General features: G+C 41.3%; 1 protein-coding gene across 2 annotated transcripts; it reads right to left on the reverse strand.

The window, feature by feature from the left end:
- Nucleotides 1-451: 451 nt before the first annotated feature.
- Nucleotides 452-37686, reverse strand: trarg1a (trafficking regulator of GLUT4 (SLC2A4) 1a). 2 transcript variants are annotated; one of them, XM_063030978.1, is made up of 3 exons: nt 36767-37686; nt 26664-26796; nt 452-2443 (listed from the first exon to the last, which is right to left on the reverse strand). In XM_063030978.1, exons 1-3 carry the CDS (start codon nt 37175-37177, stop codon nt 2433-2435), a joined length of 555 nt encoding a protein of 184 aa, XP_062887048.1. In that variant the 5' UTR covers nt 37178-37686; the 3' UTR covers nt 452-2432. The 2 variants fall into 2 exon arrangements, with proteins under 2 accessions (XP_062887048.1, XP_062887047.1); XM_063030977.1 differs by lacking the exon at nt 452-2443 and having other exon boundaries at nt 25637-26796.
- Nucleotides 37687-72089: the final 34403 nt, after the last annotated feature.

Genomic DNA, 72089 nt, shown 5'->3' on the forward strand with positions numbered 1-72089 from the left:
CCACATCCCATTTCCATTCTGATATGTCTATCCACGGCCTCCTCTACTGTAAAGATGAAGCCACACTCAGGTTGGAGGAACAACACCTCATATTCCGTCTAGGTAGCCTCCAACCTTATGGCATGAACATCGACTTCTCTAACTTCCGCTAATGCCCCACCTCCCCCTCGTACCCCATCTGTTATTTATTTTTATACACACATTCTTTCTCTCACTCTCCTTTTTCTCCCTCTGTCCCTCTGACTATACCCCTTGCCCATCCTCTGGGCTCCCCCCCCCTTTTCCTTCTCCCTGAGCCTCCTGTCCCATGATCCTCTCGTATCCCTTTGCCAATCACCTGTCCAGCTCTTGGATCCATCCCTCCCCCTCCTGTCTTCTCCTATCATTTTGGATCCCCCCCTCCCCCTCCCACTTTCAAATCTCTTACTAACTCTTCCTTCAGTTAGTCCTGACAAAGGGTTTCGGCCTGAAACGTCGACTGTACCTCTTCCTAGAGATGCTGCCTGGCCTGCTGTGTTCACAATCATAGCTCTAGTTGTGTCCAATGGTAAATTTGGGGGGTACCTTTGCACACAGTCTGGAAACACTGCCAGCAAGTGCTTCCCCAGCCCAACAGCAGCAATATTCCTCATCACAGATTTAGAGGTGTATTCTGTAAGAAAAGGGGAGCAAATACTCCCTTCTATTCCACCAGTGGGAAAGGGACATCATTTTTATTAATGTGAGAAGATCTATTTAATTGCACCAACTTAAGAGAGTAGTTCAAATAAATCATTGCAATTAACATATTTCCAAATGATGCAATGTTTAAGCAAATGCACAGATATTAACACCATAAATCAGTGAGTGTTTTTTTCTTGTTAGTCTCCCCTCTCACTGCATGACACTTCTCTGGCCCTTTATTAGACAGAGAGAAAGCCTGTGGTATGTTCAATTGTCCGGTGAACAATTAATTTTTGTTGTACTGAAGATCATGGTCTTTCTTGAGGGCTTTGCTATTGTTTGCTTGGTGGGTGGAGGGTGTTGATGCTTTTTTTTTGGAAGTAAATGAGGATGGGGTGGGTCGTTGCTTTGTTGCTGCTTGTGTGTTGGGGCAAGTAGGGGGGGTCTTTGGGGTTCTAATGTTTTTACTGTCACATTCTTTGAAGTACCCTTCTGTTTTCGTGGATGTCTACGAAGAACAAGAATTTCATGTTGTATATTGTATACATTCTCCGATATTAAATGGAACTATAGAACTGTATTACTTCATGCAAAATCCTTAACATACACAATTGATTTAATTCCAGATTTCTGCATTACTGATGGTGTTCATGTCAATATCTCTAGAATTCTTCAATAAATGAGCATATATTTAACTTAAGTAGCTCCAAAATCAATTCCATACTACCCCACCCCCCCAACTGCTATAAATGTTAGATTTCTGAACTGTTGTTCAGGCCGACCTCCGAAGCAAAATGAATCGGATGGAAAATATTGATTCTTCCGCAATCATTTCTCAGCTTCAAAAAGTGCTTCCTTTTAAAATGAGAAAGAATTATTTTCTAATCAATTGGATCCTTGAATTGCAATTTTGAATTTAATCATCTTCCAATAGATTGCCAAGCAAGTAATGGTCCTGCAGGCTGGAGATTACTTTGCCAGGGGAATCAATCATCTTGCGACAATCAAAGAGCAAATTATAAGGTGCGGAAATATTTAAACAACACTTATTCGTTTGGTGAATATAGCCACCGAAACAAGGAGAATACAACATCAAACACCATGACTAGGAAGTCCACACCCACAGATGTCTCATTCTCTTTAGTTAACCATAATATGTTCACTTTTCACATGCAAGTAGTAATTTTTTTTCATCAAAAGTACAAAATCCTGCAATTTACCAAAACTACTGCTGCCATCTAAGTAACCAAGTGTATAAATGTTGGTTCCATTCTCAGCTTCTCTTCATCCACCTCTTTTCCAGTGCAAGTTATACTGGCAAGTTTTGGCTTTGGAATCCCATTGATTTCTACATAAGACCAAGATCACAGTGCGCACTTGGGCGAGTTTTTGTGTGGTAACATGGAAAAGGGTTTAGAATCATATTCTCTGAACCAGTGAGAAGTTTCTCTGCGTTCAGGCGCATGCACAAGTGCTATTCCTAACAAGGATCCCACAGGGCTCTCCTCTTTTCAGGTACCTAAGTGGAATTGACTGATTAGCTTTGAAATCTGTTGTCGGATGGCAACTTAGAGTTTCCAGCTCTCATTATGCTGAGGTGAAAGTGATGCACGTTTGAGCTAAATTGGGACAGCTTGGTGGCTCCTGGTGAAGAACCTCCATCTTGTTCTGGAATTGGTAAACTGGATTTTTCCTTAAAGAGATGGACTGCACCTCACTAAGTCCATAAAGGAATTAATCCCAGATGCTCTTGTGGTCTTGCAGGTTGTCTACATGCCAACTGAAAGAAATGAAGAGGACATGAGAGGTTAATCAAATGCATCCAAGATAATTTGTTTACAAGTATTTTGCAGGCACTGCCCATCCAGCAAACTGCCTTTTCTAAAATTTCCCATCTGCAAAGCACCATAGTGCTATTAAAACAAAAACTTCAAGCCATTTGAAAGTCTCTTCCCTCAGGCAGTGTATCTGATCAACCATTCTAGTTAGCCACCCTATCCCTCTCTATCTATTACCTCAGTCACTGCACTACACTGTAAACCATAAGACCATAAGGTATGGGAGCAGAGTTAGGCCATTTGGACCATCGAGTCCTCTGTCATTTCATCACCATTTCATCCATTTTTCCTCTCAGCCCCAATCTCCTGCTTTCTCCCCGTATCCCTTCTTGCCCTGACCAATGAAGAATCTATCAAACTCTGCCTTAAATATACATAAAGACTTGGCCTCCACAGCTGCTTGTGGCAACACTTTGAACCACTTTTTAAAATGCTGTTTCCATTGTAAATACATGCTGGTATTTATGCACATTTTATCCCATTTCTGTAGTTTAACCTTGAACTTTATTTTTATATAATCCTTTATTCTCATAATAGTTGAATGATTTTTTAGCATATTGTGCCCTGACAAATTCCTAATACACTTAAATGTATATGGCAAATAAAGTTGATCCTTGATCCTTCCTGTTAGTTTCCTTCATTACAGTAGTGATGAGCCACAAAAGGTACCTATTTAATTATAAATCAATTAGAGACATCCTATGAGGGATGTGAAAGATGAAGTACATATCCCATCTGTTTAGATTTTATACTGAATGATAATGTTAAACTACTCATGTTAGCGTTTTGATAGCATGGTGGTTCTGTGACAGAATTAGTAATCCACATGTTCATTTTATTGTCAAATGTATAATACAACTCTGATGTTTGTCTTCTCCAGATAGCCATTAAATACAGAAAGACCAGGGTGTTGATGAAAGAAAAGGCAGCAACTTCCCCCATCCGGCAGAAAAAAGAAAAGAAACACAATTCACAAGACCCCAAAATCCACCCACCACCCCCATCCCCGCTTGCCGCAGCAAAAAACAGCCACAATAACAATCACCGACCCCCTACATGTAACAATCCCTGTAACATAGGTTCCCGAGACTAAATGCACCTCAGGAGCCACGAAATTTAAATTCGTAGTCATGAGAGACTCTGCAGATGCTGGAAATCCAGAACAACACACACTAAGCGCTGGAGGAACTCAGGAGATTAAGTGGCATTGCTGAAGAGGAATAAACAGTCAATATTTCAGGATGTGACCCTTCAGAGCCCTGATGATAGCTCTTGGTGCAAAATGTCAATCAACTGTTTATTCCTCTCCACAAATGTTACCTGACCTGCTGTGTTCCTCCAGCATTTCTGCACGAATTTAAATTCATATAATGGATCGAAAGTCTGAAACAAAAAGCCAAGGGTTATGGGACTGTCATTAAAACAACTACCTGGTTCTCTCATACCTATTTGGAAAAAACAAATCCACTATTCTTACATGGTCGATTAGTGATTCCAGACTTTCAGCAATATGGCTGAAGCTTAATAGCCTCTGAAATAGCTGAAAATGCCACATCAAGGGATAGTTTAGAACAGGAAGAACAATATTGACAACACACACACCATAAATGATTACATAAAAGTAAATTTATTGATAGATATCCCAGATCTGGTTTATTATATATTGTTATAAGTTGGCAGTTTGAAGGGAGGAAGATCTCGCACTGTTGTCTGTGAGGAATTTATACATTCTCCCCATGAACTCTCGAGCTTGCTCCAAATGCTCCGGTTTTCATCCAGATTCCAAAGGCGTATTGCTTGGTAGGTCGTGGGCATGCTATGTAGTGCTGGAAGCATGGCAACAATTGCGAGCTGCACCCAGCAAATCCTCGGACTGTGTTGGTTATCAGATCAGAATCAGGTTTAATATCACCAGCATATGTCATGAAACTGTGGCAGCAGTACAATGCAATACACAATAACTATAGAAAAAGAAATCAGAATGTATATTAAATAGTTAAATTCAAATAAATAGTGCGAATAACAATTTTTTTTTAAAGTAGTGAGGTAGTGTTCATGGGTTCAATATCCATTCAGAGACTGGATGGCAGAGGGGAAGAAGCTCTTCCTGAATCATTGAGTGTGTGCCTTCAGGCTTCTGTACCTCCTTCCTGACGGTAACAATGAGAAGAGGGCAATGTGTCATTGATTCAAATGACACATTTCACTGTATGTTTTGATGTTTTAGTGTACATGTGACAAATAAGGTTAATCGTTAGAATCTCTTCTTTGCATTCATTTGGTGGTGTGGAGAAGGATGAAGATCCTGTCAGAATAGTAAAATGACTTTGAGAAGTCCAACAACCCAATACTCCCATTGGTGCCACTTTGGCCCAGACACCAATCTTGCCCCTCTGTTTAAACCTGTTGTGCATTGTCCTTAGGAAGTGACAGAATGTGAGCCATGGCAAGTTTGATTAAAAGCAGATACAGGCGTAGAACGCAGCTCCATGGACTATTTTCATCAAGGAATGGGGAGAGGAGCTTGAGAAGCCTGCCAAAGAGATGAGATGGCCTCAAACCCTGCAAATTTTAAGGGGTTTTCCGTTTCATGCAGTTATATAATCCCCAGGCATGTGAGTGGTTAATGTCACAACATGGAATCCTGCCCCTTTGAAAGCATGGTACCAGCACACAGGAACTTTATAAAATCCTGTTAAAATGAAATGTTGGATAAATAAAATGAACTTGGTGGGTCAAAGGACCGGACCTTGGATTCACTTGAAGAAAACTCATTTAGCTTTCACATACCACCAGTTCCAGTGACATGAGATCATAACAAAAAAAAAACATACCAATATTAATTAGATAAATATTGTTAAGTTATATGGCATCACGGATAGCCATCCACATGTACAGTCTTGGTTCTATACTAAGAGTAAAACCTTAAAGAAAATCTCCAGCTCTGACAGAGTCTCCAGCTGAACTCTGCCCCACAGATGTAATTTGAGCTGCAGCTTCCAGCATTTTCTATTTCCTTCTGGATGGCTAGTATCTGCAAGGTCCTCTTGTTTTGTTTTTCACTTGCAAATTAACCTACACAAGTTACACTCAAATTAAGAAACAACTGTACGTGTGTGTGAGTGTATGTGTTTGCATGCGTGTGTGAAAGAGAGGGAGAGAGCACAGTGCAGACTCTTTGGCTTAAGATATTGTGCCGACCTTTTAACTTAAGGTAAGATCAATCTAACCCGTCCTCCTACATAGCCCTCCGTTTTTTTCATCATCCACATCACTACTAAGAGTTTCTAAATGGCTCTTATGCAGGGATTTCCACCCTGGTGTCCATGGACTCCTTGGTTAATGGTAGTGGTCCATGGGCTAAAAATAGGTTGGGAACCCCTGCCCAAATGTATCTGTCTCTACCACCACCCTTGGGGAAGGGAGGGAGAGAGAGATTTTAAAATTACTAAGAAAGCCAGATGCATTTTGTGCGTATCAAGTGGAAGGTTTGGATCAGCTTTGTGCCAAAGCAGTTCTATGGTTTTAGATGTGCTTTCTCCGGTATTAGCTTCTGAAGTGCCATTATCTCAAACGTAATTAAGAAAATGTATTGTGTTACATCAGAATTAATGGAAGAAAGTACTTTAATGGTCCATATTACATCCTCCTTTAAATGTGATGAGAAACGTTGCATTGTCTCGCCTCTGAGAAAGGATTCAACATCTGGTGTCTTCATGGAGAGCTGCCATTTTGAGTGTCATGAATATTAAGAGGAGCTGAAATGATGAATCTTACGCCTCTGCTTCTGTCTGAATCTCGGTGAACTGTGCCAAACATCAGCCCCCTTGCCATGTCTGTATTGCTGATCCCTGCTCAAGTGGAACATTTAGTGTCAGTTAAGACGTGCCAACAGCGCAGAATTAAATTTTGATTGATGAGGTGGTCTCTCATAACGCAGGCCCGTGAAGTCTCCATTATAACATCCCCAATATCTGCCTGCTGCTCTGTGGGGCTGATTTAAGTCAGTCGTGGGTCTGGTTTTAAGTATTTTGATCCAGAGTGCGGTAAGTGAAGTAATGGAAATCCCCAGGCAACATGCACAAAATGCAGGAGGAGCTCAGATCAGACAGCATTGATGGAGGAGAATAAACAGTCAAGCTGAAACCCTGCATCAGGACTGGAAAGGAAGGGGGGAAAAGCCAGAATAGGAAGGTGGGAGAGTAGAAAGAGTACAAGCAGGCAGGTGATAAGTGAAACCAGGTGAGGGAAGATTAACATCCTTTAACATCTGCCAGACAATGCTGAGGATGTTCTACGAGCCTGTGGTGGCCAGTGCTATCATGTTTGCTGTTGTGTGCTGGGGCAGCAGGCTGAGGGTAGCAGACACCAACAGAATCAACAAACTCATTCGTAAGGGTGGTGATGTTGTGGGGATGGAACTGGACTCTCTGACAGTGGTGTCTGAAAAGAGGATGCTGTCCAAGTTGCATGCCATCTTGGACAATGTCTCCCATCCACTACACAGGAGTGTAGGCACAGGAGTACATTCAGCCAGAGACTCATTCCACCAAGATGCAACACAGAGCGTCATAGGAAGTCATTCCTGCCTGTGGCCATCAAACTTTACAGCTCCTCCCTTGGAGGGTCAGACACCCTGAGCCAATAGGCTGGTCCCGGACTTATTTCCTGACATAATTTACATATTACTATTTAACTATTTATGGTTTTATTACTACTTAATTATTTATGGTGCAACTGTAAAGAAAACCAATTTCCCCCGGGATCAATAAAGTATGACTATGACTATTAAAGTAAGAAGTTGGGAAGTGATAGGCAGAAAAGGTAAAAGGCTGAAGAAGAATGGAAACTCCCACCCAAAAATGGCACATAAATGTAACAAACTTCTTTCTGTAGGAATAATAATTCTGGATAAATAAACCAACAACATCTGCTTCTCCCAGGCCAAAAACACCAAGAATTGAAGTTCAATTACCCCCAGAAAGTGTCACATCCTCTGCCAAGGTTCTGTTATGGTCAGAGGTTAGCAAGGAGGACTGAGGATAAACTGTAACAGGCTCACCGAGTCATGGGAATCTCAAGCCCTTGGTCAGCCAAAATGGAGAATGGAACATCGGGATGATGTTGGAAACACATAGAATTCCTATAATATTCACCATTCCAGCACCTCCTGCCACAGAGTGCTGAGTGCACGTTGGCCATTTCAGAGCTCCACAGATTTGGAGTGAAAACAAGTCATCCTTGACTCTGAGGTCCTGCCCAGCAGCGACTACAATCCAACTGCAACCTTCCTTCTCCTCGCAATTAATAAAGCACAAAACATTTGAAATATTCAATAAAATGCAGCAATGCAGCAGCCCCTGTGTTTGTTAGGTTTGCCCCTGCCTGCTTAATTTCTGTGTAGTGCAAACTCTTCCAAGTATGAGTGATAAATGGAACAGTGGCTATGAGATATCGATCTGTCTAAGCAGCATCAGCACCAGTCTGTCTCGTTATCCAGACTGCAAATTATTCACTCAGAGTCTGCACCAGGAAGTATAACGTAGAATAGATTCAAATGTTCCAGATACAGCTGACAAAATAGAGAGAGATTAAACATAAGAGATAATAAAGAGATGACATCCAGGTAAACAGATTCATGTAGCACAAAGCCTCACTCACACTAAACATATATGAAATCAGGGTTTGAACCCAAATGGAGTATAGTTGCAGTTTATTAAGGACCCCCATCACCCAGAACATGCCCTCTTCTCATTGCTACCATCAGGAAGGAGATACAGAAGCCTGAAGGCACACACTCAACGATTCAAGAACAGCTTCTTCCCCTCTGCCATCCAATTTCCAAATGGACATTGAACCCATGCACTCTCACTCACTATGTCTTTTGAACTACTTATTTAATATATATACTTAATGTATTTCAAATTTTTTCTGTTATGTATTGCAATGAACTGCTGCCACAAAGACAACAAATTTCACCATATATACTGATAAATTAAATAATTAGTTCAAGAAAGAAGTGAGATAGTGTTGTCTAACCCTTTGATTCTTGAGAAACAAGCCAAATTTTAAAAATTCATTTTAAAATTCATGAATCACAATTAAAACAATAATCATAAAACTCTGTACTATTGAATTTTTTTTCAGTGTCAGAGAAATTGTTTACAGTAATGAAGCTCTACCTTATGATCAAAAGGGAAATTTAGACTAAAATGGGCTATTCTGGAAACACTCAACAAATCAGGAGCACTTGTGGGAAGAGAAAGAAGAGTCAACTTTTCAGGCTGCAGGTCTCTTATCAGTCCTGGTGCTGTGTGACCTTCTGTGTGCTTCCAATTTTCTTTTAAAGCACCATTTCTAACATTTGTAGTTTATTGATTTTCACTTCCTGGCTTCCCAGAGTGAGTTGAATTTGCAGGCACCACAGAGTTCATAGGCACTGAGTCAGACATCAATGAGTCAGGTGGGGGAAACTATCAGTGGAGAGGTATATCCCAAACTAAAATTACCAGAGTTGTATTATTTTTGCCTTTAGCTGTACTTTGGCCTGCCTAATCTTCCACCATCTTTGCTTAAATGCTGTTGATGCCATTGTCAACTTCGCAGTAAATTCTGGCCCAATGTCTTTTGATCTATGGCCAAAAGGGACGACGTGGTAGCGTAGTGGTTCGTGTAATGTTGTGACCTGGGTTCAATTCCCAGCATTGTGTGTAAGGAGTTTATACATTAATCCGGCGACCAGGTGGGTTTCCTCTGGGTGCTCTACACAAACTCCCTACAGACAGTGGTGAGAACTGAATCCCGATAACTGGCACAATGAAGTGTGACTATATTACCTTTGCTGCTCCATGATTAGAAATCTGAAATAAGGAAATGCCACGGATAAAGGTTGTGATAAAAGTTTTCAAGTTTGCTGCTGTGGCCCGAATCAAGGGGGTGATGAATCAGCATTTTGCAGGGAGACTGAAAACCTGGCTGAGTGGTGCCACAACAACAACAACTTCTTTCTTTTTTTTTAATTTTATTTTTATTTGGATAAGGAATTCACAATTATCATGTACTTTTTTCACACATATAACCTTTTCCATTTTTTTATATGTATAAAACTACAATTATTTATACATTCTTAAGTACACATTGAGATGATATATAAGGAAAATAAACATTTAAATAGATAATTATGTACTGTGGTAAATCTAACCTATTAGGCTAAGTAATGAAATTAGTTGTTAAGAAAAATGGTAATAATAGTTTCCATACAACCCTTCTGGACCATTTCCACTGGTCCAAAATGTTGCATACAAGCCTATATACCAACCATTGTAGGTGTTTATATCCCAATTTGTTCGTGCTTGTTCCTGCCCGCAGACATAATTATCCAATCCCTATGTACTTATTTACTTAATTTTTTTATTTTTTTTTATCCCTTTCCCAAATCTTTCCCCTTACTTGTGTTAATTCTCTATTTTCCAAAAAAAAAACAAACATTTAGACTAGGGGTGCTTACGTTAGCAATATTACTGTGTTGATGAGAAGAGCAATATAAATCATTAGGAGAGTCATCTAAAGTCTGCTCGCATTGGGGTTATATATTCAATCCATTTATTCCAGATTTGATAAAATGTTTCTTTTTGAGTTCTCAGCGAGTAAGTCAACTTTTCCATTTTAAATATTTCCAAGATAATTTCGTACCAATCTTCTAATGTAGGTGGTATTGGATTTAGCCATTTTCTAGTGATTGATTTCTTACTTGCCGCTAAGAGGGCCTGCAGCAACTTTATATCTTCCTTCTGTTCAAGGAACAATACATGCCCCAAATAGAGCATCTCAAATTTCAGAGGTATCTGGGACCTAAGTACCTTAACTAATGTTCTATGAATACCTTCCCAAAATAGACTTAATTTAGGGCAATCCCAGAAAATATGAAAATGATTTGCCTCCTTGGAGCCTCATCTTCTCCAACACATCACACTTGTATCTTTATATTTTTCCTGATATGGGGTCTTGAAGTATCTTATAATGTTTTTCCAACAATGTTCTCTCCAAGTCAAAGAATTAGTCGAGGACCATTGAAAGCTGCAGATTTTCCCCCAAGCCTCCTCTGAAAGTACCAACCCCGCTTCTTTCTCCCACTTCTCTTTAATATACAGTGTATTTACATTTTTAGCATGGGAGAGTGCATTATATAGGCGAGAAACTGATTTACTAGGTATTGAACTGCAAGCCGAATTCAGAATCTTGAAAAATTCTAATTCTACTGTTGATAGGTCTGTATATCTACGACTCTGGTTAACATAGTTTCGTATTTGAAGGTACCTAAAAAAGTCATTATGTTCTAGGCCACGTTTGTCCTGCAGGATTTGGAAACTTTGTAATACTCTTTTATCTATAAATGAGAGGTAGGTTGTAAGACCTTTCTTTATCCATAGCTCAAATCTTTTATCTCCTCTGTTGGGAAGGAATTCGGTATCATATGCACACCATCTAAAGAGTTTTAACATGCTATTAATTCCACATGAATTAACCACCTTCTGCCATACTTTTAATGTAAGATTTATCCAAGCATTATTAAATTTTTCCAACTGGGCCATCAATCCTTTGTCAGCTATTGAGGCCTGAAGAGGAAAACTGTCAACTAATCCAAATTCTATTTCCTTCCATCTAGCCTTATATTCCCTATTACACCAATATAACAGAGGGGTTATCTGTGAGGCATAAAAATAATTTCTCAGGCAAGGAAGAACCATACCTCCTCCTTCCTTCCCTAACTGTAAGGTGTTATATCGAATTCTAGGTTTCCTTCCTTGCCAAATGAAGCGGGAAATCCATTTGTCCCATTCCCTGAATTGATTATCATCCACCTCCACTGGTAAAGTACGGAAAAGATATAATAACCGAGGAAGAATATTCATTTTTATAGTATTTATCTTTGAATTTAAACTTAAAAAGGGGATAAGATTCCATCTATGCATATCTGCTTTTATCTCTGAGATTAATGGCCCATAATTTACCTGTGACAGTGTTGAAAGATCCTTCGGCAGGGTTATTCCTAAATATTTTAATGATTTAGCTTCCCACTTAAGATCGTATGTATCCTGCAATTTTTTGGATGGTGTATAATTTAGGGACATAACCTGCGTTTTCTTTACATTTATTTTATAACCTGATATTTTCCCAAAGTCATCCAACAGTGTAAACAATCCTATAAATGATTTTTCTGGTTCACTCAGATAGACCAAAACATCATCTGCGAATAACGCCACTTTCTGTTCAATCCCTGCCACCTTGATACCTTTTACGATTTCGCTCTGTCTTATTAGTTGGGCAAGTGGTTCAATATATAGCGCAAAAAGGAGAGGAGAAATTGGGCATCCCTGTCTAGTGTCTCTCTCTAAAATGAAGGAGTCAGAGAGGTCCCCATTTATCTTAATTCAGGCTGTAGGGCTGTCATATAGAGTCTGAATTACTTTAATAAACCTTTCTTGAAAGCCGAATCTTCCTAACACTCTGTATAGGAATGCCCAACTAACCGAATCAAAAGCTTTCTCAGCGTCCAATCCTACTACCATTGTCTCTGTCTCGTTCTTATTAACCTGTTCTAATATGTGCAGAGTTCTCCTTATGTTGTCCTGTGTTTGTCTTTGTTGAATAAATCCAGTCTGGTCTAAATGGATTAGGCCAGGTAAAAGCTTTTCCAATCTGCGCGCTAATATAGATGTAAATAGTTTGTAATCTAAATTAAGAACACTAATTGGCCGATAATTGCCATATTCTAGTTTATCTTTACCCTCTTTAGGAATAACTGAAATAACCGCTTCTCTCCAGGAAGGTGGAGTTTCTCCTCTCTGCAAGATCCAATTAAAGGTGTTAAGTAGTAATGGGGCTAACTGGTCTTCAGGGACTTGTACCACTCTGATGTAAACCCATCAGAACCCGGGGACTTTCCAGCCTTTAACCTAGAGATGGCCACGTTCAGTTCTTTGACAGTTACTGGTTCTAATAAACTTTCATTTTGTAAATCTGTAAGTTTAGGTAGATCTAAAAAATTCAATACACTGTCTATATAGGGCTCATTGGGGGCCCGGGGTTGGGAGTACAGCTCTCGATAATATGTTTCAAAACTCTCTTGAATTTTCCCTATTGTACTCTCCACAAGCTTTGTCTTTGGATTCTTTATTTTATGAATTGTATTGTCTGCTTGTTGTTTTCATAATTTATATGCTAATAATCTAGCTGATTTACCTCCTACTTCATAATTCTTTTGTCTCAGGTAAAGAAAATTTCTTTGAGTTTCCAATGTATAAATATCATCAATTTCACTTTGCAATTTCCTAATTTCCTGTTTTCGATTTGAATTACTTTTGTTGCTATCTACAACTTGAAGTTGTTTTAATTTTCCTTGAAGGTCTGCTAATTTTTGTGCATTGATTTTTTTCATGTGAGTAGTAATGGAAATAATTTTCCCTCTCAGTACAGCTTTCAATGTATCCCATAAAATCACTGGTGATGTTTCTCCCATGTCATTAAGGTCTAGATATTCTTTGATTTCTCCCCTTAATCTCTCCATTACTTTCGGGTTATTGAGTATATGTGAGTTTAGCCTCCATAGTGTTTTCCTCATTTTCCTTTCCAGGATTAGAGACATAGAGACTGGGCTATGATCCGACAGATCAATTGTTGCAATATTACAGTTTTTTATCCTGAGTCTATCTGTATTAAAGATAAAGAAATAGTCTATCCTTGAATAGGCTGAATGAGGGAAAGAGTAATATGTATAATCTTTACTAGTAGGGTGTAATTCCCTCCAGACATCTATAATTCCCAACTCCTCCATCAATAAATTCACTTTCCGAGTCAGAGGTTTATTCTGAGTAACTATTCTTGAAGAATCTAATATAGGATTTAATCTAATATTAAAATCCCCTCCACAAATTACTACCCCTCGAGAACTGACCATTAGGTCAAAAATGTGTCTATAAAATGACCATTCACTACCTGGAGGAGCATAAACATTCAGCAATGTTATTTCTGTACCTTCTATTCTTCCTGTGATTTTTACAAACCGTCCTTCTTTGTCTCTAGTCTCTGAAATATGTTCATAATTAAGAGTACTTGATATTAAAGTAGCTACCCCTCTTTTGTGACTCAATTTATATGATGAATAAAATACATGCTTAAAGCCCATTCTTTTTAATTTTCCATGTTCAGATTGGCTCATATGTGTTTCCTGGAGGAAAGCTATTTGTGTCCCCTCTTTTTTCAATTTAGACATAATCTTATTTCTTTTAATTGGATTCAAAACCCCATTAACATTATAGGAAATTATTTTTACCAATTCAGTTTGCATTTTTCTCTAGTAGAAAAAAAGCACTCTCCTTTTCTAACCAAACTGTAAGCAATCCCTTCTCAACAGTAAACCAAGACATATAACCACACCCTAGACATTTCTGAACGTATAACATTTGAAAATTTTTCCCGACTTCCCACAGTGAGGCCTGAGCACCGACCCGCCTCAGTTCAGAGGGATAACCTCTATCTTCACCCTGTGTTAGAGGGCCCTCAGCAGTTTGAATAATCATAGAGAATTTTCTCCTATTTATGTCTCGACCATATTGCTATCATTCAAGTTATTCCGCCTAGTTTATTTTCAGTTACCAATTTTCATTTTACTTTTAAGTCCGATTTACTCTTTTCAGTCATTTCTCTTAATTAATCTGTATTCTCTGAATATTTGCAGCTTTTCCTTGTAGTTTGACACTCTGGTTCGAGTGGAGCGTCCTCGCCCCACTAACTGCCACAACTTCTGCCGAATCCTCTCCAGTAGCGACTCCGGTTGGGTGATAACTTTAATAGGTAGTCCCCGGTCCAGCAGGTCCGACGTTACCTCCTCCACCGTAGCGTAAGTTTTTGTCCCTTCGTCGTAAAAGACTCTCAGCCGAGCTGGATACAGGGTCTGGAATCTGATGTTGTTTTCCTTCAGGACTCTCCGTGTTTCCGTATATTCCTTCTGTCTGGCAAGACTCCCCGGTGCGTAGTCGTGGTCTAAACTGATTTTGCAGTTGTTCCTCATGAAACCTTTCTTTTGCCATGCTCTTTTAAGCACCTCTTCCTTCGTTCTGTAACTGAGAAATCTGATCAGAATCGATCTGGGCTGGGCGCCTGCCGGAGGCTGTGGTGCCAACGCGCGGTGAGCCCTTTCTATCTGTAGGTCTTTTGCGGCCGGTATATCGAGGTTCTCTCTAAGCAGCTTCTCCACGAAGGGAATCATCAATCCGGGTTTACCTTCGGTTCCTTCGGGAACTCCGTAGATCCTCACATTTTCCCTTCTCGAGCGGCCTTCTTGATCTATTAGTTTCTACTGGAGTTGGTCTTGTAGCTTCAGCATTTCTGCTATCACTTCCTCGGCGTCTTGTAGTTTCTCTTCAATTCCAACAATCCTCGCTTCGGCTTCATCTATCCACGAGTTAGTTTTTACTATTTCTCCTTTAATATCTTCCAGCTGTTTGCTGTTATCTTGTCGGAACTCGCGAATCTCTCCGTGAATCAAAGACAGAGTCACCGATTCCCCCTCATTATCTCCGTCCTGGCTTGCCGTGGGGGAGCTAGGCCCTTCGCCTTGCTGCATCTCTTTATGTTTATCAGCCTTCAGAGCGGACTTTTTATTCTTGTTCTTAGACATCATCCTGGCCCCTTTTATTAATATAGTTATGCAATATTAAGTATTTGTCTAAATTCGATTTTGGGGCAGTTTACCTTCTTTTTTGTCGAGAGACCTTTTCCTTACGCCGCCATTCCCTTGATGACCTGGAAGTCCCCCAACAACAACTTCTTTCTATCTCAATGTCAACAGGACCAAGGAGCTGATTATTGACTTCAGGAAAAGGAAACCAGAGGTCCATGCGCCAGTCTTTGTCAGGGGATCGGAGGTGGAGAGGGTCAGTAACTTTAGATTCCTCAGTGCTTTTATTTCAGAGGGCCTATCCAAGGCCCGGCACGTAAATTCAATTACAAAGAAAGCCCAGCAGCACCTCTACTTCCTTAGGAGTTTGTGCAGTTGTGGCATGTCATCTAAAACTTTGACAAACTTCTCTAGACGTGTTGTGGAGAGTATATTGATAGGTATGGAAACACCAATGACCTTGGATGAAAAATCCCACAAAAAGTAGTGGATATGGCTCAGTCCATCTCAGAAAAAGCCCTCCCCACCATTGAGCACATCTACATGAAACACTGTCGCAGGAAAGCAGCATCCATCATCAGGGACCCCCCGCCACTCGGACATGCTCTCTTCTCACTGCTGCCATCATGAAGATGGTACAGGAGTCTCTGGACTCACACCACCAGGTTCAGGAACAGTTATTACCCCTCAACCATCAGGATCTTGAACCAAAGGAGATAACTTCACTTCCCCATCATTGAAATGTTCCCACAACCAAAGGACTCATTTTCAAGGACTCCCTAGATCAAGTTCTCGATATTTAATACTTATTTATTTATTACAATTATTTCTTTCTTTTTGTATTTGCACAGTTTGTTGTTTTTTGCACACTGGTTGATCGCCCAAGTTGGTCTGGTCTTTCATTGAACCTGTTATGGTTATTATTCTATTATGGATTTATTGAGTATGCCTGCAAGAAAATGAATCTCAGGTTTGAATATGGTGACATATGTGTACTTTGATAATAAATTTACGTTGAACTTTTTTGTGGTTACATTGAATTTTGAACGTCAGTGAGTGAATAAGTGATCGTGATAGTTGGTTTTAGTGAACAGTTCAGCAGACCCAACAATACGCCACACTAACAACAAGAGGTCACAGCCATCTTGAATCCGCCCTGTCATCACCAATATTTCCCAATAAACAGTCTCACCTTGTTGTTATCATGGTATTGTTTGCGGGAGCTTGCTGATAGTAAATTACCTGCAGTATTTCCCACGAAGTTGCCTTTATTTCACGGGCTGTGAAGGACCTTAGGAACATGCTGAGTTTGTAAAAGATGCCTCATAAATGCTAAGATTTTGTTTGCATTTGTGTTGACGAGCTTGCTAATGAATTTGTTATTCTCACTTCACTGTCCCCACAGATCAGGCAGGGCTTAGAAAAAACCTGATCAAAACAACTTCCAAACCAGTACACACTGGGTAAGACTGGCACAATGCTCAACGGAAGTGCAAAATTCAATATCAAACCAACTATTTTTGGAGCAACACACACAAAATGCTGGAGGAACTCGGCAGGTCAGGTAACATCTGTGGTGGGGAACAAGCAGTCAACATTTTGGGCTGAGACCGTTCATCAGGACTGGAAAGGAAGGGGGGGGAAAGTCTGGATAAAAAGGTCATCATCATCATGTGCTGCGTCATATGACGCGGCTGATCAAGATAAGGGAGGGAAAAGAGTAGAAGCTAGCAGGTGATAAGCGAGGCCTGGTGAGAGTGAAGGTGAGTGAGCGAAAGGGGAAGAAGTGAAAAGCTGGGAGGTGTTAGGTAGAAGAGGTAAAGGACTGAAGACTAAGGAATCTGATAGGAGAGGACAGTGGAGAAAGGGAAGGAGAGGAGAACCAGAGGGGGCTAATGGGCAGGTGAGGAGAAGGGGTAAGAGGGAAGCCAGTTGGAGAACGGAAAAAGAGAGAAAGAGATAAGGAAGGAGGGAGGGATTTTTAATTATCTTCTAAGAGGTTGCTGACAGTAGTCAGATACATTGCTTTGCTGTCTTTAGATGCATTGGTACTTTTACTTTTGGTTCTTTTGCTAATCTCCCTCAATGATACACTGAGCTAGTGATGTGCATCAAGAAATTCACATCATACAGTACCATTAACGTTGAGGTTTAATTCCAGTTATATATCTGCAGTGCCCTGAGATCTTTAAATGTTTCATTAATTATAGTCACATATACTGCACGTTTGGATTAAGGAAACACAGGAAAGCTCTCTAACAGTCATTCATAAATGGTTGTTGGTGCTTGTGGCAAGACCAGTATTTACTGCCCATCCCTAAATGCCCTGAGGTTGTTATAGACTCATATAGTACGAAGAGAGATCCTTCGGCCAGCAAATCCATGTCCTCCATCAGACACCTGAGGTCTATGCGAGTGCCAGCCTCAACTATTTGTAGTAATTTACTGAAATGACTATTTCAAAGGGTATTGCTGGGTCTAGTACACAAAAGGCTCCATCCTCCAGACCTTCATAATCCATATACACAGAAGTGTGGGCACTTTTGTCAAAGAATATAACACTGCTTAAATTATACTTGTATTTAGAATTTGATAAGATTAACTGGTCAGTGGAAAACTTTGCCATTTAATCTAATCCCACATTATTTATTACATTTGCAGAGGTTATTGGGTCCATTAAGTCAATCCAGCTCTCAAAGCAATCTAATCTAATCTACCCCATTTATCCCCAGTAACTTCTCCCATGTGTCCATCAACTCTGCCCATCTACAGTAGAGGTAATTAGCAGTTACAGATTTATCCTTTGTGATGTCAGAGGAAATTACAGCATTTAGTTACAACCCCAGCACTCATACAAATAACATGCAAACTCCACACAGACAGCACCGGAGGTCAGGGTTGAGCTCAGATCACCAGAGCTTGCAACCTGGCACTGAGGTCAACAAGACAACAGTTACAGAGCCCTGTTATTTATTCTGCCTTGTCTCAAAACACCTGAATAACTGGGGGTTGTGGTTCCACAGGGATGGGATAGGATGTTCCAGCACTTTGACCAAATGGTTTGATAATGTAACTGCTCTGGCCACAACCACATGAAACTGCAGAGTTGTGGACACAGCTCTGCATATCACAGAAACCCAGCTCACTTTCATCGACTCTGCCTATCCATCTCATTGTCCAGGAAAGCAGCCAGCATAATCAAAGACCACACCCACCTTGGATTTTCTCTCATCTCCCCTCTCCCACCGGGCAGAAGGTGGAAAAGCCTCAAAGCATGAGCCACCAGGCTCAAGGACAGCTTCTACCTGGCTGTCATAAGACTATTTAATGTTCCCTAATACCTGACCTCCCAATCTATCTCATTTGGTCTTGCACTTTGCTGTTTACCCTGCACTGCACTTTGTACCAGTTAACTTTTTTCTGTATTGTTATTGTTTTACCTTGTTCCATCTCAAAGCACTGTGTAATATCTGATCTGTATAAACAGAATGCAAGACAAGGTTTTTTACTGTATCTCAGTATATGTCACAATTACCATAGAAACCACAGCACAGAGAACAGGCCTTTTGGCCCTTCTTGGCTGTGCTGAACCATTTTCTGCCTAGTCCCACTGACCTGCACACGGACCATATCCCTCCATACACCTCCCATCCATGTATCTGTCCAATTTATTCTTAAATGTTAAAAAAGAAGCCGCATTTACCACCTCGTCTGGCAGCTCATTCCATACTCCCACCACTCTCTGTGTGAAGAAGCCCCCCACTAATGTTCCCTTTAAACTTTTCCCCCCTCACCCTTAATCCATGTCCTCTGGTTTTTTTCTCCCCTTGCCTCAGTGGAAAAAGCCTGCTTGCATTCACTCTATCTATACCCATCATAATTTTATATACCTCTATCAAATCTCCCCTCATTCTTCTACGCTCCAGGGAATAAAGTCCTAACCTATTCAACCTTTCTCTGTAACTCAGTTTCTCAAGTCCCGGCAACATCCTTGTAAACCTTCTCTGCACTCTTTCAACCTTATTTATATCCTTCCTGTAATTTGGTGACCAAAACTGAACACAATACTCCAGATTCGGCCTCACCAATGCCTTATACAACCTCATCATAACATTCCAGCTCTTATACTCAATACTTCGATTAATAAAGGCCAATGTACCAAAAGCTCTCTTTACGACCCTATCTACCTGTGACGCCACTTTTAGGGAATTTTGTATCTGTATTCCCAGATCCCTCTGTTCCACTGCACTCCTCAGTGCCTTACCATTAACCCTGTATGTTCTACCTTGGTTTGTCCTTCCAACGTGTAATACCTCACACTTGTCTGTATTAAACTCAATCTGCCATTTTTTAGCCCATTTTTCCAGCTGGTCCAAGTCCCTCTGCAGGCTCTGAAAACCTTCCTCACTGTCTACTACACCTTCAATCTTTGTATCATCAGCAAATTTGCTGATCCAATTTACCACATTATCAACCAGATCATTGATATAGATGACAAATAACAATGGACCCAGCACTGATCCCTGTAGCGCACCACTAGTCACAGGCCTCCACTCAGAGAAGCAATTCTCTACTACCACTCTTTGGCTTCTTCCATTGAGCCAATATCTAAACCAATTTATCACCTCTCCATGTATACCTAGCAACTGAATTTTCCTAACTAACCTCCCATGCGGGACCTTGTCAAAGGCCTTACTGAAGTCCATGTAGACAATATCCACTGCCTTCCCTTCATCCACTTTCCTGGTAACCTCCTTGAAAAACTCCAATAGATTGGTCAAACATGACCTACCACACACAAAGCCATGTTGACTCTCCCTAATAAGCCCCTGTCTATCCAAATGCTTGTAGATTCTGTCTCTTAGTACTCCCTCCAATAACTTACCTACTACCGACGTTAAATTTACTGGCCTATAATTTCCCGGATTACTTTTCAATCCTTTTTTAAACAATGGAACAACATGAGCCACTCTCCAATCCTCCTGCACCTCACCTGTAGACAGCGACATTTTAAATATTTCTGCCAGGGCCCCTGCAATTTCAACACTAGTCTCCTTCAAGGTCCGAGGGAACACCCTGTCAGGTCCCGGGGATTTATCCACTTTAATTTTCCTCAAGACAGCAAGGACTAATTCCAATTATAAACTAATTCCAACTGCAATTCCAAACATTAGGAGATGTGGACCAGGGGTCACCAAAATGCCTGTTTTAGGTGAAGAAGACCTATTTCCTCTTATTAAGGGTGCCAGTGCTCTTAACAATAGTCCAACAGTTTCATCATCACTGCGATCAATATTAGCTTATCATTCTGGACTTGATTTAGTTGACTTTAAATTCACATTAGTGAGATTATATTTTAGACCACCCAACAGTCAGTGGGAATTAGAGGAGCAAATAAGTAGAGATTGCAGACTGTCACAAGAAACATTGGGTAATAACAGTAGGTGATTTTAACTTTCCACTTAATGACTGGGACTTCCAAACTGTAAAAGGGCTAGAAAGGATAGAGTTTGTCAAGTGGGTTCAAGATTTGAACACGTCTCCTAATCAACAGATTTTAGAAGTGATTAACTTCACCACTGCTTTATCATTTTCTCTCATTCTCCTTATCTAGTCATGGTCATAGTAATACTTTATTGATCCCGAGGGAAATTGGTTTTCGTTACAGTTGCACCATAAGTAATTAAATAGTAATAAAACCATAAATAATTAAATAGTAATATGTAAATTATGTCAGGAAATAAGTCCAGGACCAGCCTATTGGCTCAGGGTATCTGACCCTCCAAGGGAGGAGTTGTAAAGTTTGATGGCCACAAGCAGGAATGACTTCCTATGACGCTCTGTGTTGCATCTCAGTGGAATGAGTCTCTGGCTGAATGTACTCCTGTGCCCAACCAGTACATTATGTAGTGGATGGGAGACATTGTCCAAGATGGCATGCAACTTGGACAGCATCCTCTTTTCAGACACCGACGTCAGAGAGTCCAGTTCCATCCCCACAACATCACTGGCCTTACAAATGAGTTTGTTGATTCTGTTGGTGTCTGCTACCCTCAGCCTGCTGCCCCAGCACACAACAGTAAACACGATCGCACTGGCCACCACAGACTCGTAGAACATCCTCAGCATCGTCCGGCAGATGTTAAAGGTCCTCAGTCTCCTCAGGAAATAGATACGGCTCTGACCCTTCTTGTAGACAGCCTCAGTGTTGTTTGACCAGTCCAGTTTATTGTCAATTTGTATCCCCAGGTATTTGTAATCCTCCACCATGTCCACACTGACCCCCTGGATGGAAACAGGGGTCACTGGTGCCTTAGCCTAATGTCACTTTATGTACATACAGTGTACACTTTATAAGCTAACTTATGTATGTATATTTATCATGTTTTTATTATTATTGTGTTCTTTATCTTTTGTGGGATTTTTTGTGCTGCATCAGATCCAGAGTAAAAATTATTTTGTTCTCCTTTACATTAAACTACCTTGAATCTTAGAAGTACCAGCCCTATGTCATAGCCACAAAACTTCTATAGCTCATATAGATCTTTCCAGTAAAACCAACCTGCCTGAAATAATGGAGCTGAAATTCCTGTGTTTTTGTCATTAATAACCTACTAAGTGCAGTACACGAAAAGAAAACTGCAAAACAATTTTCCTTGCAGTGTGTTTGATGGGTGATCAAGGAATAAATGAAAGACTGCACCCAACAGGGCGGACAAACAACCAGTGTGCAAAAGACAGCAAACTGTGCAGGTACAAAAGAAAAATAAATAATGATAATAATAAATGCGGAAATAGTCTGTACCAAAGGTGACTCTGAAAGGAAATGACTTTATGACTCATATTCTCAGTATTATTTATTTAACTATTTGTCCCTTTTTTGTCTTTCGAAATTTGTCTTCTCTTGCACATTGGTAGTTTGTCAAACTTTGTGTGTAGTTTTTCATTTATTCTTTTGTATTTTTTGCTCTGTGAATGCAAGAAAATTAAACTCATGGTAGTACATGGTGATATATATGTACATTTGTACTTTGATAATAAAGTTACTTTACTTTTATATGGATAAGAGGATTGCTGAATTGTTGTAGTGTGTGGATATCCAGCATCATAACAGGGAGGTCTGAGAGGTGCCTTATCGCCGAACAGTTTGGTAGGGTGAAACCACTCAGGTGAAGGGAAGCTGACACTAAAAGCAAAGTAACTGGCAGAACATGCTGCCATGTGCTCATGTCACCACCAGCAGCTGAAAGCTAATGAGGGCCAAATATGGTCATGTTAGTAGGCATTACTCATTAAAAGCAACATAAGCAAACATTACCAAATGTCACGAGGTTTAACAAAACTATGACGCACGGATTAAGAAAATGTGACAACAAGAACGTTGTTTGGTTTCTCACAATGTTGCCTGATTGGTGGATTAAACCTAAGACCATAACCATATGAGACACAGGAGCACAATTAGGCAATTTCGCCCATCTGATTGATCATGGATGATTTATTTTCCCTCTCAACCCTATTCTCCTGCCTTCTCCTCAGAACCTTTGATGCCCTTACTAATCAAGAAATTATCAACTGTTCTAAATATACCCAACGACAGCCTCCATAGCTATCTGTGGCAATTAATTCCACAGATTCACCACCCTCTAGGTAAAGAAATTACTCATCTCTTTTCTAAAGGGGCATCCTTCACCTCTTAGGCTGTGCCATCTGGTCCTAGACTCTCCCAATATTGGAAACAACCACATCCACTCAATCTAGGCCTTTCAGTATTCAATAGGTTTCAATGGATCATCTAAACTCCAGCAGAGGCATCAAACGCCCCTCAGATGTTAACCCTTTCATTCCTGAAATCATTCTCGTAAGCCTCGCTCAGACCCTCTTCAATGCCAGTACATCCTTTCTTAGATATGGGCCTAAAACCTCCCTCAATATTTCATATGTGGTCTGACCAATGCCTTAAAAGCCTAACATTACATCCTTAGTCTAGTCCTCATGAAATGGATGCTCACGTTGCTTTTGCCTTCCTCACCATAGATTCAACTGCAAGTTAACCTTTAGGGAATTCCATACTTGGACTTCAAAGTTCCTTTGCACTTTCAATTTCTAAATTTAATCCCACTTAGAGAGCAGTCTATGTTTTTATTCCTTCTATCAAAGTGGATAACCATACATTTCCCTGCACTGTATTCCATCTGCCACCCAAAGAGAATTTTACAAAGGGTCGTCTTTTGTTGTGACGTTTCCTATAAGCAATGTTTTAGGACAGCTGTTAGGATGGAAGGATTGGATGTTGACTTTAGTAGGATGTTTCAGCCTGGGTCCCAACAAACATCGTGTTTTTCCAGTGCCCATGTTCACTGAGTCAAAGGTTCGAAGTTTCATTTATTATCAAAGTATGTATGCAGTATACAACTCTGAAAATTGTCTTCTCCAGATAGCCACAAAACAAAGAAAACCATGGAAGTCATTCAAAAAAAAACACCAACTTCCCCACACAATAAAAACAAATCTCACAAACGGCAACACGTTCATCAACCCACCCCCCTCCCCAAGGCAGAAAAAAATCAAACAAATGGGAACTAAAACATCTAAACACCCCCCCAGGCAAAATAACAGATTGTGCAAACAACAAGAACATCAAGCCCCAAGTCCGCACCCCACCCCGACCTTGCACAAAAAAAAATCTAACAAATCGCGCTAAACAGCAACAAGAAAGAACAGGCGAAAACACAGAATATAAAAAAAACGACAAACTGAAAGACTCCAGTCCAATCTATAAATCATAGAACTTCGGTCATATCCTCTGACAGCATCGAGGGAGAGAGAGAGAGACCACTCGAATGCAGAGGCCTTCCCTCGGGAGCAGCAAGCGATGGGCTGTCACACACAGACACCGTCCCCCAGGAGCAGCGAACAAGAGTCACGGTAAATCCCCTAATGTGAAGCTTGGGAATAGTAGGGTGGCAACGAGCGGTCACTTGGAATACTCAGCTGCGGATCTGCTTTGGTGGGCTGCGCTGATATGATCTGTCCCATTAACGATCATCTCTGGGACGAGGATACTGCAAGTGTGTTGGTGTGAGAGATGGTGTTCGGGCCTTCCGTGGTCAGAGGTGGTTTTTAACTGATACAAGTGCAAGTTCATTTCTCAGCCCAAATCCTTACACTGAAAAGCAAAGATATGCAGATCCCAAAAATCTAAAATAAAATTAAGAAATGGTGGGAATACTTGGCAGGTCAGGCAGCATTGACTGCAGACCATTTCCCCCTCAATGGATCAAGGATTAACGAACTTTATTCACCATATATATTTACATATATTAGGAATTTGCTGTGGTGTGCTGGTCAGGATGCTTCATGCAACAAAAAAACATTCAATAATTATAAAGAATAAAGCATTATATAAAAAAATAGAGGTTTAAGTACAGATATGGAATAAAATATGCATTAATACATAAATACTGGCACGTATTTTCAATATAAATTTTATTATAGGAGTGTTTTAAAGTGTTTACAGTGCAGTGCAGTGACACAGGTAATGGTTAGAGGGGATGGGGGAGGCTGACTAGAATGGTTGATCAGATTAACTGACTGGGGGGAAACTTCTAAAATGGAACAGCATTTCTGTTTTAATAGTCATATAGCACTTTCCAGAAGGGAGTTTTTGGAAAAGGCGATTTGCAGGGTGGGTATTGTCCACAATGGTTTTTCCTGCCCGCTTCTTGTTGCTGGAGACATGCAAGTTCTGCAGCGATTGTGGATTGCAGCCAATCAGCGTTTCTGACCTGCCGAGTACCACTAACGTTCCTGCTTTTTCTTCATATCTGTGCATGGTTCAGTTCCTGCTTCCATACAACACAAGGTTCCTTATCAGAGAGCTTGTGACCAAACTAAAACTTAAGAGTATGTTTTATTTAAGTCATTTAAACTTCACTATTCAGTCCTCAGACTTAAGCCTCAGACAGTAATCACATTCAAGAACTTGAAACCTTGGAAATATTTTCTACAACATAATTACTTTACATTGATATTTATTTGTAATGGTGCTTTGCTGCTTTTCTGCTAAGAGCTTGACAGGAAAATTAGCTTTTTAATAAGAGTATACAGAAGTAAGTTTGATCACAACCTCTCTGATAATGCATCCTATGTCATATTAAAGTAGGAACTGAACAATGCACAGATTTGAAGAAAAGCAGGGATGTTGGATGCATCTGTTGAGGGAGAAACTGTCCACAGTCAATGCTGCCTGGCCTGCTAAGTTTTTCCAACAATTTTTTCTTTCATTTTAGATTTTTGGGATCTGTAGACTTTCACTTTTCGGGGCATGGATTTGGGATGAGAAATTAACTTGTGTTTATTTCAGCTAAAAAACACTTCTAATCATGGAAGACCCAAACACCATCTCCCACAACAACAATGAAAACAAAACAAACTCAGTGTCCCAGTGGATCGAGATGTCCATTTCAATTTGGAGGACATGCAGCCAGCTCCACTCATCCAGGCAGACATTCTATTCAATGAATTTTCCGAGTATTCATCCACACTCTTTAACCAGCACAACCAAGATATGCAATACAACAGAGTTCGGACATTATTTTTAATCAGAATTCATCTTCTGGTGTTGCCTTGATTAGCGGCAATAAATAATTGCTCAGTGACGTGATTAATGCCCTGCTGTGCAGATGTAGGCAGACAATACAAATAGAAAAAAAGGTTGCAGGTGTGGAAGACATAAAGAAATTGCTGTACAACTATTAACTAATGCAATTCATCGTTCAATTTGTTTTTAATGAACTTGTGATTTAAGCTTTGTAATGCTTAAATCTCTCTCTCACGCGTGATGGTGAGAGGGTTTGCTGCCAATTCTCGAATCAGAGAATTTTGGATTAAAGCAATGCTGCAGACTGTAACATTGGAAAAGCAAGCTGTTTCTCGGTCTCCCCCCTCACTCTGGAAGAGGTGACACCACTCTCTCTCCTTGTTAGAGAGAGAGAGACAGACAGAGACAGAGACAGAGACAATGAGAGAAAGGGAGAGAGACTATGGCACGTCGTAGTGCTGGGTTACAGACTACAGGTTTTGACGGACCCAGATCATGGTATCTTTGAGTGTTTTGCTATTGTTTGCTTGGTGGTGGTGGGGAAGGTGATGCTTCCTGCTGGGACAAGAGGGGGGAATTGGGGGGGGGGCGGGTTTGATGCTTTTGATGCTACTTGTGTTCGGGAAGGGAGAGGGGTGTTTGGGGGGTTCTAATGTTTTTTTTCTGTCATTCATTCTCTGGGGTTTTTCTTCTGTTTCATGGCTGTATACTGTATACATTCTCTGATATTAAGTGGAACCACTAAACTATTGATGTGTTTTGATTCTACAAAGTAATTTGAGATTGATTTGAGCAAGAACTTTATTATATATCAATCCCGATTCTACAGAACACTGTACGTATAAACAAAACCTCAAATGTGACATCCCTCAACTGCCTTTACCTGCATAGTTGACGACACAATAAGTGATTATGATGAGCGTCCCCAGGACTATTGCTATAACGCTCAGTAATCTGGCAAGATGCCCCAGTCTCCTGGCTCCATCCGTGTCCCCTTGTTGTAAGCTGTTTCTGGACTGTTGGAAAATAAAACAGACATTAGATATATGTTATATAAAAATACGTTAAAGAGTGAATAAGCAGCAGATTCTGCAAATGCTGGAGGAACCCAGCAACTCGGGCAGCATTAATGGAAAGAAATAAACAGTTGACGTTTCGGGTGGAGACCCAAACCGTGAAGAGCTGTTTTGCTAGGTACAGCAGCTAAACGGGATGTTAAGCAAACAATTACAGAAAGAACTGGTACAGATTTGAAAATAAAAGGAAGCCTTAGAAAACAAATAAAACACAATTTCAAACAGGGATCCTCATTTTACTTTAATACAGATATTATTGCATAAAACTATAAAAGATCAGGAATGGTGATAGCCCACTAATAACATGACAGTTATTATAATTTTTTCCAAATGACCCCTTCCAAGGGGGAGTCTAGGATCAGAGGGCACAGCTCATAATAGAACAATGTCCCTTTCGAACAGAGATGAGGAGGAATTTCTTTAGCCAGAGGCTGGCGAATCTGTGGAATTCATTGCCACGGACAGCTGCGGAAGCCAAGTTATTGGGTATATTTGCGGTAGAGGTTGATAGATTCTTGATTAGTCAGGGCGTCAATGGTTACAGGGAGAAGAGAAGAGAATGGAGTTGAGAGAGATAACAAATCAGCCAAGATGGAATGGTGAAGCAGACTTGATGGGCTGAAAGGCCTAATTCTGCTCCTATGTCTTAAGGAATAGCAAAAGGTTTACAAAACTGGTAGATTATTTCTGAGAAACTTTGAAATTAATGAAAGGAATAGACATACCTCATGGATACAGTATTATTAAATTCTATTAGTGATGCATGATGCTTTCCAGACTATTATAACTGTGTTGAAATTGTCCACTTTTTTTCTGAAAAAGATTTTAACCTAAATGGTTTGAAATGTCCTACAGGAGACTGGCCTGAGCTCTGCGCTGTCATTCCCCTGTTGATTCCTTGTGTACAGAGCTAGCGGAGGTACAGAGCTGGAACACCTCTATGGTTGGCTGAGTGTCCCTGCTACCGTTATTGTTTATGCGGCATATCTTAGCTCGAACGAACACAGGCATGCTAATCATCAAGTCACTTTCGCGTTATAATTAGATTTCAATTTCTCGGAGATCGTCAGGTAAAGGACCAACAGAGGTTTAATCAGCTCACTTTACTGTTATAAGCCCTGGAATTTTATAAATATGAACCAAAGTTTTAGGTGAAGCCTTTAAAAATGAAGGTTGCCGTAGAATATTTCTTGAAAAGGCTGGACCTACTTTCCCAGGAACGCTATTTTTGACAACTAAATGACTCAGCAGACTAGGTGTGCACAGTTCTTTCATGCATAGTTTTACAATTTCGATCCAGCCTAGATCTTCTGGATGAAGGTCTTGAATTGTAAAGAGTCTTCGGTAAAATGAATGTATCCACTGGCAAGCCATTGCCCTCATGGGTACCGATTCATGCTATTAAACTTTGCAGCAAATCAATCATTACTTGATCTCAAGTAAGGAATTGGTATTTTTGATAAAGGTAAAATAAATGCCATGCTTTTGTGGATCATTTTGGAAGCATTATTAAAAAAAACCTGTCCTTCTTCTAGCTTACACAAGGACTATGTTAAGGACAATGTTTGATAATAAGATATAAGACCATATGAACATAAAACATAGGAGCAGAATTATGCCATTCACCCCTTTGAGTCTGCTCCACATCCCACCCTATTCTCCTGCCTTCTCCCCCGAACTTCAACACCCTTACTAATTAAGGATTTATCAACCTTTGCTTTAAATATACCCAATGACTTGGCTTCCACAAGTATCTGTGGCAATAAATTCCACATATTCACTGTCCTCTGGCTCAAGAAATTCCTCCTCATCTCTATTCTAAAGGGACATCTTTCTATTCTGAGGCTGTGCCCGCGGGTGCTAGACTCCTTTGCAATTGAAATCATCCTCTTCACATCCAGTCTATACCTTTCAATGTTTAATAAGTTTCAATGAGATCCCCACCTCATTCTTTTGAACTCCAGTGAGTCCAGACCCAGGGCCATCAAACGCTGCTCATACATTAACCCTTTCATTCTCAGAACTTCCCCCATTACATCCTCTCCACATCCACTCTATTTTGGTCTTTCAATATTCAATATGTTTCAGTGAGATTCCCCCTCCCCATTCTTCTAAATTCCAGTGAGTACAGGCCCAGAGCCATCAAATGCTCCTCATACATTAACCCTTTCATTCTCAGAATCATTCTCGTGAACTTGCTCTGGACCCTGTCCAATGCCAGCACACCTTTTCTTAGATAAAGGCCTGAAGCTGCTCACAATACTCCAAGTACAGTCTACCAATGCCCTATAGAGCCTTAGCACTGCTTCCTTGCTCTTATACTCTAGTCCTTATGCAATGAAAGGCAACAAGTACAAATGAATACTAATAAATACCGGAAGAAGCTGCAGAAGATCGTGAACACGGCGCAGCACATCACACAAACCAATCTTCTGTCCTTGGACTCACTTTGCACTGCACGCTGAAGGAGCAGTGCTGCCAGGATAATCAAGGACACGACCCACCCAGCCAACACACTTTTCGTCCCTCTTCCCTCCGGGAGAAGGCTCAGGAGCTTGAAGACTCATATGGCCAGATTTGGGAACAGCTTCTTTACAATTGTGATATGGCTGCTGAACTGATCCTGACCCGGATCGGGGCTGTACCCTCCAAACATCCGGACCTGCCTCTCGGTTTTTTTGCACTACCTTACTTTCCATTTTCTAGTTATGATTTATAATTTAAGTTTTTGATATTTACTATCGATTTGTACTCCAGGGAGCGGGAAGCGCAGAATCAAATATCGCTGTGATGATTGTACGTTCTAGTATCAATTGTTTGGCAACAATAAAGTATAAGGTATAAATATAATTTTATCTCTCAGTACTGACATCCATCACATTGATATGCTGGTATCATGATGAGATATGGGTATCACAGTAGCATAGTGGCTAGCACAACGGTTTACAATACCAGTACCCCAGGTTCAATTCCCACCACTGCCTGTAAGGAGTTTGTACATTCTCCCTGTGAACGGGTGCTCTGGTTTCCTCCCGCAGTCCAAAGATGTACAGGTGGGGAGGTTAGTTGGGCATTGTAAACTGTCCTGTGATTAGGCTCAGATTAAATCTGGGGATTGCTGGTCCGTGTGGCTCAAAGGGCCAGAAGGGCCTATTCTGTGCTGCATTTAAAAAAAATACTCCTTTGGAGTGACCATTTGGGTTCTCCACAGGTTTTCTGATTTCTCATCATCCTAAAGATAGGCATTTACGTTCAATGGCTTCAATGTGGTGTAGGTTAGTGGCAAAGAAAAACAAAATCAAAGGGGAGTTGGTGGACATCTATGTTCGAAATTACGTTGCAGGAAAATGGGGAAATAAAGAAAGGGAGAGGGACTGATGGGACAGCTCTTGGGACCTAGCACAGAGTCAATGGGATGAGTGGCCTCTTTCTACACGGTTGGAAGTTAGATAGTTCCTCCAGAGCACTGTCAATCCAACAACTTGGGCTTGACAGCAGGGTTGGCCATTTTGCAATAAGGTCAATCTGTGCTCGTCAGCAGTCTGTTTTCTCAGCCAAACATTCTTGAAGCTTTATGGAGTTTCTGCACAAGTTAAACTTGGTAAATAAAGGACAATCTTGCACCATCTGAAGAAAAAGCATGGGCATAAGTCACCTCTCTGATCTCTCAACTGCGAATGGGATTTGTTGCTATCAGGCAGTCTAAATCCTTGTAAAAAAAAACGATATCGGAGGTCTTATGTCATAAACACAAGTGTAGCAGTGTGTTCTTTCTACAAGATGCACTGCAACAACACACCGCAGTTCCTAAGGCAGCACCTTCCAGACCCACGACCACCACCATCTAGAAGGACGAAGACAGCAGATCCCTGGGAGCACAACCAGTTGGAAAACCCTTCTCCAAGTCACTCACCATCCTTGACTTGGAAACATCTCACTGTTCTTTCATTGTCGCCGGGGCAACATCATGGAATTCCCTCCCTATCAGCACTGTGGGCATACCTACACCTCAGGGACTGCAGCTCATCACCACCTTCTTGAGGGCAGTTAGGGATGGGGAATAAATGCTGGCAATGCCCACATCCCATAAATGAATAAATTAGAAAGACAGATTCTGGAAATCCAGAATAGCACACACAAAATGCTGGAGGAGCTCAGCAGATCAGGCAGCATCTATGGAAAAGAATAAACACTTGATGTTTCAGGTCGAAACCCTTCGTCTGAACTGGAAAGGAAGGTGGGGGGGAAAGGGAGAATAAGAGAGTGGGGGGAGGGGAAGGAGTACATGCTGGATGGTAATAGGGTGAAGCCAGGTGAGGGAGAATGCAGATGGGTGGGGAGGGGGCAGGGGGATGAAGTGAGAAGCTGGGAGGTGATAGATGGAAAAGGTAAAGTGCTGAAGAAGAAGAAGAAGAAGAAGAAAGCTGATAGGAGAGGAGAGTGGACCATGGGACAAAGGGAAGGAGGGACACCAAGGAGCGGTGATAGGCAGGTGAGGAGAAGAGAAGAGGTAAGAGGAGAGCCCGAGTGGGGAATGAAGAAGAGGGAAAAATTACTGGAAGCTAGAGAAATCATTGTCATATGAGTTTTAGAGCCCCACAAAAAGAATTTTGTTTTTTGGAAGGGGTGTGGTATTATGTTTGGCCAAGGCATCGCGTATTCCATTAGAGATTAAATCAGGACTGAATGATGCCACGAGTTATTAAAGTAAATCAATATGCATTCATTAATGTAATATCACTTGAACCAAGAGGTCTGGTTTCACGGTTTTGCATTTCCTTGCAAATTATTACAGATTGGACAACAGCTACGGATCTGCATTAACAGTTCTGTTGGAGAACTGCATTTCACCATAACAATAGCTTAAGTAGAGGCCATTCTATTAGACTGCAGCAGTCTTACAGGAGGTATTCTGCTTGGATAAAAAAGATTATGGTTACTCTTGTAAGAACTTCATTCCACCTCAGAATCACTGACTTACTTCATTGTGCGATCTGACGTTGGAATGATCAACAGATATATTGAACAGAAATGATTAATTTGGGAGGTAATACTGGGCTTAAAGCAGTGTTGTTTACACTGAAACTGGCTTGCCAGAGCCAAGATTAACTCCCAGCTTCACAACATGATCCCTGTTGAGCTAAAATCCCCAGTGAACCCAAGGGCATTTTTTTTCATTATTGCTTACCATTGCAATTAGCATAAAATGTAATATTAATCAAGATGTAATTAAGCAAAAGTCAAAGCTTTTTTTAAAAAAATTATATACAAGGATATGTTTTATTCAAATCACAAATTTTAACTAAGTTGTCATTTCTGCTCACTATATTTTCCTCTCAAGGGAACTCAAGAACCTGTAGATGCTGGAAATCTGAAATAAAAAGAGAAAATGCGGGAAACACACTTGTTTGTGAACTGTGGATTGTTTTAGACTTATGGTTTTTATATTCTGTGTTCTTTATCACCCGGTCCTTTTCTGTTTTGTTGTGAGAGAGGAGCTGGTCTTAGGGGGGGTTGATGTTCTTGTTGCATTCTGTTAGTTTTTTTGTGCAGGGGAGAGTTTGTTTGGGGGTCGATGTTCTTGTTCCATTTTGTGCAGGGGAGTGCAGTTTGGGGTTGATGATCAGGACGCTGCTCTTTTTTGTGCGGGGGAGGGAGAGTTGGTTTGACGTTTCTCTCTGAATGACTTGTATCTTCTTTCTTTGCCTTGTGGCTATCTGGAGAAGACAAATCTCAGATTTGTATATGGATACATATTTGATAATAAATGAACCTTTGAACATCTGTGGACAGAGAAACAGAATTAACATTGGAGAAGAATGAAGAACCTTCAACTGGAAACATTAATCTCAGTTTCTCTGTCTACAGATGCTTCCTGACCTGCCGAGAATTCCCAGCATTTCTCATCATTGGTTCTGCCTCTTGGGGAACTTAATTGCTTGACATAGCTCCAAAAATAATGACCAGCCTTTAAATATCTTACAGACTTGCTGTGCAAGTACCATCGGTCGTTATCATGTTCATTGAGGACATCACAACTGCATCTTCAGATGCATATCGAAAAGGACAAGGCACAGCAAACAGGAACAATAGGTCTAGCCTGATTTGTCTCCCTGTTGTGGAATATTGAGGTTAAATGTGGTCCAGAAGCTATAAAATCCTGAAATGGGTAATCCCATCAATTAGAAATTATCCTGGAAGTTTACAAGGCAGAGCAAACATTATCTGTACATTTACACAAGCTAACCTCATCTTATTTTCTGCAAACCAATATACTGCCTCACCAATAATAACATTAAAAGAAACTATAAAATCTAAACAAGCACTTTTATTGGCAGCTGAGGACCATACAAGGCACTTGCTTTTCTCCGTATATTTCATTTTGAATTTTACTTTTGTCAAAGTTATTCAACCAGAGAAAGCCCCGAAATATGCAAACATCTGAGCGACAGATTTATTTCTAACAGAACCTCAACAAGGTTTAGATTTATGGTCAGTTTATCAATAAGAGATTATATTACATTTCAAATGGTACATCCTTTTGACAATGGGTGTGTCAATCTGCACTGTACACCTGCCGGATGACATGTTGTTTTTTAATTTCTCTTGTAATTTGAATCTATAAACCAGTCATATTGTACCTTTGCTTACCTTCGCTCCCTTTGAAATACAATGTTGATCTATAAGCAGCTTTTTGTAAACTGAATTGCAACCATCCAAGTTAAGATAAAATCAATAAACCATTTGCAAATTTCCAAATTTTCATAATTTCTACCTGTTAATTCCTAATGAAAAGAACTAATGAACCAGCCAAAGATTCTATACTTAACATTTCAGAAGGAAAAGTGCCTGAAGTAGTCATCCAATCCTATTTATGACAACATATTTTCATTATTGGAAAGGCTAATGCGCATTTGCTATCTTAAGGCTTGGCTTCAGCAATTATTAATGAATATTCCCATTTCTGCCATGGATATTTAATTTTGTGGAAACCAGTGATATTGTCCTGAGCCAGTCGAGCATTTTAACAATCCAATGTCTGCAGGGAAAGGGATCACTGAATTAAAAGTAATTGTTGATTGAACTAAGAAATATACCCTGTCTGTGGTGATTATTGTGAGATTGGAAAACTGACTCGCTCCAAAATAGCTCGAATCATGGACCTAAAAGAAACAGAATTTTAGGGATGGGTACAGGTAAAACCCACAAGAATTCTTTTTTTGCTAAGCTTTCTCTCTCTGTTGTGGAATACTACAAAAGAGAGGGCAATAGAAACCTATTTTTACAAGGCAATGATATTAATCAATGAACAGTTAGTATAGGAAGGGTTGCCAGATCTCTGCAACTCAAAGTTCTTTACGCATTTGTTACCGTTAATTGTTGAATCAGACGTTAAACCTGAGGAGGTGAAGGATAATTAAAACAGCAATATGGCTAAACGGTCACAAAAAAAAGAATCAGAATTATGCTCTGTCCTCCAATTTTTAATTGTAGAATTGTGACACCTACGATGGGTCCCAGTTAAGCCACGACTGGATTTTAAAATTCTCTTTTACTTTCAAATCCTTGGTTTCATCTCTCTCTGGCTATTATCTCCTCCAGATCTATAACCCTCCCAAGATATTTCAGCTTCTGAACCCAATTACTCTACAACTGTTAATGCTCCTACAGCTGACACCTTCCTGAGGCTCGGAATTTCCTCTGCCACACCCTAAAGATGCTCTTTAAAACAATCTTTGACTGAGGTAACCTGTCCTAAACTTAACACCATCATGACAGGCAAAGCTCTGTTTTAAACACAAGAAATTCTGCAGATGCTGGAAATCCAAAGCAACACCCACAAAATGTTGAAGGAACTCAGCAGGTCAGGCACTATCTATGGAAGTGAATGAACAATCCATGTTTCCAGTAGGGAGCTGTCTTTAGTGGGAAGATGCCAGAATAAAAAGATGAGGGGAAGTGAAGAAGGATAGCTGGAAGATGACAGCTAGAGAGTGAGATAGTTGAAGCCAGGCGGGTGGGAAAGGTAAAGGGCCGAAAATGAAAGAATCTGACCCGAGAGCAGAGTGGACCATAGGAGAAAGGGAAGGAGCACCAGGGGGTGGTAATAGGCAGGTGAGACGAGATAAGAGGCCAAATTGGGGAACAGAAGGATGGGCGGGGAAGTTTTTTAACCTGAAGGAGAGATTGATATTCATGCCATCAGGGTTGGAGGCTACTGAGAGGAAATAGAAGGTATTGCTCCTCCACCCTGAGGGTGACCTCATCGTGACACAAGAGGAGGCCAAGGACCTACATGTCAGAACGGGAATAGGAAATGGAATTAAATTATTGGGCTCCAGGGAAGTTCTGCTTTTGGCAGATGGAGCTGAGGTGCTAATTTAGGGGAACTGCATATATTGTTATTTAGCATACCAGATTCAGGAGACTCCAGTACTATTCTTTTCCACTAAAAGGTAGCCCGGCGCTGCGTTCACCCAGTCAGGTCGACAAGAAGTGACGGTGGGCTGAGGATCGATGGATGGAATGGGCTGGGACAGGGCGGGTGCTCCCTGTAAACTGTAGAAGAATGGAGAACGACTCTGGATCATTTTTAGCAGCCGTAGGCCAGACCTTGACTCCCAAGTCACGGTTCTTTGATGCCAGATCAGTGCCAATTTGCCTGTAGCAGAAATGGGTGCCTGGCTTGGTCTTCTATCGGGAAATGTCCGATTGAAGAGTCTCAAAATCTGAGCCAGGGGTCCCCAACCATTTTTATGCCATGGACCCCTACAATTAACCGAGGTGTCCGTGGCCCCCGGGTTGTGAACTCCTGGCCGAAGGGAACCAAGAACGAAAAGCGTCAGGATCCGGAGAGCTGTGGGCAGAGCCGCCAGCCCGAGCTCGATCTCAACTCATCCTCAAGGCATCGACCGATCCGCGGGCTCTCATTTTATAACTGCCGGCACAGAGATATCAAAAACTCAGCAACTCGCGTGCTGGCAGCGGTTCAAGTCTCCCTCCCGACAGTGAGAGAGACGAGAATATCCCTGCGTCTTTTTGACAGTGGAAAGCGAAATAAATACAAAAAGTACTGGAAGCACTCAGCGGGTCAGACAACAAATGTAGAAAAAGAATCAGAGAATGCTTCGGGTCGAAAACCTTTCGAGGAGCAGGTCTTCTGTCTGAAAAGACAACTCTCTTTTTCCACATTGGCTACCTGAATTGCTTAGTTTTTTTCCAGCATTTTCCACTTTTTTTTAAATTTCAGATTTCCAAATTCAATTTTTAAAAGGCATTTTCATTTGGAAAGCAAAAGGCGCTTGCTGACGAGTTTATTCACCGAATTACTTTCCATTCAATGCTTTACTTAATAAAAGGTTTTTAAGGAAAAGTGATTAAGGACTAGGGCTGGAGGGGAAATGTATCTCCCGTTCGGGCGACTTTCTCCACAGTTTAAAGTGGGTAGCTTTATTTCCCCCGGTAATGCGGTCTGTTTCTGGACCGGGACACCCGATAATTTTCTTACTTGAAGACTGGTGGGAACTCAAGAGTTGGAAACTGTTAAGGGTCGCTGTGTAGTTAGAGAAATCTCTTGGTAATCCCTCTGTGGTCTGGACACTCCGGGGGAACCCACTGAGAACTAACTTTAAACGCTTCGAGACTGCCCTCGAGAGCCGCCTACTGCACTTCGTTTCTCGCCCGTGTGCAGTCTCGCAGTCCCACATCCTCCCTCACGGTCAACAAGATGTGCACGGGTTTTCCCGGCTAAGCACAGACCCCGCCACGTTATCGCCTCTTCACCAAAACTTTAGTAGGGCAGCGCACAGGGCTTGCGGTCTGCACGAGGAGCATCACAAGCGTTCTCCGGTGCCGTGCGATCCAACTTTTACATAGCCTCATACTAAGAGAAATCGTGCTGGACACTCACCATGATAGAGTAGACGAGCGCCACAATATTGATGGGCCACATCGGGCAGAAACAGCTGAGGATGGCCAGGATCAGGTAATCCCTGGGCCGGGACTGGTCCCGGGCACTGCCTGTACCAGTGGACGATGCCCTTCCCACGCTTAGCCGGGACGGTGAAGTGGGTGTGGCGCCTATTTTAGACATTGACTCCGAGGACATGTACTTCATGTTGTGGCCATTGGGCTCGGCCTCCAGCTCCTTGGCGTCCGGCAGGCTAACAGTGAACGACTTGGAGTTCTTGATGCCATTCCCCAGGCTACCCTGCGATGTGCTGAAGAGAAGCTGCTCCGTCTCCTGGTGATCCTTCGGTAGAGCCGAGTCCCCAGATCCACCCAAGTTCTTCTCAAACTCTACGTCCGTGTTTACGGCCATCGTTGCTCGCTGCACGGGTCTCAAACGTGCTGTCACAGTTTCATCCTCGGGAAGGGGGCAAGAGGGAGGAAACGGAGTGATTAAACAAACATGCAGGTCATTGAAATGGTGAGGGTGGGGGGACGGGCAAAAAAAAGTAGATGGCGAGGTAAGGGGTGAAGATTCCCGCCTTCCCACAAGCGTATCCGGCCGCCGCTCTCCTCAGTCTAACAGTGCCGCCCTCTGCGTGGACACACCGGGCTCCCTCGCACCAGACGAACCCAAGCAGATGTGGTGGGTTGGTCCAGTCTTCCTCCTCAGAAACAGCGCTCCAATCTCCCCAAAGCTGCAACGTGGGCACATCTATCCCCTCTCCACTTGCGGAATTCCACGCACTTCTAAGACAATTTTTTTTCCCCCGAAAGAAAAATAATCGGATCCTGCGCTGACGAGTGAATAGAATTGACTCCACGTGCCCCTCTTCCCTACCTGCCTATGAATGCCTTTACCCGACAGGCAGACAAGGCGGTCTGCCGCCTGCTCATTCCCTCCGCCGCCAGACCTTGGGGAATGCTTGCATTTAAAGCGTGCTTCTTCCCGAGTCAGGCTCTGTATCACGCGTCCTCCTCCTTCCACTCGCTGCACTATGATTGCTTTCTACATAATTCATACAATTGTATTTGCAGAGCCACAGAATTCCATTAAAAATAAGATGATCGATATTGCAAGTAACTCCGGCTAATACTTTCAGATGATCAGGCTCCGTTTCAAAGCGATCGTTTGAACCGTATGCAACAAAATCAAGGGAAACACACACAAAATGTTGCAGGATTAAGTTGTATATATGTGTACTTTTCAGAGTTTATACACTCGAGGTAATTAATTCCAGGTCCATTGAATAGAATGATAAATGTGCTTGCTTGTCAACGAATTGTTTTCGTTTAATCTGACTGGTCACTGTTTAGGATTAAAGTTGTACAGATAACGGTATTCAAATTTAACATTTAAGTACAAGATTGCGACACCCGTAGGACTAATTAGAATCGACCTCTGAGATTTCTTACTTTGATTGCAACAGGTCCTTCCTGTAGAAAATTAAAATGGCAAATTGTTCCATTTGATGGTTTAATCCCAACTGTTTTGCCAGATTTTGATCTATGTGCAGAAAAGCAATAAAATCATCCTCCTTTGCTCTGCTTCCCCTGATTTTCTAAACGGGGAGAAAATTCAAGAATCGGAGGTACAAAGGGACCTGGGAGCCCTTGTGCAGGATTCCCTAAAGGTTAACTTGCAGGGAAGGAAGGCAAATGCAATGTTAGCATTCATTTCAAGAGGACTAGAATATACAAGCAAGGATGCAAAGCTGAGACTTTATAAGGCAGTGGTCTGACTGCACTTGGGAGTATTGTGAGCTGTTTCTTTCCTCTGCGTCTGTAAGGAGATTGCTCACCCCGTGACTGCATGGGTTTCCTCTGGATGATCTGGTTTCCTCCCACAGTCCAAAGACATACCGGTTGGTGGGTTAATTGGTCATTGTGAATTATCCCATGATTAGGCTAAGGTTAAATTGGGGATTGCTGGGTGGTGTGGCTTGAAGGGCCTGTACCTCAATACAGAAATAAGTAAACAAGCAAATAAAATATATACTGGCATGTTGAAAGGGGTCCAGAGGAGGTTCATGAGGATTACTCTGGGAATGAAAGGGTTAACATCCTGCTTGATTGCTCTGGGCCTGTACTTGCTGGAGTTTAGAAGAATGGTGTATGTGCAGGGGGGAACTTATTGAAACTAATTCAATATTGAAAGGCCTAAATACAGTGGATGTGGAGAGGATGTTCCCTATGAGTCTAGGACCAGAGAGCACGGCCTCAGAATAGAGAAATGTCCATTTAGCATGGAGATCGGAGTAAGTTCTTCAGCCAGATAGTGTTGGAATTCATTCTCATGGATGGCTGTGGAGACCAAGTCTGACTATATCTAAAGCAGAGGTTGATAGGTTCTTGGTTAGTCAGAATGTCAAAGGTTATGGGGTGAAGGCAGGAGAATGTGGGGCTGAGAGGAATGATGGAATGGCGGAGCAGACTCGATGGGCTGAGTGGCTTAATTCTGCTCCAATAGCTTACGGTCTTACAATCTTACTCCAAAGCATTTTATCACCTTGCTCTGTTCCTTTGGATTCGCCTCCTGCCTTCCTTGAACCGAATATCCCATCCCCTGACCCTGCCTGAGATTCTCCTACTTGTTGTGTCCCACCATCTCTAAGTGTTAGACCAGGTTCTGTTGGAGAAGCTGGGAATTTCAGAGTGCCCTTCATCAATACCCATTCCATGGCTTCTTCCATACAACTGGCCAAGAGTGTCTGCCCTTAAATTTTAACTCTGCTTCTCTTCCTTCGGGTGACGTGCTGAGTTTTTCCCAACATTTCCTGCTTTTCTGTTTCTGATTTCCAGCATCTGCAGTTCATTGCAAAGGTGCTCAGAGTGGTTTGAAATAACTTCAATTTATATGGCAATTTTCTCGTTGCCTGAAGTAAAATAATAGTTGTTTTGCATATTGCTGCGAGCCATTTTGTACAAAGCAGGAGCCCGTGCAAGAAAGTGACCATAATACAAGGCTGGAACATAGAAATGGGAAAATGAGAGCGGGAGTAGGCCACTCAGCCCTCTAACCTACGCTGAGATTCAATGCAGTCATGACTGATCCTCTAGCTCAATCCCACATTCTGACTCCTTCTTCATATCTTTTGATGCATCTTTTGAAATCTGTCCACCTCCTCTTAAACATCTTCAGCAAGTGGTCTTAACTGCCTAAGTGGCATAGAATTCCACATATTCACCAATTTCTGAGAGAAAACATTCTCCCTCATCTCATTCCTAAAAATATTATTGTCTGTCCTGGAATTATGACTGTTTCTAGACCCTGCAGCTGAGGGAAACATTCTCCCTTCTTCCAGCTTGTCAGTACTTTGCACATTTCAATGAATCCTTCCCTGATTCTTCTTAACTCTAGAGAATATACAAGCCTTGTCGAAACTGTCTGGAAATATCTGGGAATACTCCACAGGACAATTGGCATCCACCATTGGAGAAAAAGGCTTCATTCTTCACAATTCTGTACTGACAAAAGGCCTCCTGTCTCAAGCATTATCTCTAATCTATTCTACATCTCTCTCTTAACCACTCCTCTCTGACCTGCTGAGATTTTAGCTGAGGGAGAAGTATTAGCCAACACACTCACTGTGATGAAAATCATGCCAAGCGATCCTGTTAGTCTGACGTAGCCTTGGCTTATCATCTCTGCTGACAGAGCACCATGTCTCAATGGTGCACTGACTCTAAACTTGTGTAACCTGCTAAAGCTTTTCATGAAGCTTGAACCCAAAACCTTCTGACGTTAAGCAGAGTACTCTCAAGAGGCCTCAGTAACAGAAATATAATCGTTTATGTTTGAACAATACACACAAAGTACTGGAGGAACTCAGCAGGTCAGGCAGCACCTAGGAAGAGGAATTAGCCAATGATGTTTCAGGCTGAGACCCTTCATCAGAACTCGAAAGGAAGGGGATAGAAGCCAGAATAAGAAGGTGGGGGAAAGGGGAGGGAGTACGGGCTAGCAGGCGATAGGTGAAACAAAGAGTCAGAGGGCAGCAGGGATCGTGAAGGCGTGGGGGGGGGGAAGCAGTGAGAGAGGTTCTCAGTAAACCCCTATCAAAGAGAAAACTCAATCTTCTGCTGGGTTTGCATACTTCAAAGAGACTTAGTAGTGGGTCTGCAAATCATAAATACAAGAGATTCTCCAGATGCTGGAAATCCAGAGTGAAATGGAGGAGCTCAGCATGTTAAGTTGCATGTAAGGCAGGGGTTACCCATCTTTCTTATGCCATGGGCTCCTACCATTAACTGAGGGGTCCATAGACCCCAGGTTGGGAACCCCGATCTAAAAAGAGGAATTACAGTCAATGTTTTAGGTCGAGACCTTTCATCAGGACTGGAAAGGAAAGGCCTTCCTCTCCCCCACTCTCACCATCTTACTCCGGCTTCTTTCCCCTTCCCTTCCAGTCCCGATGAAGGGTCTCGGCTCAAAATGTTGACTGTTCACTCATTTCCATAGATGCTGCCAGGCCTGCTGAGTTCCTCCAGCATTTTCTGTGTGTTGCTCTGGAATTCAGGCATCTGCCTAATCTCCTGTGTTTATGGTTTGTTGCTTGAGCATTTTTCTCCAGAAGGACCATCTTATTTTCTTTAAAACCAATTTGGTTCCAAACAATTTCTGTCTACATGAAGCACTTCTGAGCGATTCAAGCATCACCCAAATGGGAGGAAAATACATTCAGCTTTGGTTCAATTGAATTCTGTTCAGAATATTTCAGTCATTGGCAATGGACCTGAACTGTTTTCTTTGGTTACTGTATATTTAGTATAATGCACATCTCTTCCCCCAGCCTTCTTTCTGTATTTAGTTCCTGCTGACGTGTTTGATTCAAACTTAAATAGAATGATCATTGTATAAGACTAGTTTATAGCGTTCCTGGATCATCGTTTGTTTGTTATGTGCCGTGTCGTATGATGTAGGCACTCATGATCTTTCCATGATCATATCATTCTTGGCAAATTTTTCTTCAGAAGTGGTTTGCCATCGCCTTCTTCTGGGCAGTGTCTTCACAAGATGGGTGACCCCAGCCATTATCAATACTGTTCAGAGATTGTCTGGCCTCAGTGGTTACATAATCAGGATCCTGGATCATACCAGAGTTGCAAGTGCTGCATTTTTACCGGTCACGCAGAATCGGCTATCTATTCTGCTGTCTAGAGGGAAAAAGATGTTGGGGGTGGGGGGGAGACCTTCTCTGGGGTGGGCTGCAGGTGGGATTGGTGAAGGAAATATCTCCAATGAGATACAGGAGACTTAGTGAGAATGAGATATAGCCGTAGCCGTGGAAACCTAGAGAGAAGGATACTGCTCTCTTGGCCTACATCATGCATCTTGAGGTGCAGTTGGCTGGGAATGCGTTGGCACAGATAGTAGAGCTGCTGCCTCCCATAATCCAATGTCACAGGTTCAGTTCTGAGCTCCGGTGCTCTCTAAGTGGAATTTGCACTTTTTCCATGTGACTGCATGGTCTTCCCTTGGGTGCTCCACATTCCAAAGACATGCAGGTTGGTAGATTAATTGGCAATGGTAAATTCCCGCTAGTGAGTGGTAGAATTTGGGGGGATGGTGATGGGAATGTTGGGGGACAGGGAAGTATAAAATGGGGTTTATGTAAATGAGTGCATGATGGCTGATACAGAGTCGGTGGGCCAAAGGCTGTATCACCTCTGACCCCAAAGACATTATTCACCTGGAAGTGCACGGATTAATTTACAATGATTGTGTAAGGCCAAAAGCTGAGCTCGCACATAGGCAAAATGCTGAGAGATATGGGGAGGAACAAATCTGCTAAAGGAACTCAGGGTTTGAGCATCATCTATGGGAGGGAAAGAATTGATCTCGCCTCTTCGCTCTCAGTCCCAAGGCCAGGTTTAGATCCAAAGTATCGGCATTTCTCTTCCTCCCACAGATGTTGCTCGACCCATTGAGGTCCTCCGGCTGATTGTCTGTTGCTCCAGATTCCAGCATCTGCAGTCTCTTATGTCTCCAAGATATGGGGAGGCTTGGGTGGGACATTGACTCATCTGGGTGGGGAAAGTGATTGATTGGTACTTGGAAAATCCACAATATGAAACAGCCCACCCTCTGACTTACAGTAATCACCGTCAGAGGAAATCCATCAGTATCTGAAATTGCTTTTGTAACTGGAATCTTCATTTAAAATTAAGAAGCTGAAAAGGCTGTTTCACATTAATAGAATCTCATTAGCCTTGTGTGGTCAGCAAATACAAAGATCCCAATATTTCTTTGAATCTCAGCTATTGTCACTCTACCAGAAAAGAACATTTCTTCTGCATGCACACTGCTCATATTGTCCTGATGAAGGGTCTCGGCCTGAAACGTCAACTGCGCTTCTTCCTATAGATGCTGCCTGGTCTGCTGCGTTCACCAGCAACTTTGATGTATGTTGCTCATATTGTGATCCTTGTTGTTACTTTGGCACTTGTTCAAATTTCCTGTTCGGATTTAAAGTAAAATTAAGTTCCCTGAAGGGCTGTGCTCTGCTGGGTAGTACAAACACACTGAATGTTGGAAGAACTCAACAGGTCGGGCAGCATAAACAGGGGAATAAACAATCGACGTTTTGGGCTGAAATCTCTCATCAGGACTGAAAAGGAAGTGGGAAGAATCCATTTTAAGAAGCGGGGAGGGGAAGGAGTACAATTTAGAAGATGATAGGTGAAGCCAGGTGAGGGGGGAGGTAGGTGGGTGGGGGAGTGGGTGAAGGGAGAAGTTGGGAGGTGATGGGCGGAAAAGGTAAAGGGCTGAAGAAGAAGGAATATGATAGGAGAGGAGAGTGGACCATCTTATTTGATCAGTTTTTCAAGGCTCAGAAAGGGCAGAGTTTAACAAAAGACTTTTGCTACTACAATTCAGTGAGTTCTTTGGGAAGTATTGTTGTGATCTGAGGAGAGAAATGGTTCTGACTTGAATAGACTTTATGATTCCATAACCCGCAGCTTTCAACATTACTCCCTCAAGTCCTGGTAGAAGAGACTGTGACTACCATATTTATGCTTTTGTAACATATACTTCTATCAGGTAGCCAGTCAGCCTATGATAGTCCAGTGAAAACAAGCTTATCTAACTTCTCCTTATAGTAATACTCCCCAGTACAAGCAACATTCTAGTGAACTTCTTCAACAACCTCTCTTAAACATCTACTATAGTGTGCTGATGTGATTGGCACACAATACTCCAAATATGGTCCAACCAAAGTGTTATATACTGTAGTTGTAACATGGCTTACCTTCTGTAATGCTGAACGCCCCTACAAGTGATAGCAAGCATGCCATATGCCTTCATTAGCACCACTGGTTACAGATCTCCAGTCAGAAATAAAGCACCTCTCCACCACTCTGCTTTGTTGTCTATGACCAAGCAAATTTTGGATCCAACTTACTAAATCACCAACTACTGCTCTACTCTCATCGCTTATCTTTGTCACCCCCTCAAAAAACTCCATAAAATCTGTGAGACAGGACCTCCCTCACTCAAAGCCTTGCTGGATATCCCTAACAATTGCTTTTCTAAATGTGAATAAGTTCTTTCCCTAAGAATTTTCTGCAGTAATTTCACAGCCAGTGATATAAGGCACACTGGTCTGTAAGTGTATAGGAAGGAGAATGGGGTTGAGGGGGAAAATAAATAATCCATGAACAAATACTGAGAAAAACTTGATGGGTCAAATGGCCTAATTCTGCTTCTACAGTATGTCTTATGGTCTTATTTCCTGGATTTTCCTTTTTGTTTGACTTAAACATTGAAACAGCATTGGTTAATCTCCAGCCTTCTAGTATCTCATCTATGACTGAACAAGATACAAATCTCTCTGTTGAGGCCTAAGCAATCTGCCCCCTTGCATCTCTCGGATTTCTGAAATAGATCCCATCAGACCTTTGTGATTTAACCACTTTAACATTTTCAAGAGATTCAAAATCTCCTTTTATAATATATGGTTATATAAAATTGGATTGTTATATGGACAGGAAAGGAATGGAGGGTTATGGGCTGAGTGCAGGTCGATGGGACTAGGTGAGAGTAAGCGTTCGGCACAGGCTAGAAGGGCCGAGATGGCCTGTTTCCGTGCTGTAATTGTTATTTGGTTATATGGTTATATCAACATGTCCTAGAATGTCAACATTCCCCTCCCAGATCTCACGTCAATGGCGAATATGATGGTAAGTACTCATTATGGATCTTGTCCATTTCCTTTAGATGCATGCATAAATTCCCTCCTTTGTATTTGAGTGGACATACCCTTTCCCTCTTGCTCCTAATATGTGTGAGGTGGTTCATTTTGGTAGGTCAAATATGATGACAGAATATAGTATTAATGGTAAGACTCTTGGCAGTGTGGAGGATCAGAGGGATCTTGGAGTCCGAGTCCATAGGACACTCAAGGCTGCTACACAGGTTGACTCTGTGGTTAAGAAAGCATATGGTGCATTGGCCTTCATCAATCGTGGGATTGAGTTTAGGAGCCGAGAGGTGATGTTGCAGCTATATAGGACCCTGATCAGACCCCACTTGGAGTATTGTGCTCAGTTCTGCTCGCCTCACTACAGGAAGGATGTGGAAACCATAGAAAGGGTGCAGAGGAGATTTACAAGGATGTTGCCTGGATTGGGGAGCATGCCTTATGAGAATAGGTTGAGTGAACTCGGCCTTTTCTCCTTGGAGCGACAGAGGATGAGAGGTGACCTGATGATTAGAGGCATTGATCATGTGGATAGTCAGACGCTTTTTCCCAGGGCTGAAATAGCTAGCACGAGAGGGCACAGTTTTAAGGTGCTTGGAAGCAGGTACAGAGGAGATATGAGGGGTAGGTTTTTTACGCGGAGAGTGGTGAGTGCATGGAATGGGCTGCCGGCGACAGTGGTGGAGTCTTTTAAGAAACTCCTGGACAGGTACATGGAACTCAGAAAAATAGAGGGCTATGGTTAACCCTAGGTAATTTCTCAGGTAAGGACATGTTCAGCACAGCTTTGTGGGCCGAAGGACCTGTATTGTGCTGTAGGTTTTCTACGTTTCTAATATATTTATAAAAAGTATCAGGGTTCTCCTGAATTCTGCGCCAAGTTTCTTTCATGGCCACGTTTTATCCCTCCTAATTCCTAGGTTACGTTCTTTCCAATTCTGTTATATGCCTCAAATGCCTCTGATTTTAACTTCCTAAAGCTCCTTTTTCCTTTTTGATCAAGTTTACAATATTTCATTTCATCCAAGAGATCCACCAGGGTGTTGCCTGGGTTAGAGAGTATTAGGTATGAGAATATTGCTGGGTCTGGAAGATCTGAATTATAAGGAAAGATTGCATAGGTTAGGATTTTATTGCTTGGAATGTAGAAGACTGAGAGGATATTTGATACAGGTATACAAAATTATGAAGGGTATAGATAAGGTAAATGCAAGCAGGCTTTTTCCACTGAGGTCGGGTGGACTACAACCAGAGGTCATGGGTTAAGGGTGAAAGGTGCAAAGCTTAAGGGGAACGTGAGGGGAAGCTGTGAGAGTGCGGAACAAGCTGTCAGCACATGCAAGCTCGATTTCAACCTTTAAGAGAAGTTTGGATAAGTACATAAATGGTAGGTGTATGGTCCTGGTGCAGGTCAAGGGGAGAAGGCAGTTTAAATGGTTTGGCACAGTTTAGATGGGCTGAAGGGTTTGTTTCCATGCTGTACTTTTCTAAGTCTTTATGTCTATATGACTCAATATATGTCTATATTTTTCTCGATGATCCCATGTCAATAATCTAATATCACACATCATCTTGGATTATGAAAGACACTGTACTCATCTTTCATTGTAACAAGAACGTACTGGTCCTGATCTCTAACTAGCTTGCCTTCAAGACCCTCATTTGATCTCTGAACAGCTGCCCCTTGGCTCTCTTACCTTGGCAATAATACCCACTGACATGTTAGTAAGAGCCAGCTACCTCTTAACCACCTATTTCTCCATGTTTTTAGAGTGCCCAAATTCCATCTTATTTTAAATTAGCTGCTATTTCATCCTGTTAAAGACAAGGAAATCAAAATAATTGTTCCCCCCATCCCACACCCCACACCTCACACACCAAACACCATACAATGAACTCCACGCCAAAGGATCGATTCCATTCACCTTCCTGTCCTCTTAATGTGAAATGGACAATTTATAACTTTGACATCATTTTCAACCTTGAGTGGATCTTCCAAATTAGACCTTATGCATTCTACTTAAGCTTTGCAAAACTTCTTGTTTTGGTCCTAACCAGCTATTCTGTTTATAAACCCTCATCTATGCTTCTCTAATTTCCACTTCAGACCACTTATGCCCCCTGGACAACCATCCTCTATCTTCTATTAACTCATCTGTGCCCATACCCTCTCCTGTGCACGAAACACCTTTCCTGCCCTGATGCAAGGAGTTTAATATTCTCCACTTCACACTTCTTTTCCTTTGTGCCTTCTGAATTTAAATCATTGCTCAACTGAAGAGATCAGACTCTTATGTATCCACCCCTCTTTGTTCCACAATCACATGCTGCAGTCCTTCTCTGTTTTGGGCTGGTGCTTTACAATTCTGTCTGTGCCTCTCCATCAACTTTGTCACCTTGACGAATTTCCTCACTAACCAAACTTTGGGTTGCCCCTTCAATTTTCCTCTCTTTTGATTCAGCATTGATGATTTTATGATTCAGCATCCTGATGTATTTTCCAATGTAAATGAGACTACTTCACTGCTATTGCTATTGTGTGCAGGCTTTTTATAGGTTGGAAGTTTCTTAAGACCACTGCTATCTGCATCAGTCCTTGGAATCTGGTGTCTGTGGTAATGTGCCCAAAGAAACTGGCACCTTTTCATGTTCTGCAGAAAGCAAATTACTTACAGCCATTAGAAAATAGATGAATTCTGCTCAAGGCTGCTCTGTCTGTTAACTTCTTTCCCATTGGCAAGTTTGATTGATTTTAGAAGGCTTTAGAGTTTAATTATAGTTCAGTTTTTTTATAAAATTGATGCATGTGGTAAATTTATAAACAGTCATTTATGATCTTTGTCATTTTCCTGTATTCTATCTAGAATGAAGCATTTAGTGGGATTAATTTTTCAGAGAAAAATTGTGACAAGCCTGCCTTACCTAGAATGAACTAAAATGATTACAGTATAGGGGAAGGACCAGCCAACAACAATGGGTGGGGTAAGCTTTACATAAAGACACTGAGATCTTCATTAATGGCATGGGTTTTCATAAACAGTCATTTTCAATAGCAAGCTAACCCTGCATTACAGAAATGACTTCTATCAAGGAAATCTAAATATGCCACTACCATATGGTTTAATGCACTTACAATCTAGAGAATCAAATTTATTTGATATGATTTCTGAGCTGTTCTGTGGTTATATCTCAGGAGATGTCCTATTAGTTCTTCTGTGATTCCCTACAGCCGGGGTACATTTCCTGAGATGTTATAGTCATTATTGTTATGAGCTGTGTTGGAAAGGGAGAATGTTTTTAGCTAGGATATCCTTCTTTGGAGCCCAGCCAGGCCAGGAGAGATTTAAACCAGGAACCAAAATTGGATAAATTATCAGTCAATCTTCACCACTGTCACAATATTTCAGTGCAGTGTTGAATTTCAGATGTATCTAACAATGAATCAGAATCACTGGGATACAATTCCAACAAACTAGGATACAATTGGAATACAGAACACTAGGATACAGATTGCCAGCCACCTTGTGCCATTCCAGAGTGAACAAGATAAGCAACAGAAAAGAAAAACGTGCTGATTTTCATTACCCTTCATGAAGTTAGCTGTATTGCACTTATTTAGAAATGATACAGATCCGACAAGAGCTAAAAGTAAGATGCAAGCTGAAATAGGCAAAGAACAATGTGGTTTTGTGAAAGACAAAGGTACAAGAAACGCAATATTGATGTTAAGAGTACTATCAGAACGAGCTATTCAAGTGCAAAAAGATTTGTTTGTTTTATCGACTACACAAAAGCATTTGATAAAGTGAAGCACAATAAGTTATTTGAAATATTACAGAAAACTCTAGATCTAGATGTGAAAGACCTCCGCATAATCAGAAATCTGTACTGGGAACAATTTGCCGCTGTAAGAATGGATGGAGAAGTGAGTCCGTTTATGAAAATCAAGAGGGGCATTAGACAAGGGTGTGTTTTCTCCCTGAATTATTTAATGTGTACTGTGAAACAATATTACAAAAAATAAGAGACATCTTGGGAATCAAAGTTGGCGGTGAAAACATCAATAATTTCAGATATGCAGATGACACTGTGTTAATTGCAAGTACGGAGGAAGAACTACAAAACTTAATTGATATAATTGTTGAAGAAAGTGCAAAAATGGGTCTAGCTATCAATTGCAAAAAGACTGAATGTATGGTGATATCCAAAAAGAAGGAGAATCCTATCTGCAGGCTGAGAATAAATGGGGAAGACATAAAACAAATACAGAACTTTTGCTACTTAGGAAGCTGGGTGACATCAGATGGCAGGTGCGACTTGGACATCAAAAGAAGAATAGGGATGGCGAAAGACACCTTTACAAGAATGAAGAGTATACTGACCAATACTAAACTAGGCATGACAACCCTCCTCAGAGTACCGAAATGTTACGTTTATCCAGTTATGTTATATGGCTCTGAATGTTGGACAATATCTAGTAACATGAGGAAACAAATTGTAGCAGCAGAGATGTGGTTTTTGAGGAGGATGCAAAGAATATCATGGACGAAACAAATATCTAATGAGGATGTCATGAACAGAGCAAACACAAAAAGAGAAATAATGTATGAGATCATGAAAAGGCAATGTAACTTCATTGGACATGTGATTAGGAAAGAGGAGTTAGAATGCACGGTAATTATGGGAAAGATTGAAGAGAAGAAAGCAAGAGGAAGACAAAGACAAATTATGATGGAGACAGCAGCCAGAGAATTGGAAATGAATACCAATGAATTGATTCACTTGACCCGAAACAGGAGTGTGTGGGCCATGGCAGTCAAAGCTCAAACTGGGCATGGTACCTGATGATGATGATGACAGATCCGACAGGCCTAGTGGACTACTCCTATGCTGTTAATTTCCTGTGATTTTGTAAACCTCATGGTCTTCAATCAAGGTCTGATTTGAGATACAAAAATTTATTTAATAATTTTATTATAACAAAATCAGGTTTATGAGAATGATCCTGGGAATGAAAGGCTTAATGTATCATGAGCGTTTGATGGGTCTGGGCATCTACTCACTGTGGTTTAGAAGAATCAGAAGGGATCTCAGTGAAACGTACCAAATAATAAATGGCCTAGATAGAGTGGACATGCAGAGGGTGTTTCCAATAGTGAGACAGTCTAGGGCCGGAGGGCATAGCCACAGATTAGAAGGATGTCTCTGTAGGACAGATGTGAGAAGGAGTTTCTTTAGCTAGAGGGTGATGAATCCGTGGAATTTGTCGCTACAGGTGGCTGTGAGGCCAATTTATTGCATATATTTAAAGCAGAGGTTGATAGGTACTTAATTAGTAAGAGTATCAAAGGTTATAGGGAGATGGCAGAAGAATAGGGTTGAGAGGGAAAATAAATCACTCATGATGGAATGGTGGAGCAGACTCAATGGACTGAATGAACTAGTTCTGCTCCTTAGTCTTATGGTCTTTATTTGCAAGAGTTGGTAGAGATACAGTTTTATTAATAAGCAGCAAAGCAAAAATACTGATCAGAGCCTGAGCAATTTAAAGGTTCTGTTGGAAGATTTAGATGTGTACTGGTAAAAAAGGCACATCAGAATAGACTCTAAGCATCACTTTTCAACGTGTCCTGGACATTTTCCTGTCTTGGTAAAAAAATTGATATCTGAAGTAGGCTAGGCAGCATGTGGAGACACATTTCATTCCTTAGAATGTCAACCCAATTATCTAAGTTCAAACAAGGATCAAAATTAATTAGTTTATTTTGAAATACAGTGCAGTGCAGCCCATTGAGCTGTGCCGATTTAACCCTAGCCTAGTCACAGAACAGTCTGCAATTGCCAATTAACCTACTAACTGGTACATCTTTGTTCTGTGGGAGGAAACTGGAGCACCTGGAGGAAATCTCCGCACACACTGGAAGAACATACTAACTTTCTTACAGAGGACTCTGGAATTTAACTCTGAACTCCGACGCCCTGAACTGTAATAATGTCGTGCTAGTCGCTACACTGCTCAGAAGGTTACGTCTATCTTTCTTACTTTGCTGTTGTCTGACCTAGACAACATATGCAATATTTTATTTCCAATTTTTTCAGTATTTTGCATTCAGTTATGATAAATTTCCCTGGTGTTTAACAACAGTGTCACTAGATGCTACCACTGTGTTACGACAGTGCTGTTGCCATCTAATGGCATAAATTAGGTACTACCCTGGTACTGGCGGCCTTCATTAAATAAATCTATTCAGTTCAATAACAAATCCAACAACAATGCTGCATTTTGAACCATGATTTGCAATGCACACTGGTACACAAACTGGCCTCTATTTGGAAACTGGCTACACAAACTGGCTTCTACCTAGAACGTAATTCTGGTTGCTAACAATAATCTAAAAAGATGGTGTGATTTTTTTTCTTACTCCCTTCAGATGTGTTTAAAAAACATGTGCATGTTTAAAAAGGGCAGCAGAAACAAACCAGGAAACTACAGGCCAATGAGCCTTTCATCAGTGGCGGTGAATTGCTGGAGGGGATTCTGAGGGATTGAATCTAACAGCATTTGGAGAACCTGGGACAGTCAACGCAGCTTTGTGCTTAGGAAGTCATAGGTGACAAATCTCTTGGAGTTCTTTGAGGAGGTAACCAAGACGCTAAGTGAGGGTCGGGCAGTGACTGCTGTCTGTGTAGAATTTAGCACGGCCCTTATGTCAGGCTAGGATGGAAAGTTAGATTTCATGGTATCCAAGAGGAGCTAGTGGATCGGATTCATAATTGGCTCTGTGATAGGAAGCAGAGGGTTGGTCAAGGGTCGTTTCTCAGCCTAGAGGCCTGTGTCTGGTGGCATGCCACAGGGGTTAGTCCTGGGATCTTTGTGTGTTTGTAATGTATATAAACAATTTGAATGAGAATGCACAAGACTTGGTCAGTAAGTTTGTGGATGATACTAAGATAGATGGTGGTACAGATAGTGTAGAAGGTTATGAAAAACTACAGGGAGATCTTGATCAGCTAGGTATGTGGGATGAAGATTGGCTTTCAGTCCAGACAAATGTGAGGTATAGCATTTAGGGAGATCAAGCCAAGGTCAGATTTACAGTGAATGGTGGGGCCCTGGGGGCTGTTGTGAAACAGAGGGACCTAGAAATGGCGGTGCATAATTGACTGAAAGTGGTGACAGAATCTGAATCAGATTTAATCTCACTGGCATACATCATGAACTTTGTTGTTATACAGCAACAGTACGATGTAATACATAATAAAAACTGTAATTTACAGTCAGAAGTATATATAAATATAATTATAAAATGTATAAAGTAAATATATATGTATTTAAAAGTTAAATTAAATAATTAATACAAAAGAAGTAGTGAGCTAGTGTTAACAACAGGAATTCTGCAGATGCTGGAAATTCAAGCAACACACATCAAAGTTGCTGGTGAACGCAGCAGGCCAGGCAGCATCTCTAGGAAGAGGTACAGTTGACGTTTCAGGCCAAGACCCTTCATGGGTTCAATGTCCATTCGGAAATCTGATGGCAGAAGGGAAGAAGCTGTTCCTGAATCGCTGAGAGAGGGTCTTCAGGCTTCTGTACCTCCTCCTTGATGGTAGTAATGAGAAGAGGGCATGCCCTGGGTGATGGGGGTCTTTAACGATGAATGCCACCTTTTTGAGGAATCACTCCTTGACGCGTCCTGGATGCGGGAGAGGCTAGTGCCCAGGATGGAGCTGTTATGTGGGGCAGACAGGGTGGTGACAAAGGTATTTGGCATGCTGGCTTGGAAACTCAGGAAAATGAGTATGTGAACTTGGGAGTTATATTGCAGTTCTATACAAAATATTCATAAGGCCAGTTACCATGTAATTAGAAATATGAGGGGTGATTGATAATTTTGTGGCCTAAGGTAGAAGGAGATGAGTTATACTGCTCTTCTTACATGCATGTGCAGTTCAACTCTTTGAGTGAAAATGCAGAAAGTTTGAAGTTAAGAATTCACCTCCTTCTACCTTAGGCCACGAACTTATTAATCACCCCTGCTGTGGACCACTTCTGGAGGTCCAAGACGCCGACTTCTACCTAGAAGGGATCCGTATGCTCCACGACCACTGGGCAAAGTGTTTAAATGTAGGAAAAATAAATGTGCTAGGTTTTCTAAAATTGACTCCTTCTACCTTAGGCCATGAACTTATCAATCACCCCTCGTATGTTGTTAAACTAGAAAGAATACACAATAGATTTACTAGATTGTTTCCTGGTCTTGGGGGTCTGAGGTATAAGGAGAGGTTGTGTAGGCTAGGACATTATTCCCTGGAAAAGAGGAAACTGACTGGTGATCTGATAGAGATAAATAAGACCATGAAGAGCATAAACAGGTTGAAAGAACATAGCATTTTTCCTAGGGAGAGGTTGCTGAAAGCAAGACGGCATAGGTTTAAGATCAGATGTGAGAAGTTTAAGAGGGACACCAGGGCAGCTTCTCCACGCAGCGGATGGTGCCTATTTGAGATGAGCTGCCAGATATAGTGGCTGGGACAGGCACATTTGCAACATTTAGGAGCCATCTAGATAGGTACGTGGACAGGAGAGGTTCAGCGGGATGTGAGCAGGTACAGGCAGATGGGACATGTCGGGCTGAAGAGCCTGTTTCCGTGTTCTATGTCTGGACAACGCTCGGGTAGAAGGTACAAGACACCAGGTTCAAGGACAGTCACTACCCCTCAGCCATCAGGCTCCAACCAAAGAGGATAACTACTCTTGTCTACTAGATGTTCCCACAACCAATGATCTCACTTCAAGGATTTTTATCTTGTTATTTCATGCTCTCATCATTTATTACTATTTAATTATATTTGTATTTGCACAGGCTGTTTTCTTCTATGCTCGACTTGATCTTTCATTTGCAGAGTATGCCTGCTGGAAAATGAATCTCAGGGTTGAGTGTGGTAACATATATGTGCTCTGATAATAAAATTTGCTTTGAACTTTTGAACTTTGATCTCTACAATTCCTTATTTATTTTTCCTGTCTAACTTTTATTTCCTCAAGCAATGAAGGCCATTGCTAAGACAATAGTTTTACGTATTTCAGTTGCCTGGGAAGGAGTTAGAAGGCTGCTTTCACCATGGAGTTCAGTATCCCAGAAGGGTTTTTATGAAATTCTGGCAATTTTCACAGTAATTCTATGGTGCTTCTGGTGGTGTCATTAAGAAGGTGACTCGTGCATGCAGCTCCAATGGAAATCTTCAAATATTCCCGTTTGCTGCTGCACGACAACAAATTTCATGATACTAAACTTGATTGTGATTCTGGTGCAAATCACCTGATCATACTAAAATACAAAATACTATTTAATTCATGAAACGTTTGTATCCAGATAGGTGCAGTTACAGCATAAATAGAACTGAATGACTGTAAATCTACAAGCAGCAGACAATCCGCTCAAGGAACTCATTGAGTTGAGGAAGATCTGTTGGAAAAAGGAACAGTGGAGGGTTTGGAAGCCCACATTAGGATTTTGTTTGTTGCGCCAGCTTCCAGCAACTACCGTCTTTTCCATGTCTAAATCTAACAGTTGTTAATGAAACTCAGTTGTAAAGGGACCAAGGTTGGGAACTAAGTATTCCAGATACTTTGCTTTCAGAAGAAAAAAGGCTGCAATGTAAAATGTGGGGTTGTTCTGATGTTACAGAATTATAGCAGTCAGGAAATTCAAGATGTTGATCGACTCTGGGGAGAAACTAAGAAACAGCAGGGGCAGAAAGAATTGGTGGAAACATTAGTGGTAATGAAGGATGAAATAGGAAATCAAAGATAAATTTATCAAGGGTAACAAAATAATGATGGGGGATTCATATGGACTGGGACAGCCAAGCAGTAATGAAATGGAGAATACTTTTGTGGAGTGAACAAGAACCGGTGTTATATATTGCTATGTAGAGAATCCAACACAGGGAATAGGTGAGTATAGATAGCTTTGTGGAATGGGGAAAGGGTAACTGGGGAGCTGGCAGTTAACAGAAGTTTAGGGAACAGTGATCACAACAATTTCCAAATTCGGCCTGGGGATCCAAGCAACTGAAAAAGGAAAGTAAGGCAGTAAAATGAGAGTAGATTAACAAGTGGTAAAAAGACAGATTCATAGAACTTCTGTTGATATGTAAAATGGAAAAGATTATCTCAAATTATTGTGGTCTATTATAGAGTGAAGCAGCAGAAACTATATTGAGGAATAAAGATATGACAGAGACATAAGGTAATATTTTTGTCTGTCTTCACAGAAGAATACAGAGAAAAATCTCTCAGAAATAGGGTACAACATTGGCCTCACTTTAGTCATAAGGAAAATATTAAAATCTACACTCTGTGGCCACTTTATTAGGTACACCTGCTCATTAATGCAAATATCTAATCAGCCAATCATGTGGTAGCAACTCAATGCAAAAAAGCATGCAGACATGGTCAAGAGGTTCAATTGTTAGCACCAGATGGTGTGGTTTGAGTATCTCAAAAACAGCTGATCTCCTGGGATTTTCATGCACAACAGCCTCTAGGGTTTACAGAGAGTGGTGTGAAAAACAAAAAAAAATCCAGTGAGCAGCAGTTCTGTGGGTGAAAATGCCTCATTAATGAGAGAGGTCGGAAGAGAATGGCCAGACTGATTCAAGCTGACAGAAAAACAAAAGTAACTCAAGTAACAATGCATTACAGCAGTGGTGTACAGAAGAGCATCTCTGAACGCACAACACATCAAACCTTGAAGTGGACGGGCTACAGCAGCAGAAGACTACAAACATACACTCAGTGGCCACTTTATTAGATACAGAAAGTACTTCTATTAAGTGGCCACTGTGTGTATAATTAAGGCAAAGGTTACAGGGCACTTAAAATAATAATAGCCCTGGACAGAGTTTACATGGATATATGCAGGGGAAATTATGATTAACAAATCTAATAGAGTTTTATTAGGAATTATGGAGTTATGGATTGTAACTAGTAGAATGGAATACAGTGAACCAGTTAATATGCTGCATTTAGACTTTCAGGCGTTCTTCAGTAATGTGCTGCATAAGGTTAATAATCAATAATAAAAGAAGCCTGGAGCCTGGAGGTCCAGCCGACTGTCGTGGAGTTGGAAGATCATCCTTGTGTGTGTGTGTGTGTGTGTGTGGGAGGGAGGAAAGAGGCTTGTTTTGCTGTTGTTGTTTTGTTGCTTGTTGTGTCCTGTGTTGTTCCATCGAGCACGGTGCCAGGACGTGGGCAACACTTGCGGGCTACCCCGAGCACATCCGTAGGCATGTTGGTTGTTTACGCAAACTGGGCGTTTTGTTGCATATTTCAGTGAACATGTGATAAATAAATCTGAATCTGAATAAATCTGAAATGAATCTGAATCTGAGCATTAGAGCTTATGGTATTCAGTAATATATTTCAAATGGAACGAACATTGATTTTTGGACAGAAAACAGAGCTGGGATAAATTTTGATAAGAAGTATACCTGAAGAACTAAGAACAATTTGGATTTCTCTACATAGCAATTTAAGGAAGAGAGCCAGATGCAGACCGTTTGGTTTGTTGTGTCCTCTGCCTACTCCTTCATGAAGAGAGTTCATTATTGCTCTTTTATCTCAGCACTTTCCTGCATTAAACCTAAATCCCTTGATTCCCTTGCTGCCTAAGTATCTTCCGATCTCTGTGCTTAATGAAGGAGATATCTCCCGAGGGGCAGTGCACTTTCGATTTACAAATCAAGAAGCAAATTACTGCAGAAGTTGGAATTCTGAAGTAAAAACAGAAAATGATAGAAACATCCAGCATGTCAGGCAGGTCACTCAGAAAGAAACTGTAAGCATGAGAGATCCCGCAGATGCTGGAAATCCAGAGCAACGCACACAAAATGCTGGAGGAATCCAGCAGGTCAGGCAGCGTCTATGAAAAAGAATAAACAATTGATGTTTCGGGCTGAGACACTTCCTAAGGATGAAGAAACAGTGTTGACATTCAATGTCAATGATTTGTGTTGATTTAAAACACTGATTTTAATGTGCAGGGATTGTCCAGAGATTGGATAAAATTTGTCTTTCCTCACTGGAGTTTATAACAATGAGGGAAAGTGTAAGTAAAACAGTCACAGGGTAGTTGCTAACAGCTTCGGTCCTCAGAGATTCTAAGACAAAGGGGAATAATCTCAGGATGACACTCACTCAAGAATGAAATGACAGATTTATTTAACACAGAGGGTTGCAATGCTACAAAACCTCTACCCCAATGCAATGTTTGATAGGTTTCGGGAGCTTGAATGATTGGACATGGAGAATGTGGAGTTGAGGTCAGCCATCTTGACCTGCTTCTTCTTAAGAGTTTGTTTTCTCGGTGAACTTTGACCTAAAAGCCCAGTGACCCTCACTTCAATGAGGATCACCCTCCTTTGCCTCAACTTGCAGCAAAAGGAAGATAAACAGGCTTTATCTTTTCTTCTTTACTGCATGACCTATTTATCTGCATAACATGTGATAATTTATGATCTGCTCAACACAAAAACTCGATAATTTGATATATTACATAGTATGCCCTTCGTTGATCAGGATCAAGCATAGATGTTATGGCCTAGCTGTCTATGCAAACCAGTACACATGTCAGGGGAGTACAACACAGAGAGCAAGCTCTTCCCCATGCAGCAGTGATGCACCATCTCTCCACACAGCTGATGAGTCCCAAGGAACAGCAGAGACTGAAAGAGTTTGGCACCAGCGGTGATGCAGGAGTTGCCAGTCAGTGTTGGACTCAACGTAGGACTGCTTTAGGGACTCCAGCTCCGGACTTTTCCTCAGAGTTTATTCCCGAAGCCTTCCCTATGAGTGGGTGTACTCACAAGGCAGGGGAGGTTTAAGATCAGAGTTCTCCTTTTCCTAGATGAGCTGCTAATCACGGCTGACGAACTCCATCTGCCCAAAGCGACTGGTTTTAAGGTGCCAGTAACCCACCTTTGCTCCTTCTCCTGCCAGTAGAAATGGTTCTGCTGGCCTTAGTAGCTAAACCACGCGTGAAGACCAGGAGTTAGACTTGGTTGTCAGTAGCTACTTAGAGATGCATACCATTGAGAGCATTTAATAGATAATAGGAGCTTATCCCCACTACCTCCACATGCCAATAACAAACTTAAGGAATTATATACACTCTGCTAAAAATGAGGATTTCAACCACCCAATTTCCCCACTCTGCTAAGATTAATTTTGCCTGCATTTCTTCCAAAGTTTGTTTTATTCATGGTAATTAATATTTAATGCTGCCTAAATATATAAAGCTGCCTAAAGGTTGTACAGCATAGCACAGTCAATCCTAATGCAGGATCTCAATCCAAACCATTGGCTTTCCTTTGCTTTCACAGATGCTGTCTGACCCATTGACTTCTTCCAGTGGTTAGCCCTATGCTCCAGATTCCAACACCTGCAGTCTCTTTGTGTCTCCGTGGCATATTTTTGCTGGTTAGATACTAAACTTAATTAATAATGAGATCATTGGTGCAGTAATGGCAAATGTTTCTATTGTGATCACTTTACATTTAAAGTAAAGAGTTTTGTAATTTTAGTACAGTTCCTTGTTTGGAATGTGGCTTCATGGACCATTTGCTTCTCACTTGCTCTCTCTAGTGGTGACTTATGGTCTAACATCCTGGTAGATGGAACAGAACACAGTACAGGCTGTTAAATCCACGATGTTGTGCTGATCAATATAATCCTATTCTACAATCAATCCGACCCTCCCCTTCCATACAGACCACAACCCCCCCATTTTTCTTACATCCACATGCCTATCCACAAGTCTTCTAAATACCCCTATTGAATCAACTTCTAAAAAAGCACAATTTCAAGATTAGCTTTATTTGTCACACGTACATTGAAGCATGCCGTGAACTGTGACCTTTGTGTCAAATCAAAATCAGCAGAGATTGTGCTTGGCAGCCCACAAGGGTCGCCATGCTTCTGGTGCCAACATAGCATGCCCACAACTCGCTGACCCTGACCGTGTGACTTTAGAATGCGCGAGGGAAGCGGAGTACCCAGAGCAAACCCATGCGGTCACAGGGAGAACAGACAAACTCCCTACAGACAGTGGGGGGGATTGAAGTCACGTCTTACAGCTGGCGTTGTAAAGCACGCACTAATCGCCGGGCCACTGTGCTGGCCCCACCCCCACCTCCAGGATTGTGTTCCAGTGAAATTCCAAAAATACCATCAGTGCCACGGTAGCATCGCAGTTATTGAGTGGTCAGGGTGTTCCTGAGTTCCGAGTTCAATTCCGGCTCCGTCCCGTAAGGAGTCTCTGTACGTCCTCCCCGTGGAATGCGTACGTTTTCCTTGGGTGCTCCGGTTTCCTCCCACAGTCCACAATCCTTTACGTTAATTAAACATTGTAAATTGACCTGTGATTGGGTTAGGGTTAATCGGGGCTACGGAGTTACCGGAGCATTGGAGTAGGGGTTACCTACTCTGCGCTGTTTCGCAAAATAAACAAAATACACATCACTCGAACACTTCTACGCAACTGATTACTGATGCAACGTTGGTAGGTGGACAGATTCCACAGGATCCCTACAGAAACCTGTAACCTGTTTTGAAGCATGTAAAATAGCTAGCAAACTCTATTAGGACTGAGGGAGGTCAGATCATTGTTGGAAGTGAAATGATGTTGGGTTTATCTATTGGAGTTCTTTGAGAATGGATATGGTGGATTTAAATTTTCCAAAGGCTATTGATGAGGTCTCACAATGAATGAGGTTAGAGCACCTGGAACTGCAGGTAACATTGTTGCCTAGATTGGGAACTGAGGAGCAGACATAGCCAAGAATGAGAAAAAACAAGTTGCACACACAAAATGTTGGAGGAACTCAGTACATCAGGCAGCATCTATGGAGGGGAATTAAGAGAGATGTTTCAGGCCAAGACGGTTGATTAGGACTGGAAATGAAGGAGGAAGAATCCAGAATAAGAAGGTTGGGGGGCGGGGTTCAAAGGTAGGGGAAGGAGTTAAAACTGACAGGTGAAAGGTGAAACCAGATGAGGGGGAAAGTCAGTATGTGGTGGAGGGTGGAGGGTGAAGTGAGAAGCTGGGAGGTGATAGGTGGGAAAGGTAAAGGGCTGAAGAAGAAGGAATCTGATAGGAGTGGAGAGTGGCCCATGGGAGAAAGGGAAGGAGGAGGGGCACCAGAGGGAGGTGGTAAGGCAGGTGAGAAGAAGTAAGAGAGGAGCCAGAATGGGGAATGGGAAAAGAGAGGAAGGGGCGGGGAGAGATTACCAGAAGTTAGAGAAACCAATGTTCATGGTGTCAGGTTGGAGGCTACCCAGATGGAATATGAGGTGTTGCTCCTCCAACCTGAACATGACCTCACTGTGGCAGTAGGGGCCAAGGACTGACATGTCGGAATGGGAATGGGCAGTGGAATTAGAATGGTTGGCTGCTGGGGAATGCTGCTTTTTCCTGTCACTAAATAATTCTTCGTGCAGTTGGCAGGTTGCGACCAGTGCAGCAAAGTAGGGATCAGTGCTTGGAACTCAGCAATGCGTGATCTACAGCAGCAGTGTGACTGAGACGGCCAAATGGCTTATTTTCATCTTTGTTCATGGTACAAAATTAGATCAGATTGTACATAGGGAGACGGACTGAAAAAGGCTTCAAGAGGCTATAGATATGCTAAGCTAGTGCCAAGTGTCTGGGGTAGTGTGGTGGACTTAACAGGGAAGAAAAGGAGAATGCTCACACCTCCCCCTAAATGATGACAATTTTGAAATATTGATGTTCGGAGGGTTATCGGTGCTCGTGACCACAAGTCAAGGGAAGCTGATATGTTGGCGAAGCAAATAACTAAGAAGGTGAAGCATGTTTTCCTTTATTACAAGAGGGTTTGAGTACTGAAGTAAAGATGTCCTCGAGGCATTATACAGAGCTTGTTAAAAGCACACATTGTGTATTGTATGCAGTTTTGGTCTATTACCTAAAAGGATATTTTTTTCCATTGAGGTTTCATTCCTGAGATGACAGGTTTGTCATTTGAAGAGAGGTTGAGTTGACTAGGTCCATATTCTCTGGTGTTTAGAAGAATGAGAAACAATTTTATGAATACTTACAAAATTTTTATCGGACATATGTAGAGAGGATTTTTTTTTCCCTTGGCAAAAAAGTCTAGATTCAGTTCTCAGAAAAAGGAGTAGGCTGTTTATGATCATCTGGAAGAAATTTCCTCACTCAGTGGAGGTGAGTCCTTGGAATTTGCTAAGAGAGCACTGTCTAGAAGAAACGTTGTCGTAGGTAAGCAGCATCCATCGTCAAAGATCCTCACCACCCAGGCCAGGTTCTTTTCTCGCTGCTGCCATCAGGTACAAATGCCTCAGGACTCACACCAGCAGGTTCAAGAACAGTTACTACGCCTCAACCATCAGGGTCTTGAACAAAAGGGAATAACTATACTCATACTTTTTCTGGTCTTCCCACAATGAGTTGTCTCTCTTTAAAGACTCTTTATCTTGTTATTTATTGCTCTCATTTTTATTTATATTTTCATTTGCACAGTTCATTGATCCTGTTTACAGTTACTCTTCTATAGATTTGCTGAGTATGCCCGCAAGAAGAAGAATCTCAATGTGTCACGTGGTGACACGTACGCTCTCTGAAAATAAATTTTGCTTTGAACTCTGAGTTTAGAGGTTCTTTCAAAACAATGCTTGATGCTCAAGGGAATCATGGGATGTGGGGATGGTTCAGGAAGACGATCTTTCAAAGGAAGATTAGCCATGAACTTCCTGAATGACAGAGCAAGCTCAAAGGACTATTGGAGTACTCATGCTGCTAAAATGGGCAATAATGTCCAAACACTTGCCTTTGCTCTGGTAGATTAGATCCAAGTGTCTAAAATTATAAGCATAATCTGACATTAGAATATCCTGATAAATTAGTGCTGTATGTTTTTATAGAATGAAGATTAGTGTCATAACAAACTGCTTAAAACTGCACGTTGTATTTGTCACTTAATGACTGGCTAGCACAATGTTATCAGTATGTCTCTTGTCTGGAAAATGATGAGTTTATTTATGAAACCGGGCATACTGTCAATCATTTAAAAATTTTATCTTCCCAACATTTCAAGGAATGGCTTTGACCTCCTAGGCTTTTCTGGTTTTCCACACTGTTTATTGTACATTTAATATTCCTCCCAGATTGCATAGTTCTCCTCCATGCGGAGTTATCAGTGCATCTGTGGATGTGAACTGTCCTCTATTCAGGATTTACATCAGCAGGTGTATATAAAGGGCCTGGAGGATCATCAGGAACTCCAGCCACCCCAAACACAAACTGCTTCAGCTCCTTCTATCTGGCGAATGGTACCACACCATGAAGGCTAGGACCAACAGGCTTCTTACACCAGGCCATCAGGTTGATCAATACACGTTGATCTTATTGCAAATTTGACTGTACGTACATGTGTACAAGCAATCATGTATACAATCTGAGTTTGAACAATATCCTCCCACCTTTCCCTTCCTTATTGCTTGCACATAGCAACGGAGATGCAACATAAAGTTTTTTACTGCCTTTGTTTATGAAATGGATGTAAGAAATAAATTCTAATTCTATTTTAGTGGTCACTTTATTAGGTATATTTGTACACTGTTTGTTAATGTAAATATCTAATCAGCCAATCATGTGGCAGCAACTCAATGCATAAAAGCATGTAGACATGGTCAAGAGGTTCATTTGTTGTTCAGACCAAACATCAGAATGGGAAGAAATTTGATCAAAGTGACTTTGAATTGTTGGTGCCAGATGGGGTGGTTCGAATATATCAGAAAGTTCTGATCTCCTGGGATTTTCACACACAACAATCTCTAGAGTTTACAGAGAATGGTGCCCAAAAAAACCCCAAAAAAAAGCATATCCAGTGGGCAGCAGTTTTGTGGGCAGAAATAACCTGTTAGTGAGAGAGGTCAGAGGAAAATGGCCAGACTGATTCAAGCTGATGGGAAGGCCACAGCAGCTCAAATAACCACGTGTTAAAACAGTGGTGTGTAGAAGAGCCACTCTGAACATACAACACTTTGAAACTTGAAGTGGATGGGCTCCAGATGCAGGAGACTACAAACATGCACTCAGTGGCCACTTTATTAGGGACAGGATGTGCTAAGTGTATATATTTTTCAGTTTATTCAACTATGTTATGCACACATCTGTGGAAATGCTGCAATGTATTGTTCTTTTCTTGCTGCCCTAAGGAGAAAGTTAAGAATCAGCATATTGATGGATCTAAGGTCACAATTAGTCCAGACTGGATAAGGGTAATAGGTTTCTGTCCCTGACGGCCATTTATGCCAATCCAATGCTTTCACGATTGTTGTTCATGAGACTACATTTAACCTCCAGCTGTCTCTGTTAATTGTCCAGGATTGGAAAACACCAGCCACGAGCAAAGACTGGATAAGTCAGAGTTGTTTTCTTTGAAGCAGAGGAGAATGAGGGGAAACTTAATCAAATGTATTGCATTATGATGGAATAAATGGGAAGAATATATTTCTCTTAGCAGCAAACTCAGAAATGAATGTGTTTAGATTTAAAGTAATGGGAGTAGAGATAGAAAGGCAGTTTTTTTTTTCTTCTTGAGGAGAATGAAAGGGTGGTAGAGTTAAAAGCCCTTACCATATTAAAGATTACCTGAAGAGTTTTAACCTGCTTTTGTGCAGAAGGTGGTGTAATAATGGTTATCTCTTTTCCAAACTGCAAAAACAGGTTGGGCCAAAGGGTTTCCTTCAGTGCTGTTAATTTCTATGATATCTATAACCTCTAACACAGAATTAACTTAACTGCTACACTATCACACTACATACTGTCGCCTGTTTGTCCATTTTGAAACTGTGGTGCTTATAATTAAATCAGTATTATGCAATATTAACCTCCAAGAGGACCACATCCTTGTCCTTGGGTTTGGAGGTTTATGTGCCTCAGTGACCCAGAGAGCGATGTTGGCTGGAGTCAGGGCTTTGTGCTTTGGCTCTTGGTAGGGTCACCCATGCCAAACAGGTCAAAGGGTAGTGGCCAGGCTAAGAGTGGTCCACCAGTCCTCTAGGTTCAGGGGTTCAGCTCAGGGCTAACAACCCTGACTGGTAAAACAAAATTGTTGTGGAAACAGCAATGAGGAATCTTTCTACACCTGAATGTGACAGTATTCCTGAGTCTCCACCCGGGACTTGCATGACTGACAGTAGTGAAAACCTAAAGGAAGCTACTGATATGACGAAGGAAGCCCTGAACGCCGCCAGAGATGGAGAACCTTCATTGCTGCTTTAATGGTAGAGGCATAATAGCAGTAAGTAAGAATACAATATTAAGAACAAAGGCGTGCCAGTAAGTCAAATCTTTTTTACCGTTTTCCCAGACTACTTGTATACATACACTTTTCAGCTGTGTTATCTATTCATAGTATATCCATACCATTAGATTTCCAAATACAACATAATCTAAGTTTTCATTTAACAACCATTTTGTTAGAAAACATACCAACCACCTTTTGGAGGTCCATCTAAACCACATCTAGTGCATTCCAATGAAAAATCCAATCAGATAATTTTAAAAGTAGAACATATACTTTGTCAGACAATGTATAATTACTTTATGTAACAAAATTCCTGAGGTGAGAAGGAAATAATGAAAAACAAAAAAATGTGTTTTTGTCTGAATTTTATTCTAGATCGAAATTAAAACATGATTAAAAAATATATTTAGAAGAGTTGAAAGTAAAACCAGGATTAACATCTTTTAAAAATTATAAATCAAATCAAATCAAGCAAAGGCTATAATTTGAGTTCGAAGGGTGCTTGAAATCAAAAACTAAAATTAATATATGTTGTATGTTTGTAAAGCTGAGTAGGTTTCTATTTTGTATTAAGTGTATATTATTGTAAGGAACCATAATCATTTCAGTGTACTATTCCTTTGAAGTTTATGCACTGCCACCATACACTTTCACTTTTTGAACACAAGCTATAATTAGTTTTGGATCCGAATCTAAACATAATCTCAATTTTAAGAAAATAAATGAACAAGAATGGCAAATTCAAATCAAAGCAAGTGTTTTGCTAATTTAAATCTGTAATAAATTATAAATTAGCTGAAGATAGAGTGTAAACATAATGGAACATCCATTCATTCTTTATGTAGATCAATTTAATCTTTTTATATTACTTATTTAACCAGATTAATTACTGTGCTGACTTCCGGAATTTGAAAAATTATGTGAAATAGACTCATAGAGACACAGAAATATACAGCATAGAAACAGGCCGTTCAGCCCATCTAGTCCATGCCAAACCATTTAAACCACCTACTCCCACTGACCTGCACCAGGACCATAGCCTTCCATACCACCTCCCCTTCATGTACTTATCCAAAATTCTCCTACATGGTGAAATCAAGCTCGCGTGCACCACTTGAACTGGCAACTCATTCCACACTCTCACACCCCTCTGAGTGAAGAAGTATCCCCTCATGTTCCCTTCAAACTTTTCACATTTCACCCTTAACCCTTGACCTCTAGTTGTAGTCCTGCCCAACCTCAGTGGAAAATGCCTGCTTGCATTTACTCTATCTATACCCCTCATAAATTTCTATACCTCATAAATGCAACAATATTTCACCTAATAAGCATAGCTTTTTTGCAAAAGATATATAAGTAGGTTAATTCTTCAGGGATGCCTTTGTAAACCGTATACTTATATATTGCATGGGCACCACAGCAGTGTAGCAACTAGTGCAATGCTATCACAGCTTGGGGCTTCAGAGTTCAATTCTCACATCCTCTGTCAGAAGTGTATATGTCCTTCCCTTGAGCGAGTGGGTTTTCTCCAGGTGCTCCGGTTTCCTCCCATAGTTCAAAGGTTAGTAGGTTAACTGGTTATTGTAAATTGTCCTGTGATTAAGCTAGGGTTAAATAGATGGGGTGCTGGTTGATACAGCTCTGTGGGCCATTAGGGCCTGTTCCACAACTCCACATCCATAATTAATAAAATATCAAATGATTTCTATTTTCATATTGTATCAAAAGGTAAATCTGTTGTGTTACGACAGCACAAACCTTCCTAGTATCAGTTTTAATTTAACCTAATTCCCTGTGCCCTTCACTCACAAAGTACACACAGTAACCACTTTATTATGCACCTCATGTACCTAATAAAGTGGCCACTGAGTAATATTCATGGCCTTCTGCTGCTGTAGCCCATCGTCTTCAAGATTCGACGTGCTGTGTATTCAGAGATGCTCCTCTGCACACCACTGTTGTAGCATGTGGTTGTATCAGTTACTGTCACCTTCCTGTCAGCTTGAACACGTCTGACCACTCTTCTTTGACCTCTCTCATTAACAAGATATTTTCACCCACAGAATTGCCACTCACTTATTTTTTTTGCTTTTCACACTTTTGTCTGCAAACTCTAAAGACTATGGTGCATGGAAAATCTCAGGAGGTCAGCATTTTCTGAGATACTCAAACCACCCTGTCTGGCATCAAGCATCATTGCACAAAGTCACTTAGATCACATTTCTCCCACATTCTGACGTTTGGTCTGAACAACTGAACCTTTTGACCATGTCTGCATGCTTTTATGGATTTAGTTGCTGCCTTGTGATTGGCTGAGTAAATATTTGTACTAACAAGCAGGGGTACCTAATAAAGTGGCCACTGTGTGCAATCTTTAGCAGTGTTCTGGATTTAGCTTTACCATTTCCTTTCTTTGTAGATTCTTCCACAGCCATCTCTTGATGAAACAGAAAATGTTGGTTAAGCAGCATCTGTAAATACAGAAGAAATGTCTAAGGATAACAATCCTTCATGAGAACAGAAATATATTAGCAATTAGTCCCCAAGGCTTTATTCTGTACTGCATGAAAACTTCTATTTTCACATTGGAAACCAAATCTTAACAGAGAGTTTGATCACCATCAATGGCTAAGGGTCCAAACACTCCATGAAGGTTGGCGCCACCTGACAACATCTGCTCCTGGCCAAAGGCTATGGTTAACTGAAGAGAGCACCCTGGTGTATGATGCAAACTATAAGTTCTTCAGAGTTATTCAATCAACCACGTTCACTACCATTCTACTGACTTCAGGAATTTGTAATTTTATGTGAAATGTAACAATATATCATCTAATCACCTAATCACCTAATCACATGATCTGATAGCCCACTAACATACTGGAAAAGAAAACTGAGTGGGTCTGGCCAGTTTTGTACTAACTCCATCTACTGGTTTGCAAATGATATCACCATAGTGGGCCTTAACTCAAATATGTGGTTCATCCATCATCGTTGATGAAGACCTCGACACTATTTGATGGTGTTGAGACTAGCGCTTGATTTGGATTTAAGTGAGGGAGAGTTGCGCAACGTCAGCCTCACTCTCTCTTCCCAATTCCCATCTGGATCCAGTGGCAAGACAAGAGTCGAGACGGCTGGAGATGGGACTAGGCGCAATGGATGACCAGGACATCTTCCGTGCCTTGTCGTGCTCTACGTGTTCCACAACGCTTGCAGAAACCGCCTTCTTGACCGTTGGACATTCCATTGGTCTCGTCCACTCAATCCGCCAGAGTCAAGTAAAGATGGCACAGAGTACAGAAAGGAGATAGAGAGCTTAGTGACATGGTGACATGACAATAACCTTTCCCCCGATGGCAGCTAAACAAAAGAGCTGATCATTGACTTCAGGAAGGGTGTGATGCACATGTTTCTGTCTACCTCAATGACATTGAGATTGAGAGGGTAGAGAGTTTCAAGTTGTGAGGTGTGAACATCTCCATTATCTGACCTGGTCCAACCATGTTGATGCCATGGCCAAGAAAGCTCACCAACACCTCTATTCCTCAGGATGATAAAGAAATTTGTCATATCCCCGTTGACCCTTACCAATTTTTATTGGTGCACCATAGAAAGATTCTGTCTGGATGCATAACACCTTGTAATGGCAACTGCTCTGCATGTGACCACAAGAAACTGCAGAGAGGTTTGGGCATAATTCAGCATACCATGGAACCAAGCCTCCCCTCTGTGGACTCTGTCTATACTTCTCACTGCCTCAGTAAAGTAGGCGGCATACTCAAAGATCTCACCCACCCCAAACATTCTCTCTTCTCCCTCTCCCATCAGAGAGAAGATACTAAAGCCAGAAAGCACATACCACCATGCTCAGGGACAGCTGTTATCAGAGTCTTGAAATGGACCTTTTGTATGATAAAATGGACTCTTGTTCTCACAATCTACCTCATTATGATTTTGCACTTTTTTGTTTACCTGCACTGCACTTCCCCTATACCTTTTACACTTTATTCTGCATTGTCATATTCACCTACCACCCCACCAGCCTCTGCGTCCAGCACACAATTCTCCAGAACTTCCGCCATCTCCAACGGGATCCCAGCACCAAGCACATCTTTCCTTCCCTCCCCCCACTCTCTACATGACTCCCTCATCCATTCATCCCTCTTCGCTGATCTCCCTCCTGGCACTTATCCTTGCAAGTGGAACAAGTATTACACCTGCCCCTACACCTCCCCTCTTACTACCATTCAGAGCCTCAAACAGTCCTTCCAGGTGAGGCAATACTTTACCTGTGAGTCTGTTGGGGTCACATACCGTGTTTGGTGCTCCCGGTGTGGCCTCCTGTATATCGGTGAGACCCGACGTAGATTGGGAGACCACTTCACCAAGCACCTATGCTCCATCCACCAGAAGCGGGATCCCCTAGTGGCCACCCATTTTAATTCCACTTCCCATTCCCATTCTGATATGTCAATCCATGGCCTCCTCAACTGTTGCGATAAGGCCACAGACAGGTTGGAAGAACAACACCTCATATTCTGATGGCATGAACATTGATTTCCAAAACGTTCGGTAATGTCCCCCCCCCTTTCCCTATTCCCCATCCCCTTTCCCCTTTCTCACCTTATCTCCTTGCCTACCCATCTTCTCCCTTTGGTGCTCCTCCCCACTTTTCTTTCTTCCATGGCCTTCTGTCCTCTCCTGTCAGATTTGATCTTCTCCAGCCCTGTATCTCTTTCAATCAACTTCCCAGTTTCTTACTTCACCCCTCCCCCTCCTCCTAGTTTCACCCATCATCTTGTGTCTCCCTCTTCTCCCCCCCCCCACACCTTTTAAATCTATTCCTCATCTTTTTTCTCCAGTCCTGCCTGCGACATCGATGCTCCCTGGCCTGCTGAGTTCCTCCGGCATTTTGTGTGTGTTGCTTGGATTTTCAGCATCTCAGATTTTCTCATGTTTTTTATTGTTTTTCCTTGATCTACTGAACTGAGCTGTGTAATAATTTGATCGGTATGAATAGTGCACAAGACAAGTTTTTCATTGTATCTGGGAACATGTGACGATAGTAAATCAATAACAGTACTAATGTCCAAGGGTAGTTCTTTGCCATATTATTCTAGTTCAATAGCTCTAAGTTTGGTCAGCTTTGTTGATAACTAATTTGAATTGGTTATTAAGTTCACTCATGTACCCAGATTTCTTTCACTTCTAGCCTAACTTAATTCAGCATAGTTCATCTTCAGATTTAAAGCACAAGAGATTCTGCAGATGCTGGAAATCCAGAGTAACTCACACAAAATGATGGAGGAACACAGCAGGTCAGGCAGCATCTATGGAGGGAAGTAAAGTCAACATTTCAGGCCGAGACCCTTCGTCGGGAGTTCTCCGGTATTTTGTGTGTGCATGTTCAGATTTATTTGCAATGCATTTAATCAATCACTGTCCTGTCCACTAATCTGTCTAACGTATCACCTATCCTCCTACTCCGATATTACTCGTACATTTAGGATTGGAATTGACATTGTTTGTTATTGTCACATGTACCGAGATACAGGGTAAAGCTTGTCCTGCACACTGTTCATACAGAACAGATCATCGCAGAGTGCACTGAGGTAGAGCAAGGTAAAACAACAGGCAAAATGCAAAAGAAAGTGTGACAGCTACAGAGAAAGAGCAGCACAGATGAACGATAAGATGCTAGTTCATAACAAGGTAAATTGTGAGGTTAGGAGTCCTAGGGAACAATCTAATGTTCTTATAACAGTCGAATTGAAGCCTGGTGGAGCTATTTTCGGGCTTTTTTTTATCTCCTGCCCGATGGGAGAGCGGAGAGAATATCTAGAGTGGGTAGAGTCACAGAAAACTACAACACAGAAATAGGCTCTGTCCATGCCGAACAATTTAAACTGCCTAAGTCCCATCGACCTGTACTCGGGTCATAGCCCCTCGTACCCCTCCCATCCAGAATCAGAATCAGGTTTATTATCACCGGCATGTGTCGTGAAATTTGTTAACTTAGCATGTACCTATCCAAACTCCTCTTCAGCTTTGAAGTCGAAATGGTATCTACCACTTGTGCTGGCAGCTTGTCCACACTCTCACCACCCTCTGAGTGAAGGAGTTTCCCCTCATGTTTCCCTTAAGCATTTCACCCTTCACCCTTAACCCGTGACCTCAGGTAGGGGCTGTGATTATGCTGGCTTTTTTACTGAGGCAACAAGGAGTATGGACAGTCTATAAGAGGAGAGGCTGCTTTCTGTGATGCACATATTTGAATGCATCCCTAATATACTAATGTACATCTCTTGCCCTACAGAATACCTTACCAAGCAGAGTTGAGCTTTGTAACATTTTGTGAATGAGACAATAACCATTCCTAACGACCAAAATCTCACAACAAAGAAATGTAAATGAATTCTATGCTTGATACTTTATCATCTTATTCCGTTTCAAAATTGGGGATTAAGATAGCAAACTGCTGGATATGTACAAAAGAAGTTTATGTATGCCTTTTCTCTGATTATCTTTCTAGTGGGTTAATTGTCTTTTTAGATATTTTCCTGCATTTAATGTTTCCCTGTTTCCCTGTTTCCATCTACCAATTATCTGTCAATATTATTCAATATTAGAGAAAATGCCAGGCTGATGTTTGCATTGATTGCTTATTTAATCTGCTTTATTACAGTCTTTTACAAATCAATAGAAAGGTTAAGTGGTCATTCACATGCCAATCATTATGCAATAAAATGGACCTTGACTTCACTGAACCATATCTGGGAATGTCATGCAATGCACAATTTAAAATACAGTAATCACTCATCTGGAGAATGCCTTTATAGTGTGCCATTGAACTTAAATATATGGGAGAAATGTTTATATCATGATTTTTATGATTTTGGAATCTCTCTAAGCGTATTGCAGTTATTGAAGTTGTTTAGTAATGTAGAAATGTAGGAAGTGCCATGTTTGTATTACAGGAATTGCAAGAGCTAATTTTCAGTACTCCCATAAACCACAATCAGATATCAACCTGATGATTTCATTTAGTGATATCTAAAATGGATATTGATTAAGGGTTAAATACAAAATGGTGATGTATACGTAAAAGAAAATCAAAGTACTGCAGATGTTGGAAACCCAAAATTAAAACTGAAAATGGCAGAAAGACTCAGCAAGTCAGGCGGCATCCTTGGAATCAGCAACATTTCAGGTCTGAGCCTCCTAATCCAAACCGAAAAATAGTAGTTAGTGTCTAGTGGAGAGAAGGTGGAGGAGGAATGTGTAGAACAGGGAAATATCTCTGATAGTGTGAGCCCCAAAGTCTTAATGTGAACACTTACTGACATGTAAGACGATAAGACTATAAAGTGTAGGCTCAGAATTAGGTCATTTGGCCCATTTAGTCTGCTCCACCATTTCATCATGGCTGATTTATTACCCTTCTCAATTGCATTCTCCTTCTTTTTCCCTGTAATCTTTGACACCTTTACTAATCAAGAACCTATCAACCCATGGCTCAGCACTCCACATATTAAATTTCTTTGTCTTTGTAGTGTGCTGTAAATAGTGAGGCTGTGGGACACTCTCAGCAAGTTAAGACCATGCCAATAGAACAAGCAAAACTGAGCCAATATGATGATAGACAGAAAGGATGAATGAGTTACCTAAAGTTGCAGAATGTTATATTGAATTCAGAATGCTGGGAATTTATATGTCCAGAAAATT

Source organism: Mobula hypostoma, chromosome 23 (genome assembly GCF_963921235.1).
Source record: "Mobula hypostoma chromosome 23, sMobHyp1.1, whole genome shotgun sequence".
Lineage (NCBI taxonomy): Eukaryota > Metazoa > Chordata > Chondrichthyes > Myliobatiformes > Myliobatidae > Mobula > Mobula hypostoma.

Coding starts and splice junctions, on each gene's coding strand:
- trarg1a (XM_063030977.1), bottom strand. CDS start 37,177: ATGGCCGTAAACACGGACGTAGAGTTTGAGAAGAACTTGGGTGGATCT. Junction 26,797..36,766: donor CGCTCGTCTACTCTATCATG/GTGAGTGTCCAG, acceptor ATTTTCCAACAG/TCCAGAAACAGCTTACAACA.